The 70,261-nt window shown below is 46.6% G+C and overlaps 8 protein-coding genes and 1 pseudogene across 12 annotated transcripts in view; 6 read left to right on the top strand and 3 right to left on the bottom strand.

Moving 5' to 3' along the window:
- LOC120679056 overlaps window positions 1-1,452 on the top strand; it is a 4,320-nt gene extending 2,868 nt beyond the window's left edge. The window contains exons 2-4 of one of the 4 annotated variants that reach the window (XM_039960549.1): window positions 1-399; window positions 751-1,028; window positions 1,111-1,452. The exon at window positions 1-399 is cut by the window's left edge and continues 2,447 nt beyond it. The gene's annotated coding sequence lies outside the window, so the exon portion shown is untranslated. The remainder of the gene's footprint in view (window positions 400-750; window positions 1,029-1,110) is intronic. The other 3 variants (XM_039960551.1, XM_039960550.1, XM_039960552.1) reach the window with 3 other exon arrangements.
- A 12,830-nt stretch (window positions 1,453-14,282) lies between these two features.
- LOC120679696 lies at window positions 14,283-15,698 on the top strand. Its single transcript, XM_039961353.1, has one exon. It carries the CDS (start codon window positions 14,283-14,285, stop codon window positions 15,696-15,698), a length of 1,416 nt encoding a protein of 471 aa, XP_039817287.1.
- Window positions 15,699-23,602: 7,904 nt separating this feature from the next.
- Window positions 23,603-28,673, top strand: LOC120679172 (annotated as a pseudogene).
- Window positions 28,674-30,323: 1,650 nt separating this feature from the next.
- On the top strand, window positions 30,324-32,782 carry LOC120678862. Of its 2 annotated transcripts, XM_039960273.1 has the most exons (3): window positions 30,324-30,609; window positions 30,707-30,897; window positions 30,977-32,782. In XM_039960273.1, exons 2-3 carry the CDS (start codon window positions 30,715-30,717, stop codon window positions 32,468-32,470), a joined length of 1,677 nt encoding a protein of 558 aa, XP_039816207.1. In that variant the 5' UTR covers window positions 30,324-30,609; window positions 30,707-30,714; the 3' UTR covers window positions 32,471-32,782. The 2 variants fall into 2 exon arrangements, with proteins under 2 accessions (XP_039816207.1, XP_039816208.1); XM_039960274.1 differs by having other exon boundaries at window positions 30,324-30,897.
- A 557-nt stretch (window positions 32,783-33,339) lies between these two features.
- Window positions 33,340-36,166, top strand: LOC120678863 (protein mago nashi homolog 2-like). The gene is made up of 3 exons (XM_039960275.1): window positions 33,340-33,673; window positions 33,792-33,968; window positions 35,822-36,166. Exons 1-3 carry the CDS (start codon window positions 33,434-33,436, stop codon window positions 35,885-35,887), a joined length of 483 nt encoding a protein of 160 aa, XP_039816209.1. The 5' UTR covers window positions 33,340-33,433; the 3' UTR covers window positions 35,888-36,166.
- A 1,951-nt stretch (window positions 36,167-38,117) lies between these two features.
- On the bottom strand, window positions 38,118-39,126 carry LOC120677289 (pectinesterase inhibitor 28-like). Its single transcript, XM_039958436.1, has one exon. It carries the CDS (start codon window positions 39,011-39,013, stop codon window positions 38,351-38,353), a length of 663 nt encoding a protein of 220 aa, XP_039814370.1. The 5' UTR covers window positions 39,014-39,126; the 3' UTR covers window positions 38,118-38,350.
- A 1,797-nt stretch (window positions 39,127-40,923) lies between these two features.
- LOC120679829 (pectinesterase inhibitor 28-like) lies at window positions 40,924-41,842 on the bottom strand. The gene has a single exon (XM_039961496.1). It carries the CDS (start codon window positions 41,759-41,761, stop codon window positions 41,099-41,101), a length of 663 nt encoding a protein of 220 aa, XP_039817430.1. The 5' UTR covers window positions 41,762-41,842; the 3' UTR covers window positions 40,924-41,098.
- An 8,750-nt stretch (window positions 41,843-50,592) lies between these two features.
- Window positions 50,593-51,590, bottom strand: LOC120680302 (pectinesterase inhibitor 28-like). Its single transcript, XM_039961914.1, has one exon. It carries the CDS (start codon window positions 51,451-51,453, stop codon window positions 50,755-50,757), a length of 699 nt encoding a protein of 232 aa, XP_039817848.1. The 5' UTR covers window positions 51,454-51,590; the 3' UTR covers window positions 50,593-50,754.
- Window positions 51,591-69,917: 18,327 nt separating this feature from the next.
- LOC120679527 (chromatin assembly factor 1 subunit FAS2 homolog) overlaps window positions 69,918-70,261 on the top strand; it is a 4,555-nt gene continuing 4,211 nt past the window's right edge. The window contains exons 1-2 of the mRNA XM_039961133.1: window positions 69,918-70,131; window positions 70,258-70,261. The exon at window positions 70,258-70,261 is cut by the window's right edge and continues 120 nt beyond it. Coding sequence (XP_039817067.1) covers window positions 70,018-70,131; window positions 70,258-70,261 — 118 coding nt within the window. The 5' untranslated portion in view covers window positions 69,918-70,017. The remainder of the gene's footprint in view (window positions 70,132-70,257) is intronic.

The following is a 70,261-nucleotide window of genomic DNA, read 5'->3' on the forward strand; positions in this document are numbered from 1 at the left end:
CAGTGTTTTTAAGGCGTCCTTAAGGCGTCGCTTAGGCGACAAGGCGGTGGTGGCTCGCCTCGACTAAGGTGTCGCCTTAGTCCGCCTTATCCCGCCTAGGCGTCACCTAGGCGATAAGGCGGTGGTGGCTCGCCTCGTCTCGCCTTAACGCTTTAAAAACCATGCTTGTCAACATTTATTCAGGACATGATGACAGACATAAAGCTACTTGGCCATGCGAAGTTCTTTTACTACCATGTTACGCTCTTTTTCTTTCATCTGTGTTGTCTTTGGTCTTGCAGGCTCTGGAAGTTATCAAGAGGCTCATAGAGCTCTTCCCATAAGACGCAATTTAATTTGGAGGCCTGATGGAGAAGGTTACTGAATGGAATACTGCTGTCATTTCAAAGCATGATTCTGGTACTCAACCTTCTGCGTAATTAATTCTTGTTTTGTTTTCTCTAGATATTCCGGCGTCGCATAATTCTGATGTCTCCTAGTAGTTAGATGAATCACATGATTACATCACCTAGAAGCTTGGTCCATGATACCTAGTCAGTGTTTCAAAAAAAACTACCGCCTGATCCCAATTAGGAAGAATACAAGTGGAGAGGATGGGATCCTTTTCTGAACCGTGTCCATAATTTCCATGTATACCTGATTTCGTGCTCTCCTTTTTGGCAGTGCTGATGCCATCATTTGTTGAAGCCAAATAAAATGCCTACCTTTCATAGTGCTGAACCCTATTAATATTGGTGTTATCTGTGTCAGTGATTGCAGAAGGTAGCTCATCTGTGGAGCAACATGACAATCTGAAGTGCCACAAACAGCGCCAGTGAAGGAGTCTAATGCTATTGCTCAGATAAGTGAGACAATGCAGAAACAGAGCATTTCTTGTGGAGGACAACTTATACAGAGAGCACTGCAAGAGGGATGCGGCACAAGCTGTACAAGAACGGGCCTGCTACCTTGCAGCCAAGAGGAGTGCATGGTGGAGATGGAACTGGCCGACTCCAAGAAGGACCTTAAAGACTACGATTTCTGATTAGGTGGGTTGGAAGTTGTCCTGTGATCCTGTGTCTGGACGCTTATGCAGTCGGTCTAATGCTTTGTTGGTCTCATGTTATCCAGGGCTAAGTAATGGGAAAGGGCGCAGGACATGAAGGTGCTGCTGCGGTCCTTTTTTGACCTTCTTCTTTTCCCCCCTGAGGACAGATATGGTCGAGTGCGGGTACTGTATAGTGGAGCAGGTAACCAAGTTTTACGAGATGGTAGCCAAGTTGTTGGAATGGATGTGATGGCTTAGTTGGATAGTTTAGGTGCAATAGAGTTTGTCAGTTTGGGATATTGAACCTGGCTGCATGGAAGGCTTTTGTATGTAAAGCCGAATAAACTTGTGGTTGCAGCAAGCGTTTGGGAACTTGAAAACTTTGCTTGGTACGTTGGAAAAAGTTGATATGACTTGTGGAGACCCTTTGTGGGTTTTGGTTTGTGATGAGCTGATAGCCTTTAGGCGCACAGAATGGACTATTCAGTGCAAATATGGTCTGAATTTGGTGTGGTAAATCTATGGGCGATCGATCGAGCATTCGATTCAAGAATCCACCGTACGGCACTAAGAATCCAAAAGAACCCAAACAAGAGCGAACCAAATAAAATCCAAGAAACGTTCATTCGTTAACCCTGCTACTAGCTAGCTCCGATATGATCCAAACAAGAACCAACCAAGAAACCAACAAGAGACCACTAGCAAAATATCGGTTCTGCAGAATCCGACTCATCCTCTCCCTCGCTTGCTCCTTGATTCCGATTCTAACACTGATCGAGATGCGGCGGCGGCGGCAGCGGTGGTATAAATCCAATCCAAGACGTACCCTCTCTGCCTGCGAAACTCTAGTACATACAGATCCATCCGCTAACACCGTCGAGGGTTGGATTTGCTGTTCCTCCAGCTAGCGCCGCAGTCGATCGAGATGTCTGACAAGCGCCGGCGGCCGCAGGACACCGAGAGCGAGAACGAACGCGCCGGCGGCTGTCGTCGTCATCACAAGAGGCGGCGGCCTCACAAGCACCTCTACCTCGTGCTGGATGACTGGGCGGAGGGGTACAGCATCCACAGGATCGACGCCGACAGCTTCCACTCCGACGACGACGACGGCGACAGCAGCGCTGCCCGGCCCGGGCACCTCCCCGAGCCTCCCGCCCTGCGGTTAGAGCCCCCTGTCAGCCGCGACCCCTACCTAAGGTTTTAAATCGCCGACTAAGACGTTTAGCGGCAGGGCTGCCGTTATGGCATTTAGCGGGCTATACCCGGCATTTAGCAGGCTATAGCCGGTTTTAGCGGGCTAAATGCCATAGCTGTTGCCTTTTATAGAAGCTATAACGGTCTATAGCAGAAGATATAGCCGGCTATTTAAAACCTTGGCCCTACCCTAACACCGATATGTCCTTCGCCGCTCTGGGCACCAAGATCTTCGCCTTGATGAACCAGCGCTGCGGCCTCGCCTTCGACGCCGAGACGGGCGCGCTGTCCATGGGCGCCCACGCCCCCGCTCAGATGGTCTGCGGCTTCACCATCTCCATCGCCGTCGGCGAGGTGCTCTACGTGCTGACGTACCGCTACTTCGACAAGAAGCAGCCGCACTCGTTCGACGCCATGTCGTGAGCGCCCACCGCCCCGGACGCCAGGCAGCATCCCACCGAGGGCTGGACCTGGAAGACGCTTCCGCCGCCGCCGTTCCGCCGCTACGCCTACTCGTACGCGCTGCATCCGAACGGGCACACCATCTTCGTCACCTCGTCGGATGACCAGCATCGCGTGGGCACCTTCTCCTTCGACACCAAGGATTCTGCATGGAGGTTTCATGGGAGATGGGCCGGGCCCTGCCGTTCCAAGGCCAGGGCCACTTGGACGCCGAGCTCGACGCATGGGTTGGCCTTCACCGGAATGGCTACATCTGTGCCTGCCGAGTAATCTCCCCCAGTTTTCAGAGCACAGCTCCATGCTTCTACCCGGATTGCAAGATGACCAAGGACAAGATATTGGCCAAGAGGCGCATCACAGCCACTCTCACCTACATGGGTGCCAGCAAGTTCTGCCTCGTCGAGTGCGCGTCAGCCAATAAGCGGCCAATTTACGGAACCCGTGATGGTTGTCTCATCCATCTCACCATGTTTGGCCTCAAGTACAGTTACAATGGAGAGCTGCAGATCACAGATAGGTCCACGCGCTCCTTCCTAGTGACTAGGCATAGAGATTGTTTCGTTTCTGCTGCATTCTGGATGTAGAAGCTGCTTTGCTTTATGTATTTGTTGCAACAATCATATATATATATATATATATATATATATATATATATATATATATAATGACTCTATTACGGACGGCCGTATTTTCGTCCATTCACGCGGACACTTTCCATCCACCGTTCCAGCTGCATTAAACGACGGAGGGTGCTACCTACTGGTCCCACATTTCAGAAAGACAGAGCACACACCTTCTCGTTCATTCCTGCCCCCACTCTCTCTCTCTCTACGGTTTCTCTCTCGTCTCGCATCCACCGCGCCATTTCTGATTTTCTGGATCCATGTGGGTTTGGAGGGGGAGGCGAAGGAGGCACCTGTGGGATTGAAGCGGGGGAGGGGAATCGCAGAACCAAACCAAGGTGAGATGAATCCCCTTGCGTGCAGACATTTTTCTCACCAATTTTAATTTCGTTTTCACCTTTTGTTTTGGTAGAAGTCATTTGCATACGCTTCCGGAATCCAGCGATTTGATCCGTGGATCTTGGGAGGGGGCACTGGAAGCTGCAGATCTCGGATCCTCAGCTGCTGCTGCGGCGCACTCCTCCCTCCTCCTTCCAGACCTCCGGGCGTCGTCGTCACCTTCCTGTAGCAGATCGGGCCAACTCCCTCCCCGGGCATCGGTGCCCTTGCTGGTTGCGGCCCCGCCGTAGCTATCGCTCAGGTAAGGCTAGTTGAGTTGAGAACTTGAGATGCAGATCTTCAATTCATTATTTTAGTGCGACTGTTCTCTCGGATGCACCGTGAGGAAACCTAATTGCTTTGTCTGTTAGCTTGATTTGGCATGCTTCATTCATGCGAATTTAATTTGGACGAGCAGATCTCACTCACGGAGGTCTCAAGTCATGCGCAGGGAAATTGGGGGTGTGGGGGAGGGGGTGCAAATTTATTGATGAATGAACACATACTGTTTCTAGGATGACCTCATTTTTTTCTATGTTTGTATGCATGATTCTGCAATGAGACCCATGTATTTTGCAAATGGCAGTAGGGGGTGGGGAGAATTCATACCTAGTTGCTAGATTCAGTATAAAGAACATCATACCTAGTTGCTAGAATTTTTTTTAGCTTCGGTCAGTCAATCAACATGATGGAAGCTTCTCAAATCATTTTTCTTAAGTCCGGAACTACAAGTACAGTGCGAAGAGCTTTTTTGAACTGTAGTACCTAGATGACTGCAAAGAAAAGGGGCCTCTATATAAACTACCATTATATATTCTTGTTTCATTAAATACAGTAGAGGATAGATAACTAAGTTCAGGAGCTTAAGAGCTAATGTGTGCATTTTAAGACATGCCTTTTTTTCACCAAAAGAAATGAGTAGCTTAACTGAATGATAGCCAAAGCAAGAGCTAGATAACTGAATGCTCTGTTGTTCTTTTTGTTTAGCTTTTTTACGAGTGAAATTGTTTAGTTGAACGGTTATTTCTGCTAGATTCTAGCAGTGATTTAACGGCTGCAATTTTTTTAAAATCATTTAGATATGTATTGCCTATGTAAACCACATAGTACATCTTTTTTAATTATGTATCGCTGCAGAGTGCAGACAACACATTTGTGATTCACTTGAGAACCTGGTTAATGCTATTCAAATAACCATACCCTGGTTACAATGACAAGCAATGTTCAAAAAGGCGCTGCTAGGCGCTCGCCTAACTGCACTTGGGGTTAGGCATTGAGAGCCTTTCCAGGCTTGCCAGCGAGCTCGACAATGTCGTCAAGGCCTCCACGCCCCTAAGCCCCCACCTTCCTTGCTGGATCTAGAGCCTCCGCACCATGAGGAGCGGCGAGCTCCGGCGATGGAGCTCGCGCGACTATGTGGAGCTCTACCATTTCTACTTATCAATTTTATACTTTGTTGTTTTGGTGCCAGAGCTTGCTTACATAAAATCAGTGGTGCAACTGAACCAATAGCTAGAGGATTCATTTTCTTAGATAATCAATAATCAGTAGGCAATATACCCTCTCGGATTCATTCTGTTGGCATCTATCACTGAATCATCAAGCAACTTATTCATTTTACTTTAGCATTTTTTGCATTCTGATTATAGCATTTTTCAGGTGTTTCTACTAGTTATTTGGATTTTCATGTATACAACTTATGCTAAATCATCATGCAAATTAATCTTACCAGCTAAGCACTTTGTGGTTTTAGATAGGAGCTTATGCTAAACTAGCTAAAGCAGTTTATGTTTCATGCCTTAGCATTTTTTAAGTTACATGCAAGCAGCTTAGGTGTTTTGCCCAGTGTACGACAGTAGAGTTGTTGACCAAGTCTCTTCTACAATTGCTAACCTTGTGTGTTATCATCATTTTGCCTGCATATCCTAGGGTGCTTTCAACTAGATTATTTACCGATAGTAGCTAAATTGTTGCCACCAGAAACTACATCAAAAACTGCAGCTGTCTCTTGATTTGGAACATGCTCAATATAACATATTGCTCCATCTCCAACTATTGCTAAGTGTAAATAGGGTGGATTTGCATCTTATTCATCTAGGAAATCATAACCAAATTCTAGTGGGAGCTCGATTAAATCCATTTTTATCTTCTATATCCCCTGCACAATCATTCAACAAGTCACAAATCTGATTAGACAACAACAGCTACATGAGAGCTTTTTTTTTGCATGCAACAAAAGCAACTAAATGTGAATCATCTAACAATGATGTACTGTTCAACAGGCAAATCAATGGTCAAGGCAATACAATGCAAATCGTTGGGCAACTTTTACAACATTCTTTCTTCTCTAATTTCTCTATTTTTTGGTTTTTACATTGCAAGTCCCCAAGTATCCTGCAGGTGAGTTAAGTACAATGCATGAAAAAGATATGATGTGCATATGAACCAACTCAAGTAAACAAGTGCATATGCAGTGAGAGCAAGTTAAGTATATTTCTTGCAATAAATATGTACTTCATTGGGAATAATGTTGTTCTAGTTAGACAAATTATGTAATTGTTTTAGGCAATAATATGATTCTGAATTAGGTAATATTATGACTAGAAATTTAGGAAATAATGTGTTTGTGTATTAGCAAAAATAAGAGCATGAATTATATTATATAGAACAAGTAATGTTTGTTACCGGAGGTATTCAGCCTTCCTGATATTTTAGTCATAATACTAACTGCACTTGCTATTCGTTTCAGCCATACAAAACAATGTTTGGACCTGAAACCTGTTGTGTCTTTTTTCTGTCTACAAGTTTCCTCATGGAATCAGCACTATAGCATGCTCTTGAGCTTGGTGTTTGGTGAAACCTGATGTGACTTTTTTCTGCCCGCAAGTTTCCTCATCGAATCAGCACCATAACATGCTCTTGAGCGTGGTGTTTGGTGGCCCTCAGTTCATCAGATTGTAATCAGCAGTAGTTTAGTTGTAGCTCAATGCAACCTCGATTTTCATTCATGAGACTAGCTTGGTAGCAGTTGTAATAGCTCTAATCTTTTAATTTGATCAGTACAACAGTGTTGGCAATTTAGATGGGTTAAAATGTGTTTGTATATTATCTAATTTGCTTAGTGCTTTTCAAAGAATTGCTTATCGGAGAGTAAAAATGAGGTATGTATATTTATTAGATGGGTTAAAATGCGTTTGTATATGATCTAATTTGCTTAGTGTTTTTTCAAAGAATTGCTTATCAGAGAGTAAAATGAGGTTTGTATATTTATTCTGTGTTTTTTGTTGTGCGCATCATACAGTATTCTGTCAGAAAGTGAAGAGTTTTACCAAAAAAGGAAATCTGAGCATGCTGTGTTTGTCTCCTTTCCAAAAGTGGAGTGGCCGTACTGTAGAGCCAGCCGTAATTTAGCCAGCCCCATATATATATAGCCATCGCCAACCCCCGCCGCCGCCCCTACTCCGGCGACACCTCCGTCACCCGTGCCGGTGCCTGGACCCACCCCGCGCCGTCCCTAAGCCCGGCGCTGCTGCCTCCTCCCCGTCACCGGCTCCTACCCCGGCGGTCGCCGTGCGCGTGCGGGTGGTAGCGCTCGGCGCCTGCGCGCGCCTGCCCGCCGCTGCGGCGGAGGCCGAGCAGATCCACGCACTCCTCGTCAAGTATGGCGTCCCGCGGGCCGCCTCCGACTTTAACGCGTGCACCTCCCTGGTCCGCGCCTACGCGCGGTTCGGCCGCGTGCGTGATGAGCGGAAGGTGTTCGAAGGAATGCCGGATTGGACGGTGGTCTCCTGGAACGTCCTGCTGGATGCGCTCCGGCCCCCCGGCGGTGGCTGGTGCCGCCGCCACACTGCTTTGAAGGGGCCTGCAACCGTCGGTCCTATGCGCGGCTAGGCCCTCTACTCTTCCCCTCGCCGCCGGAGGAGAGCTGGTGGCTCCACCGCGGGGGCGCCGCACATCCTCCACGCCACCTCCGCTCCGGTCGTCTCCCTGCACAACGTGCATCCTCCGAGGATTGAGGATTGAGGTCTAGGTGAAATCCTTTTTCCACCTGTGCGGGCCGATGACGATGACGTCCTCGGGATGCCGTCTTCCTTCTTGAAGGCGTCATCAAAGGGCCTCCTCTTCCTTGCGCCATTGCCACTGGTGACGATCGTTGCTCCATTGCCATCTTCCACAAGTGTCCGCTGTTGGTGCCTCTACTTCGTCGACGCTCTCCTTGTTGTTGGAGATACCATATCAAATGCCGGGCGTCGCCATTACCGGCCCTCCCTCCTTTGGGGCTTCCTCCCCCCGAAGGGCGTTGGATGGTGGTATGCGGCGTTCGGAAGTGCCCCCACTGGTATTACCATCAGCTCGAAGGGAGGTCGTCATTTCCTGTGACGTCTTGGTCAGGCTGCTCCTCCCCACCCTTAGCCCCCATTCTGTTGGCAAGCCCTCCTAGTTTGTTGGAGGGTGGTCACAGGACGGCGTAGCCGCGACGGGTGTGGTGGTGGCACTTTGGCTATGGTGAACCTGGCAAGTAAGTATCTTGGCAATGGCTCCCTCGGAAGACCACCACTCCCCCCCTTCATGTCTGCAACCATTTTACAAGCCTATTGGTGTTCCTTTTGGATTCTGCTGTTGCTCCACAAGTACCAGATGCTGGCGCCTCTACTTCATCGGTGCTCTCCTTGTTGACGGGATATCAAAATCAAAATCCGGTCGTCACCTCTGCCGGCCTTCCCTCCTTTGGGGCTTCCTCCCCTCGAAGGGCGTTGGATGGTGGTATGCGGCGTCTGGATGTGCCTCATTTGGTAGTACCGTCAGCTTGAAGGGAGGTCGTCGTTTCCGGTGACATTTTGGTCAGGATGCCCCGCTTACCCTTAGCCCCCATTCGGTCGGTAAACCCTCCCAAATCATTGGAGGGTAACCACAGAGCAGCGTAGCTGCGAGGGGTGTTGTGGTGGCACTTTGGCTGCGGTGAACCTGGCAAGCAAGTTGTTCGGCGCTGGTCCCATGGACGTTTGGTAGAATACATTTGGTGTACTCTTGAGCTGTATTAGAATTGTGATGTTTCCATGTAACCTCTCCTGTATTTTCTCTCTTTTCGGCCTAGCCGACCTCACGTTGTTCTCCCTCGGCTTGCCGAGATAATCTTTGTAAGCGTCATTGTAACGGCTCCGTCTCGGAGCTCTTTCGATCAATGAAATAGTAGGTGGGGATCCCCCCCCCCCAATTTGTTCCAAAAAATAATAGTTTTTTTTCTATTTTAGCTTGAAATTGAAATTTGTGGGCTAATTACTTAATCCATATATGAGTGTTCTTCTTTTTAATCCTATATATGCAATCTATTGATATGTGTTACTTTATCCTATTGCTGAAATTTATACTTGGAAGATGCCTATATATGGTCCTATGTTTTAACATTTGAAATGCCATACTCTTGCTTCTCGAGAAAGCATGCTAAGAAATTAAATTTAGCCACTGGAAAACATGCTAATATTATTTGCACCAAAGTTAGTTCCGCCATTACATAAAGAGCAGCAATTAGGTTAGGAGGTAACTCAGCAAAAGCTAGAGGTTGTGCAGATCTTATTTAAGCTCAATAGTTTATTTCTTGTACTTCGAAAACAAAAAAGATTGATCTCAAATAGTTGTTCAATAACTTTAGTTTTGAGAAGCTACAATCACAAGTACAGTTAAGAGGATTCGATAAGCAACCAAATTATTTGGATAGCAATCTGCAATCATAACATACTTCAGAATCTCAAGCGCTGACATCAAAGAATCTGGCAAACTTACTTGCAGCACCTTTAATGCTTAGCTCTTGGCCTCTCAAAACTGCGATCACATAGACTAGCTGGTCCGTTAATACATACCTGAGCTTGGGCCCTCGGCGGTCGCACATACTGGCCTACCCCTAGGAACGGCACTGCTGGATGATTGGGAGAAGGGGTTCACCATCCACATGATCGACGCCGACAGCTTCCACTCCGACGACGACGACTCTGACTCCTACTCCGACGACGACTACCGATACCTCCCTGAGCCTCCGGCCCTGCGATTAGAGCCTCCGGTCAGCCGCGACCCCCATAATGACGTGTCCTTCGCCGCTCTGGGCACCAAGATTTTCGCTTTGATGAACCACCGATGTGGCCTTGCCTACGACGCCGAGACGGGCGCGCTGTCCATGGGCGCCCACGCCCCGCTCAGATGGTCTGCGGCGGCTACAATGGCGTCTCCACTACTAGAAAATGGCTCATTCGTCCGCGGCCTTTAGTACCGGGCACATTTTGGTCTGGTACTAACGTTACCCCGAGGTCATTTTAGTACCGGGCCAAAATTTAAACGTCCCTAGAGCCATTTTAGTACCGGCCCAAGACACCGGCCGGTACTAAAAGACGACATTTAGTACCGGACGGTGTCTTGGGCCGGTACTAAATGGCTCTCTACGGGTTACTTCAAAAGGAATGCATCTTCTACCCAGTCACATCTGGTGCATAGGTGGGATGGTAAGGAAGCTACACGCGAGGCCGGAGGTCATGGGTTCGAATCCTCGTGACCGCGCACGCGCATTTACGCATGAAAAATTCGTGCACTACTAGAAAAAGGGCCGTGGGCACCGGTTTGAAAGGGTCTTAGGCACCGGATTTCGAACTGGTACCCCGAAACCGAGACCAAAGGCGTTGGTCTAAGATACCGGGTTTTCCAACCGGTACCAAAGGCCACCACGTGAGTTCCGCATCCACTCCCATTCCCTCGCATCTCTCCCGTTCCCCTCGCACCCCCCACCAATCATTTGAAGAATCAACCACAAAACATAGATACAATCCATAGATTTCGCAAATCATTCAAAGAATCGATCACAAGATAGATACAATCTATACAATTCCACATGCATCTCTATTTCAGAAAAATAAGAAAAAATAAGAAAAAAATCTATATGGCGGTAGCTTCTCCGAGCTCCTACTGCCGGCGCTCGGGCCCGGAGCTTCGCCTCGTCGCCGTCGCCGCTCCTGCTGCCACGCTCCGAGCCGCTTGTGCTGGCCGCCGCACCTGCTGCCGCGCTCGGGCCCGGAGCTCCGCCGCCGAGATCCGCCGGAGAGCACGGAGGAGCTCCTCGGCCCGCCGCTCCGCCTTCGGGGGTAGGCCGCTCCTCGGCCCTGCCCCTCCGCCGCCGGCCCGTGTGCAGCGGCGAACTCCAGGAGACGGCGCGGGTGCTCGCTGGTGGAGGGAGGAGGGGAGGGGCGGAGCAGGGGAGGGGCCGGAGCAGGGAGGGGCGGCGCGTGGGAGAGAGAGGGAGGGAGGAGCACCTCCCGGGGTTCGTCGCCAAGGCCGGGGAGCTCCGCGCCAAGGGGGTGGACGCCGTGGCCTGCATCTCCGTCAACGACGCATTCGTGATGCGCGCGTGGAAGGAGAGCCTCGGGGTCGGCGACGAGGCGCTGCTCCTGTCTGACGGGAACGGGGACCTCACCCGCGCCATGGGCGTCGAGCTCGACCTCTCCGACAAGCCCGTCGGGCTCGGCGTGCGGTCCCGGTGGTACGCGCCGCCGCGGAGACCCTCGCGCCGAGGATAAGGTAGAGAGAGATGAGAGGTAGAGAAATGAGGGGTAGAGAGATGAGAGCTCAGGTGCCGACGGCCAGGGACTTCAAAATATCGCGAGTTGGTCAATCTTTTGGTGCCGGGTGGTTGTTCGAACCGGTACCTAAGGCCTGTCACTTTCATTGGCCCCGGGTTGTGGTATAACCCGGTGCCGATGTCTGCTCCAAAGGCACCGGGTCGTGCCATTACCCGGTGCCATTAATGCATGGACCAATCGGAACCGGCTCATGGTTTTGACCGGTGTCTTTGATATTCAATTGGTAACAGTTTCTGACGCGGCGCAACTTTCTGGCGCTTGGCGCAGGCCAAGAGTACCGGCTGTTGTTGCAACCGGTACCAATACCTAGTATTAGTACCGGTTACAATATGAGCTGGTAGTTTTGGCCTGGACCTTTGGCTCGTTTTCCAATAGTGGCGGGTTCAAAGTATTTTTTCTTTATTTTTTGGCTGTGTAAAACTGTTAGTACCGGGCGTTTGTTTTGACCGGTACTAAATGACGTGCCATTTATAATATTGATTTTCCTAGCAGTGCTCCATCGCCGTCGACGACGTGCTCTACGTGCTGACCTACCGTCGCTTCGACAGGCAGCAGCCGTACTCGTTCCTGGCCATGTCGTGGGGGACCGAGGGCTGTACCTGGAAGACGCTGCCGCCGCCGACGACGTTCCACAGCTGGGTCGACTCGTACGCGCTCCATGCCTCCATCCCAACGGACGCACCATCTTCATGGGCGCGTTGGGTTTCTTACCCCTTGAGTTCAAAATCACTTTGAGTACATCTTTTTGAAAAAGTTATGAAACTTCACAATTCATCATTATTATATTAATGTGTGATAAATTACCATCATATAACATGGAACAGTAGTCTTCTTACAGCTAATGCATTTTGAAGAAGATTTGCTAAGAAATATATTGTAATTTCTTTTTGCGAATTGAGGAGGGAGTGAAAACAGTTTTTTTTCAGAAGGAAAGCCAAAAGAGATTGTCTCCCGCTCGAAGAAAGCAACTCTCGCCTTTCACTCTGCTCCCAACCTCTACTCCAATTCTCCAAACACCAGCAAATTTGGGCGAAGGTGGTGTTAATATGTTGGAGTGGATTGTTTACAAGGCCTTTTTGTTGCATACGTTCTACAGGCTTAGGCTTGCAATATTTATTGGATTAGACAGTTGTAACACCAAATATTGGGACAATAATTTGACAAATTTTGACAGTGTTATAACATGTCAAGATAATTTTTAAAACTTTTGCATTTTTATTTATTCTACCTCCATGCAACAGTGTAAAAAAGTAGGGGCAAACAGTGCCTTTGGTTTCAAAACGTGAGTGCAAAATCACTAGTTTTATAAAATGAGGATAAAATCACAACTAGACTTTAGAGTAGAGGCAACAACACAAATGAGCCTTCTACAGGACCGCTATGAATTCAAATAATATGGGCCACATTTGGACGGCCCACATCCTTCCTCCATGCTGCTATATACGATCGCTGCTCGGGACCTGTCGTCGTAGCGAGCGTCGTCCCTACACGATTTCATGCTTTGGGTCTAAATTTGTCCCAACAAACCGGTCCACATGTGATCCATTTAAATCTGTTGCTAGAATAATTTTTTTTGTTGCGGAATATTTTTTTCAATTGTTCCAGAAACAACAAAAAAAATTATTTCTCAACAAAAAAAATTTTATTCCGCCTTGTGTGATGATTTAACCGCTAGTCACACGCGTGACTCCTAACATTTGCCCTATATACCAACTATTATATCCATGTTTAGCAAGTAATGCTTTTGAGAAAATACTTGGCACTATGATGATCGGTAGTTTTTTAATCTGCACTCGCAATACTCCAAATTCATTCTCTAAAAAGAATATTTTATTCTGATCATTGAAGATTCTCTCATCTATACCCAGTTCTCCCGCATACATCGATACTCTATATTTCTCTCTATGCCAACTACCAGCTGTTGGTCCCCATGTCAGAAGTTTCTCTTTTTTTTTACACCCCCTCCCCCCAGAGCACCCCGGTGCCCCTCCTCACCCTCTCCGCCTCTCCTTGCCTCGCTGACGCCCCTCCTCCCTCCTTCCTCCCTCCGCGGGCCCGTGGCACATCTTCCCTCCACCGCAAGCTCCGCCAGCCTCGAGCTCACTGGCCGAGCGGAGGCGTGGGCGTGGTGAGTGGAGCCGTGGGCGTGGCGAGCGGAGCCACGGTCCCACGCCGCCCTCATGCCCACTCCCTCGATTCAACGTGGCGGCTCGGCTTGAGCTCGTGCTCTGCCGCGATAGCAGGATCTCCAGTCGGCCACCTTCCCTCCCCAGCCTCCTCTGCCTCTCCTCGCCTCGCCGGCGCCCCTCCCTCCCCATCCCTCGCCGAATCCATGTCCTCCTCCCGCTCCTCATCCATGTCCTCGTCGGCCTCGATCTCAGGGGTGCTCTGCCCGGTGTCGGTATCCGAGGCGAGCAAGACGTCCTCGGTGGCGGGGGGCTGGGGCCGTGGTGCTGTGCCTCCTGATGGTGGTGTGTTTTGCAGCCGGGTCGGGTTGATGGTGGGAAGGCGTGCATGAGCCGGTCACCTGCGCCGGCTGACCTGATTAGTGTGGGTATGCGCGGCGAGTAAGAAAGCACCCGGTGACAAAAATAATTATTTTTTGGAAGAAACGCTCTCTAACTCTTGATTTTTATGGGTCTGCACCTCCTTCCACCTTCCTCAATCGTAACAGACGGGTCCGGCGTGAGGGGTATGATGGACCCGATTCGAGTAATAAATATTTTCAATTGTTTTGGATTTTTATAGTGTAGGTAGATAGATAGAGATATGGCAGGCATCGATCGATTGGATATTAATATAAATGGGGCACACTTAATTTGGACGGCCCAAGTCCTTCCCCTGTGCGGTGCGGCTATAGCTACATACCGACTCGGATTGAGAAATCAAGAAAGAGGAAAAGAATATAGATAGGAAATAAATATGTATATATATACGGATCGTGGAGCAAACGAACAAGGAAAAAGATCCAGATCGACTATGGCGTGGGCCGACCTGCCGCCGGATATCTTGGGCGCTGTCATCGCGCGCCTCCCGCACCCCGGCGACCGCGCCCGCATCTGTGCCGCCTGCCGCGCATGGCGCTCCGCCGCGTGCCCCCACGTGAGGCACCAGCCCCCGTGGCTCGTTCTTCCCGACTGCTCCTTCTGCACCACCGGCCGCGACGGCGCCTTCTTCCCCCGGATCCCCGGCCTCCCCGACAACGCCACCTGCCTCGCTGCTGCCGGCGCCGGTTGGCTCGCGCTCGACTGCACCGACGACGTGTTCCGGCGCACCCCCACCATGGACAACTTCTGCTACGAGGCGGGGATGTTCGTCGTCAACGCCAGGCCGGACATCAAGCACCGGCACACCTACATGCTGCACAACCCCTTCTCCAACATCACCGTGCCGCTCCCGGAGCTGGACGACATCATCGGCCATGTCGCCGAGACCTTCGAGGTCCGCAAGGTGCTCATGCGCTCGTCGACGAATCCAGCTGATCTCGTCGCCGTCACGACCAGCAGCTCGGACTGCAATATCATCCTGTGCCGTCCCGGCAAGGGCGCGCATGTGCTGCCCCACTTCAGGGTCATTGACGTCGCGTTCTTGGGAGACATACTATATGGGATCACCTCGGGTGAAGAACTGGTCGCCTCCCATCTCGGCGAGGACGACGACGATGGCAGGCCTCAGGTTACCAGGTTTAGACTAGACATCAGGAACCCAATGGCTGATTATTACAAGAAACATTCGTGGATCTGGCCTGCAGATGACACTATTAGCATCAGTGACTACTATGACAAGGATGGCAATGAGGAGCCAATCGATGATGAGGACGAAGCACCGAACCAAGACGAGGATGGCGACGAGGAGGAAAACCAAGAGGAGGAGGACGATGACTTGGCAGCAGCAAACCTAGAAGAGGAGGAGGTGGATAGCAGCTTCAATGGACATGTCAGTGGTTCTGTGTCGGACAACGATGTGAAAGAGTACGACGAGGAGGTGCCCTACGAGCCCAAGGACGAGGTCTTTACCACCCGATTCATTGTGCAGTCACAGAACGGGGACGAGTTGCTCCTGGTGAGGCACCAGATGCAGTCGCCTCCGTATTCCGATCCCTACACTCGCAAGGTCGAGATCTTCAAGGCGGATTTCATGGCGGGCAAGTGGGTCACGGTTAATGGGCTAGCCAAAGGTGAGGCGCTTTTCCTGACCCGATCCTTGAGCAAGTCGGCTCGGGCGCACGGGGACATCGAGGACGGCTTTGTGTACAGCGCAGCAGGGGAGATGGACGACGTTTTCGACACGAGATCTTGGAGGATTCGTCACATGAGATTTAGGTGGCCATGGCAACGGAAAAAGGTGTCGGAGAAGTTGCTAACATGGTTATTCCCTCCAGAGGTAGTGGTTTAAGTAACCTCTAGAAACTAACCATGCATCCTTGATGTAATGGGTGCATTGACCCACTACCGGAAACCCGAACATTGCCGAGTGCCAAGGGGTTTGTCGAGTACAATTTTTCGAGCACTCGGCAAACAATCTATTTGCCAAGTGCCATCGAGAAAACACTCGGCAAAAAAAGGCACTCGGCAAACAAGGTTGTTTGCCGAGTGCCTAGAGGTTGACACTCGGCAAAGAGGTGTTTGCCGAGTGCCAAGGGGTGGGCACTCGGCAAACATCCCATTTCTGAATTTTCTAAAAATTTTAAAAATAGTAAACAAAGTCTAAAAATTATGAAATTTGGCAAGATGTCATAATATCATATGTGTAGGTTGTGAGAAAAAGTTGAGGAGGTTTTGCACACTTTTGTCATGTACGTGCTTACAAACCGATACATCTCCGAAGAAAAATCATAGAGTTGAGAATGATTCGATAAGAATTGAAGTCAAATTGATGGTCGAATTGTTGTTTGAGTTCAAAACTTTTTGTATAGGCAATAGATAACATAGATCGCTTAACGTGAAATTTTGGTAATTTTTCAAGTCTATTTGGTATTTTTAAATTTATTTTTACTTAATTTTTTTGCCGAGTGTATTTTATTGCCACTCGGCAAAAAGAGGTTTTGCCGAGTGCCATAAAAATACACTCGGCAAAGCATCTCGGATGAATTTTGAATTAGAATTTTTGGAGTATTTCAAATGACCTCGGATGAAGAAACTCACAACAGCAAAGTTGTAGATCTCGAAAAATTAAGAAACTTTGTAGTTCACAACTTTTTTATTTGAATGCATTTAGGATTTCAAATATGTGTTTGAATTTCTCAAATTTGAAATTCAAATTTTGCAAACGACCTCGGATCAAAAAACTTACAACATCAAAGTTGTAGATCTCGAAAAGTTATGGAACTTTGTAGTTCAAAAGTTTTTTATTTGAATACGTTTAGGGCCTCAAACAAGCAATTTTATCTCGAATTAGTATAATATGTGGAGAATCAAAACAGAATCTAGACATATTTAATGGGTTGGGGTGGTAGAGGAGGCTACACGCGAAGCAAGAGGTCACGGGTTCGAATCAAGGCAGCCGCGTAGCGCGCGATTTAACGCGAAATAATAGCCAGACTTGTGACTTGTGTCATTGGATGATTGGTGTGATTACCGGGTGAAAATAAAATGTTTTGCTATTTTTAAACGCTGTTTTTCTAATCTGATTTCGAAAAGTTTGCCGAGTGCTTTTTGACACTCGGCAAAGACTTTGCCGAGTGCCCGAAAAAAAAACACTCGGCAAAGATGCCTTCGCCGTCACTTTTTTTGCCGAGTGCCACACTCGGCAAACCCTTTGCCGAGTGCAAAAGGGTCTTTGCCGAGTGTATTCGACACTCGGCAAACAAGGCCAGTCCGGTAGTGACCGTACCCAAGCTACGTTAACGTTCGTTTGTTTCCACGCATATGGCACTGCATCTGTTGTCTGCATGATGATAAATTTGTTTATTATATATATTTTAGCATCATATAAATGTATATAGATATCATATTAGTAGGTTAGGGCTTCCTATAACAATTGGAAGCCCCGGCCAATCCAACTTGCTTTGTGGGCTAGCAAGCCCCCAATCCCCACGTCTCCCACCTACCTACAAATATCCAACTCATCTTTTTCTTCTAGTTTTTTCTCTATAATTCTTCACTCAAATATCCAACTCACAAACGGTTTCCACCATAAGATTCGTGATATTTTTATGCACAATTTGAGATTCATTGTAAATATATTTTCTGAATTTTTTGAACTCACGCGAGCATATAAATATATGGACATGAGCATGGAATTTATTCGAGCGTAGAAATATAGGGAAACAAGCATAAAAATATATGTACACGAGCATAGAATATATTTGAGCATAAAAATATAGAGCAACGAGCATAGAAACATACTGATAGGAGCATAAAAACATACAGACATGAGCAGAGAAACATACGGACAGGAGCATAAAATATGTTAGAGCATAGAATCATAATGGGCACAATCATAGAAACATACAGACAGGAGCACAGAAATTTTTTCAAGCATAGAAACATAGAGACACAAGTTAGAAACATAAAGATGCAAGAATAGAATATATTCGAGCACAGAAACATACGAGCATGAGCATATAAATATAAGGACATGCGCATAGAAAATATTTGGAGCAAAGCTAAGAAATATACGGACACAAGCTTAGAAATATAGGGGTACGAACATAGAAATATAAAGGCACGAGCATATGGACTAGCCAAACAAGATCACACAAATCGATTATTGAATCATAGGATTGTCACTTTAAAAGATTAAATTTATGAATCATAGGATTGTCACTTTAAAAGATTAAATTTATGAATTAGAAATCGATTATTGAATCATAGGATTGTCACTTTAAAAGATTAAATTTATGACTTAGAAAAATTAAAAAAAATATTCACAATGGATCTTAAATTGTGCATAAAAATCTCACAGATCTTTGTGACAAAAACCGTTTGTGAGTTGGATCCTCGGGTGAAGAAACTACGGTACATATGCACATGTCTGTATGTTTCTATGGTCGAACATATTCTATGCTCGGGCTCCTACGTTTCTATGCTCGTGCCAGTATGTTTCTATGCTCAAAATACTTTCTCAGCTCAAGTCCCTATGTTTCTATGCTCGTGTAAATTTCAGAAAATTTCTAAGCTACAGTGGGGTACTGTAAAACATGGTACACTCGCGTCCCTCCTCGTTTCCTCAAAATCTAGAGGGATAGAGGACCTCCACTATACGCTGCATCAGCTCGTGGGGCCCGGCAGCCCGCCCCATCACCGTTGTCCCACCTTGCCGCCGCCTCTGAGGCCGCCCCCGGCCTGCGCTCCGCCTGCTCCGACGCGGGTATCACGCGCCGCGTAGAGCTCCGTGTCCGCCATCGCTCGTCGCCGGCGCAGCCTCCGCCTTCGTCACTCGATGTTGATACCGTTGGAGAAGAAACGGCCATCACTGACGGTAACGAGCGCGGCCCCTAGCCCCGCGCGTGCCGCGGCCTCCGTGACGGCGGAACGAAGGGAGGATATGAGGGCGTGGCCTAGGCGGTGCTCGCCGTCGGCTGTGGGGAGAGGGAGGGGCCGGTGGAGCGGGGGCGCGTTGGGTGGCGGAGCTCTGTGGACAAGGGAGAAGGGCGCAACCGTCACGGGGAGCAAGGGTGCGACCGGCACGAGCTCCAGAGCTCCTCCGCAGCCGGCGTGCGCGCTCTGGAGCTCCGCTGCGACCGGCGCGCGTGCGGGCGGTGCTCCGAACCTCTGTCGTGCGGGCCTCTGCTACCACCCTCTCCTGCTTGCGCCCTCCCCTGCTCACGCCGGCCGCCGCTCGCGCCTCCCATGCTCGCGCTCGGCCGCCGTTCCCGCCCTCTGCCTCTCCCGCCGCTGTGCGTAGGCCACCGCTCGAGCTCCCAGCGTTGCCGCCGATTGGGGCTCCTAGCGCCGCTTGACCACCCAGCGTGGCCACCGAGGGGAGGGAGGGTGCGGGGAGCTCAGCCACCGGGGAGATGGATGGCGTGGGGAGGAGGTCCGCCACCGGGGACGAGGAGGGCCGGCGCAGAGAGGGAAGTCGGTGGGGAGGAGGGGGCCGGCGCCGGGAGGAGCAGGAGAGCCGGGGGGCGCACCGGGGAGAGGGTGTATATATATATACCTATTGTCTATTCAACACCAAGGTGTTGAATATTATTCAACACACCGATGGCACCACCCAACCCAATAAAATTCATAAACCATTGCTGCAGATAATTACTGCATTCCACCAGCACGCATCATCAATGCAATTTACTCCGGCGATATTAATGTGAATCAATAAAAGCTCACAACCTCTCTTTATTTCTTTCCTTTTCTCTCTCCCCTCTTTCAAAGTCAAAGCTCCCCAAGCAGCAACACCATCATTCTCCGCCATGCCCATCCCATTCCAACGGATGGCGGACTGGTCGGAGCTTCTCCTACATAGGAAACTTCCTCGGTGCATCTTCTTCCCCGAGACAGAATCCAAAGCAGCTCGTGCGGTTGGCCAAGGTGCAGGGGAGTCCCCGTATACCAGGTGAGTCAACCACCTGTGCTTATTCGACCCCACAATGCTTATCTCCAATTATCTGAGATGCAAATCCATCATTAATTTTAAAAACTGGTCGGTATCCTCACATAGAAACCGCATCTGATTCACCTGAACAATTGAGATGATCATGCACCATTTTTTTTCACGAAATCAGTAGCACTAATGCACATGATCAACTGATTTTTCTACGTTGGATTCATAGAGTATATTGAACTCATTACAATCATTGTGGTGCCTCTATTTTTCAGGTTTAGAGCTAGGCCACTACTTATTTCAAGCATCGCACGACGAATCTCCTTTACGCCAGCAAACGAGTAGAGGTGTCAAACTTATTTTCAAAAATTAGAGTAATATTTTTGCCCCACTGAAGTAGTATTTTCTACTATTTAGAGTAGTATTTCCAGAATTTTGAGTAGTATCATAATTCAGAGTAATATTTTCTGTACTTTATAGTAGTTCATAACATGTGAATTATGCGACCAGATGGTAATGCTGCCACACAACAGCACAACCACTTCAGCAGTCAATGAGATGTCTTACTCTGGTGCAAATAATTATGCAATTCATCAGTCATATTTTTTTGTAAGCTATGCACTATTGAAGCTATATGAACTGTTGAACTAATCAATTTTTGTGGTCTCACAGAATGGATATTTGGGCTTCAAGATACCAAACCTATGTTTGGCATTGCCGATGAAGTGGGTCTAATCTTTTTTTTCCTAATATCGTGTTGATAGCCTTGCATATCTTTTATTGGAGAAGCTACAAGCTAGAAGGATGCTGAGTCAGATGCATGCATAGATGTTTACACACTTTCTTTTGTTCATGGAAAGAGTGTAGTCAAATTTTGTTCATCTGTGTGTATAAAGATATCTATGGAAGTAATTATTTCTTTGTTGTATAAATATTTACGTGTTCTTACATTTGAAATTACTCCCGTAGGAAATAAAAAAGGAGTATGTGCTCCTCGGTTGGCATAGAAAATTACTCATTCGTTTACAAACTACTTATTCGGCCGGTAACTAATTACTCCTCTCTTATGTTCATATAGTTCATTTACTTTATAAAATAAAATTGAGTCAGATTAATTACTCTACATCTAACTTGACTAACTACTTTTTTCTATAAATAATTACTCCTGCAACTGTTGTAAATTTACTCCTTTGTTTCCCTTGACTAACTTTTGCGAATAACTTATTGTTCCGCTCCTCGACTAATTACCGAAGAGATTGTTTAGGTATGCCATCTTGGTGGTGAAATTGGTCAATGGGATGAAAGATAAGTTGAACCATTAAATTGCCTTCTTGGCAGCCTCAGAAACAATTTTACACAGTTGCAGATACCAATTCATCAGACTGTTACTTTTGTATGCGTTTGAGTGTTGCATGAATGCACAGCTACATGTCTCCCCCAAAATCTTGTCCACCTACCCAGACGCAAGCAAACCTTAATTGCTTCTGGAATCCATCTGTTGCTCCAAATTTTCATTAATTGCAATGAACCTCCATGGAGGCCGCACATTATGCATGCAAAAAAAAAAAGTCATGCAAGCAACATTAGGGTTTAATTAGCTATCAATTCTTTGACAAATACAAGAATGGAGGCGGTGATCATGCATGTCAACTACACATCAATGGAGCGGCGACAGCGTCATTGATGGCAATAATAACTTGACACTAAATTGATCGTTACATCAAAATTGTATCTAGGATGCTACGTGATTTTTACTATCCGCGATGAAAATGGAGTAAAACTTTGTCTAGAGGGCTTATCAAGCTCCAGACAAAAATGACTTTACTATCTGCGAGTAAAACTTTGTCTAGATGGCTTATCAGCTCCAGACAAAAATGACAACGCATTTTGAACATACTTCTTTTTTACTCTTCCATGCTCCAATTTATACTTCCCGTGACTACAGACAAGTAGAAGCCGAAATACGTGCACATACCAAAACGGACACACTGTTCACTTTTTACTTCCAACGATTTCTTAATATCACATACCTCCTTAGCTGATAACACCTCAATTTCCATTTTCAATGGTCAAATGGATTTTTTTTTGAATTACTAACCATTTAAAACTGCTTTAATACAATAATAGAGACCATCCGCGTCAATCAAGGGTCACTGTCCCCATTTAATCCATTTAATATACTCTGTACTGAGATTTTACTCCCATATAACCAAGGCACTGTAATTTTCTCCAATTTTGCTGAACTCGCCGGAGTCAACCTTACTCCGCCGTGGGTGTTGAATAGCTATTCAGCAACCCGCATGCTAAATAGACGGAGAGAGAGAGACAAGGTTCACCAGAGTGGGTCCCACTCACCGGCTGCAGTAGATGGATTGGGTAGAGTAGATCTGAATAAAAAATATTGATGACTAGGATATAGAGTTCCAGATATAAAGTATGAGTGTAGAAGAAATGAATATAGAGGAAAGAATTTTGATGGCTAGGATAGAATAATCCTTTTAAAAGATGGAAATAGAGGATGACGAGTGCGAACAGTTTTAGGCTGTCCGCACCGGGTATAGGAGCCATCTGGTTAGCCGATTCTACAATAGGCTTTAAGTGTAAAAAGCCTCGCAGCGAGGTAGCCGGTTCTACAATAGGCTTTAAGTGTAAAAAGCCTCGCAGCGAGGTACGCTAACTCATATGCTAAAATAGCGGAGGCTCGTCGGCACGCTAGATACAGCGGAGACCACGGATCCGCCATGGTGTGGATGTGGCGTGGGACCCGCGCACGCTCGCGCCATGCTCAGCCACCAGCTTGGAGCAGCCGGCCAGCGGCGCGAAGGGGGAGGGAGGAGGGAGGAGGAGAGGGCGATGAATCTGGAGCAGCGACGCGGCATGGCCATCGTGCGGGGGAGCTCGATCCCGAGGCAGAGGAGGTGGCCAGCAGCGTAGGCCGAAGGAGGAGGTGCGGCGAGGAGGCCCAGGTCGGAGGAGGAGGTGGCCGGCGGCGGAGGCCGAAGAGAGGAGCAGATTTGGCCGCTGCCGCCACCTGATGCAGCCTGGCCGCCCGCACTCGATGGGGCCTTGCCGTGGGCCTCACCAGAGGAAGGTGGATAGAGCATCAGCCGCGCGTCGTTCCGTGCCCCCGATTCGGCCACCGCACGCCGAATCTGGCGAGGGAGGAGAGCGGAGGGCTGACGAGGGAGGGAGAGGCGGAGGGCTGGCAGCGCTTGAGTCTGGCGAGGGAGGATGGATGGATGGGGAAGGAGGGAGAGCTGAGGAGAGGGAGGGTCCAGGAGAGAGAGGGCTCGAGTAGGTAAAATAAATATGACTTGTGGGCCTTATAGGCTGTCAGTTGATATAGAGTATAAATGAGTGCAGGAGAACTATATATAGATGAGATTTCTTTATAATCAGGATGGAATACTCTTTTTATAGGGTAAATACCTATCGCTTGTGCTCGCGGAACATAGGGCGTGATTCGTGATTGGTTGGTTGCATCAATTTTCTCAACCAGACTCTAGTGAGACAGTCCCGCGGAGGACATGCATACCCAGGTGATGATGAGATTGCAGCCATCAAATCTTAGTTTCAATCAGCTGAGATTGTTGACGAGGGACGTATGTATGTTTAAAGAGGATGCACACCACTGGACGAGGATGACGACAGGAGCAGACATAACTGGCTCCTTTCCCCGCCTGTGGGCGTAATCCTACCTCCCAGATGTAGGATGATGTATATCTAAAAAAAAGGGGTGATGAACTCGATCAGAAATTGTTTATTGACACGAGCTGGGCGAGATCCGATCCTGCACTTGTGGAACGCACGCGACGCGAGCGTTTGTTTGACCCGGCACAGCCCCTGTTTGTATCCAACTATCCCTATCTACACTACCCGAGCCGTCCCTGCAGGATTATTCCGTTTCCGCCGCCTGCAGGCGATTTTTTTGCATCTGCATTGTTTGCTGGTTGATGAATGAATTCCGGCCATCCAGTCCATTCCAGGCGATTTTTATTTTCGTTTGCTGGATGGACGGATGGATACAATATAGTATAAATAATCATATCGTGTACTGTAGCTGTAGGTTTAGGTTATTATTATATTATTATCACAAAGGGCTGCCCATCCCTCGATCTCTTCTCTCTTCTTGGTTGGACTTCTCCTCTCCCTAACGGGCCTAACCTCTGGTATCTATCTATCAATTCGACAAGCAATTCCCCACCCCCCTCCTTCCATCTTCATGGCTTCATCATCGATTTCCATCGCTACCTCAAGGGGGCTGCCTCATGGAGGACAGGACAGGACAGGACAGGACAGGACAGGGCAGGGGCCGGGGCTCTGCATCTGCTTGCTTCTGCCTCCCCCGACGAGGTGAGTGAGGTCGTCCATGGGATGGGAGAAATCCATCCATCCGAGCCTCCCTCCCCTGGACACAGCACCAGCTTGCAGATCAGATCCATCCATGCTTGGCGGCCTGGCCCTACTGCTCTGCTCTGCTCTGCTTCCCTGTCCTATTTCTTCCTTCATCATCAGGTATAACGGTCGGTCGACTCTGCTGTATCCACAGATCTGTTGGCGTGTTTTCTCATCTCTTGTTTTGCCCTACATGTTGGATGGGTTGGCGGATCTATCCACCAGTCATCGCTGACATGACATTATTAGGTTGTTTGTTGCCGATGTGAGTAATCTGAAATTCTGAATAGCCATTAAGCCGCCCTAGGCAGCATGCAGCTTTATTTTGTGATTTCAGATTATTAGCTTACTCCTCATACCTTCTCTAGATAGATAGATTGTATTAGGCAAACACATCGCTCGCTGTTGGAAGTTGGAACATGCATGCCTGAGGCATCAATTGCTTACTGACTGATGATGAAACCAAAACCAAAACCAAATGAGATATGCAGGGTGTCCCCGCCACCCAGAAGACCACGGCTGACCTCGCCGCCTCCCTCTCGCACCTGTCAGTATCGTCCATTGCCATTCATCATGATCATCATACTAGCTAGCTAGTACATGCTGCAGATTACTGAACAAATAGGTGCCTATATGCAGGTTCGTGGGCAACCTGCTCAAGGGGCAGACTGTTGGAGTCATCGGAGCTGGTTGCATCGTCTACGCATATGCACACATGATGATCGAGGGCTTCAAGATGAACCTCATCTACTACAACCTCTACCAGAATTTTGTCACAGGTAAGCAACAAGCAATTATATACTGATCAATACCACCACCTGGATAAGATAATTGTCGCGGAAAGTAGCTGCCATCGCATTATGTTGCTGCATATATTTAGTCTGCTTAATTAATTGCCTTGCATTGTTCCACCATTTGGGCAGTTCCTCAAAACCAACGGTGAGCAGCCTGTCACCTGGAAGAGGGCCATCATGGAAATGTCCTCAGGGAGGCTGATGTGGTCAGTCTAATCGATCCATATGCATCATATATACACAATATATATATTTCCATTGCAATTAATCTGCACACAAGATAGTTAGAGATGATCGGATTCTAGTTACCATATATAAATACTTCTCACATCATATATATTTTGCATTTGTACATACTCTTGTGGTAGATAAGTCTGCATCCGGTGCTGGACAAGACCACTTACCATCTCATAAACCCTGAGAGGCTGGCCATCATGAAGAAGGAGGTGGTTCATGTGAACACAAGCCGGGGGCCTGTGAGTGATCAATGAGGTTGCCCTGGTGGAACACCTCAAGGACAATAATCCCATGTTCCGCGCTGGGCTTGACATCTTTGAGGTATATCTCTACTGAAAATGAAATGAATAGCATCAGTTGGTCATCCATCAGCATGCATGCTCAGCACATAATCTGCAATCATATGAAGTGAATAAATATATGGGACTGTCTAACTGTCTGTCGACAGATTTGTTGTCTCCAAATCTGTTAATTTTTTTGACAAATCACAATCTGACATGTCAGCAAGACAAAAAGGGACAGATTTCAGGTAATACAAATCTGAGCCATTACTTAACCAGATCGAATAATAACCCAGAATTCAATAACATTTTGGCGCCAACACCATAATCCACATTTTGTCCAAATCTGTTGTATATTTTAACAAATGACATACTGACACATGAGCAAACAAAAAGGGACAGATTTCAGGTGTACAAATCTGTCAAGTTTTACTAACTGGGTCCAATGATAGCCCAAAATCTAATGACAACATTTTGGCACCAGCACCAAATCCATTTTCAGATTCCAGTACCCTCATTTTCACAACCACAATTTTGGAGAACAAAAAAGTAATGGTTGCTATCCAAGTTCGGCTAGGCGCCGATTAATCGGCGATTAGCGCGATTACTCGCAAGGCGAAGCCCGTCGCGTCGTTTTGGCCCTAGGCGAGCGTCTAGGCGTCCGGCGGTGACGAGGCAGCGCGGAAGCGGGCGAATCGCGCGACTAGGCGGATGCGCCAAGGGAGGCGCGAAAAAATCACCTCGCGGGCGAGCGCTCGAAGATTTCCCGCTCGGCGCGCGGCCGCACGCGCATTTGCTCAGCCCGCCAAGGATTCCCCTGTCCCGCCTGCCATTTGCTCGGCCTGCCGGTCAAGCTCCTCCCTGCTGCTCGTCCCCGCCGGTCAGGCGACGCTGCTGCTCGTCCCCACCGGTGGAGGTCGTCGCCACTACTCGCCCCCGCCGGTCGAGCTCGTCGGTCGTCGCCGCTGCTCGTCCTCGACTCGCGCGGCGCCTGGAATCCCGACGGGCGACGGCGCACGCTGCTCCTCCTTAGAGTGAACAATGAATAGCTTGGAGCAAATCTGATACAAAAATACAAAATTGAACAGTGAAAACACTGAACTCAGAACAGATCAACCTATTCTAAGATATAAAAAACACAAAATGCATTAGCCATAAATTAGAGTCGGGTACAGCAAAGATAGAACTAATTAGAGAATAGATTAACAAATCAACAACATATAATTACAAAATGCAATTTAATTGGCTTACACTTGTGTGGATCGACGGGTGGAGGTCCAATCAGAGGGGTGAATCGGCGGAGCGGAGGTCCAATCGGAGGGGCGAATCAGCGGAGCAGAGGTCCAATTGGAGGGGCGAATATAATATGAAATAATATGACAATTTGGTACAATTATCAAAGTGGCGTTGGAGCTTCAAGAACTAAAAAAAGAGTAAAATACACAAAATTCACAGCACAAATTTTAACCAACAACTGGTATAATAAGACTCCTAACACTAAATGATAGCATATCATGCAAAAAAGAACTACAGGGAAAAAGGCAAACCACCTACATAAAAAATCTAATGAAATTGAGCAGTACTTTCCTCTTTCCTATATATTTGTGTGGTCAATTTTTATGCAACCTGCAGCTTTACAATTCAACTTACATATATAGGACAAGGCCAAATACAACCAGATACATGCTGGTTTGGCTATCTGATAACGACTCCAATCTCACAATAATTTCTCTACAGAGCTATTTCCACTCTCCAAAATAATTAATTCTATATGGCATCTACGATCAGTCAAAAACAAACAAAGCAAGAATAAGAAAAAAACATGTGACATCATGAGTTGGAATAGCCTGAGCAAAGGAACCAGGATATATAGGTGGACAGATTGGGGGAACCATTTCATAAACCATAAGAACTTTTGTGTAGCTAGAAATCACAAGTAGTATAATGAACTATCATCAGAATAATAGATCAAAATCAATCAGCAGTTTGTAGATGCGATCAAATCAATCAGCAGTTTGTAGATGCGATCAAATGGTCCAAACTTTGACAGATTCTTTTCAAAAAATCTGCTGACATATAATTAGCAAAACCCTGAATATATTTCCGAGTTCAAACATGCAAACTGCCATCCCAGCATAGAAGGCCTCCAATAAATACGAACTTATCTCATCATTTGTCATATAATACCTTTCTAGAGTTAAGAAGGTGCCAAGCTAAAGAATAAACTGAAATACTAGTGGTACACAATAATGACAGCTCATGTATCAAAGTTTACTTGAAAAGACACCACAATATAGTTGTCAGAATGCCATTAGAATGTCTCAATCAGTGTGCAATCAATTGCTTACATTAGCAGGCAAAGCTTCCATTCCGCAGCAGAGACACTCACATCATCAAGTCTGCTGACATTTTGGTCATTTTTTCTCGGTGTCTTGCACAACATCTCTCACACCTCTTTATTGAGAGAAGTATACATTAGAACTTTTAGAACCTAAGGTACAAAGAAATTGTGCGTGTGTGAATCCATAGAAATGCAAGAGAGAGGGTACCCACCTTTCTCTGTTCTTCTGAATCACTCGTCCCGTCATTGATTTGATCCCTACCAGGTTCAATGATTTATTCAACCCCTGGGTTTCCAAGAACAGACAAAGTTGCCAATAATGCATTCGCTTAGTTACTGGACCGATAAGAAATATAGGTAATATGAAACTTAAATGTTTACAGGTTCTTGTACAAATGCATCATATATACACAATATATATTTTCCCATTGCAATTAATCTGCACACAGGATAGATAGTTAGAGATGATCGGATTCTAGAAACCATATATAAATACATCTCACATCATATATATTTGCATTTGTGAACAGCAAACACTTTTGCAGGTGTGAGCACCATCTCTGTGGACGAATCTCAAGGGAAGAAAATCAATACTAGAAGGATCACTGGAACTATTACCGAACACCAGATTGATATTGTAAGGCAAAAAAGGGTAAAATAGCAGAATATCCACCACAACCATAGATCGAAGTCTCAATTTGATGAGCTCTGTGCTCTAAACGGAAATGTCTGGTGTGCACATCTGTGCTGGATCGCAAGAACTGAGTGCTTCCACAAGTGTTCGATCAACGATACAAGTAAAGCGATACTATGAAGACTAGCTAAATTCTCTGGATCTCTAGACGAGCAAACCGGAATCGCATCACCACTTCTTCTTAGGCTTCTTGTGGGCGGCGGCCTTCTGTTGGCGCTGGGCCGCACGCGCCGCCTCGAACTCCTGCCTCTTCTTCTGAGCGATCTGGCACTCCTCCGTGTGCTTCCTCACGAAGGTCTTCTTCTTGAGCGTGCATGTGGGGCACTCGAAGTACACCAAGGGATCCAGACGGCCCGCCGCCGCAGCAGCTGGATCGCCGCGCCGCCGCCGCCTCCCCCTTCGCCATGGCTCTTGACCGCCCATCGATGCCGCCGCGGCCTGCTCCTTGTCCCTCTCTCTCTCTCGTCTCTCCCCTCCTTTCTTGGATCTGAAGAAAGAAAAGACAGGCAAAGAGGCGAAGCGTGCGCGCGGCTGGGCTATCTCCAACAGCGGACGCATACGGGAATGCAAAGGCAAAAATGCCTCTCGAAACATATTGTAGCAGTATGCATCAGCCTCCAACAGAGGATGTATATGAGGGATCCATTTTGCGTTGGAGGAGAGAGACGACGCAAAAATGAGTACCCTCTCTCCTCGACGCATCGGCCTCCAGAGCAACGACCGCGCCTCGGTAAATGCGCCCGAGCGCGGGAAAATACACTTGCCCCTAGTAAAAGCCCGCCAACCAACCGTCTCCCTCGTTTGCCTCTCCGTTTGCGTCTTCCGTTGGAGTTCATAATATTTGCATGCCGCAATCCACGGACACAGAGAAGGCATTCGTACAAATGGATACTCAAATATGCATTCCATTGTTGGAGATAGCCTAATAAGCCCAGAGAAAAGGCCCAGCCCACAATCCCAGCCCGCTTAAACCTTTTTTTTTTAAAAAAAAAAGAATACAGACCGGAAGGGGTCTCCCGCCCGCTGAAAAAGAAAAAACTCCCGCCCTCCTCTCCAAACACCAGCAGATTTGGGCGACGGCGGCGCCAATCCGTGGAGAGGGCGCTGCCGCTGCCGACCACGACGGCGACGAGATGCCGATCGAGATGCCCCGGGGTCTGCCGTTCGCGGTGGACACCTGGACCCCGGCGTCGTCGCTGAAGCGCCACCGCTTCCTCACCCACGCCCACCGGGACCACCTCGCCGGCATCGCCGCCACCTCCGCCTCCTCCCCCGTCTACGCCTCCCGCCCATGGTTAACCTTACCGGTGGGAACCGGTCCGGTTTGACCGGTAACCGGTCAAACCGGTCCGGACCGGTTCCGGTTCCGACCGGTTCCCAACCGGTCCAAATTCAAATTTTGAATTTGAATTCAAAAAAATGAAAAATTCTCAAAAAATTCCTAAAAATATTTCAAGGTGTGATGAATCTAATGGTGTCAAATTTTCTCAAAAATTCGTTCATTTAGTATGGTTTGCGGAATTTATAAGTTAAATAAAAAAACGTGCATACGAAAGTATACAAATACAATGTAAAAGTAGTATAAAAAAGAGTTGGAGGGTTCATTTAGACTAAAATATGTTGTACAAACATTTATTTAGTATACTTTGTGGGCATTTGAATTTAAACAAAAAAAGAAAAAAAATTTGAATTTGACCTGTACCAGTCAAACCGGCCGGTTACCATCCAAACCAGCCGGTATACCGGCCAAACCGGCCGGTATACCGGTCTAACCGACCGGCATACCGATCGGAACCGGTTGAACGGGGAAGTTTGAATTCAAATTTGAATTCCACCGGTTCCGACCGGTAACCGGCCAAACCGGACCGGTATACCGGAACCGGAGGCCGGCGGTTACCGGTCACCGGTCGGATACGTGAACCCTGCTCCCGCCTCACCGTCCTCATCGCCCTCCGCATCTTCCCCCACCTCGACCGCGCCGCGTTCGTCGAGCTGGAGGCGGGCGCGCCGCCGCTGCGCGTCCCCGACCCCGACGGCGACTTCACCGTCACCGCCTTCGACGCCAACCACTGCCCAGGTCCGCGCGCCTCCCCTCCTCCTCCTCCTCCTTCTTCTCCCTCGCCGATTCGGATGGCTGCCCGCCTGGTAACCGACCTCGTCGTGGCTCCTAGCAGGCGCCGTGATGTTCCTGTTCGAGGGCCCCTTCGGCGCCGTCCTGCTGCACACCGGCGATTGCCGCCTCACGCGCGACTGCCTCAGCGCCCTCATGCCCCTCCTCGCCCGCCGCGTCGACTGCCTCTTCCTCGACTGCACCTTCGCGCGGTGCCCCCTGCAGTTCCCCGCCAAGGAGGACTCCATCCGCCAGGTCAAATCGCGGCCCGATTGGATTTCGAGCTCCTATCATCTGAATTTCTCACCAGTTGCTGTTCCCTTTCTGATTGCAGGTGATCAATTGCATCTGGAAGCACCCGAACGCGCCGGTGGTCTACCTCGTGTGCGACATGCTGGGCCAGGAGGACGTCCTCATCGAGGTATCCAAGGCGTTCGGGTCCAGGATATACGTCGACAGAGAGAGGAATTCAGATTGCCACCAGACGCTCACGCACGTCGCGCCGGAGATCCTCGCCGCCGACGACGCCGCGTCCTCCACCCGCTTCCACGTGATCCCGTTCCCGCGGCTATCGGAGCGGGCCACTGAGATCCTCGCGCTGGCGCGCGCCAGGCAGCAGCCGGAGCCCCTGATCATCAGGCCGTCCTCGCAGTGGTACGCGTACTACGAGCCACCGGATGGGTCGACAGAGCGGAAGCCGGTGCTGACAGAGCCGATGCGGGATGAGTTTGGGGTCTGGCATGTCTGCCTGTCGATGCACTCCTCCAGGGAGGAGCTGGAGCAGGCGCTGGGGATCCTCAAGCCCAAATGGGTTGTCTCGACGACGCCTCCGTGCATGGCAATGGATCTGAGCTATGTCAAGAAGAACTGCTCCCTGTCCCGGTTTGGTCCTGATGATCCCATCAGGAAGTTGCTCGGGATACCTGATGGGGTGGCTACTGTTACGGGCAAAACACAGGCTGCACTGACGGTAGAAGCTGTCGGGAAGAGCGAGGAAGAGTTCAGTTCTTGTACTGCTGAGCGTGGCCCTGATGATGACAATCAGGTTGAGGCTGCAGAACCAACGATGCTTGATTTTGAGATCAGAGTTGAGCCGCCTGTGACGCTATTCGGAAGCGCAAGGTTTGGATTAGTGCTGCACGAATCTGAAATGAGGGAACATGAGTATCAGAGTGTTGAGATGATTGATAACGTTGAACATGAAGCCAAGGACCCTGTTACTGAAATTGGGCTGTGTAACAATAGCAAGCCTGATGAGAGTGTTGCATTAATCGATTTAACTGAAGTTGCAACAAAGGAGCAGAGTTCAGTCTCTGAATCTGAGCTGTTGAAGGACAGGAAGCCTGATGATGGAGTTGAAGTAGTTGATCTGACTGAAAATGGAAGGAAAGAGCTGAGTTTGTGTGCAGAGCCTGAACAGTGTATGGATGACAAAGGGAAAGGGGAAGCTGAATTGGTGGAAGCCCAAGAAGAGAATCTGAGTGGCCATGCTGATTTGCGGGAAATTTGCAGGCATAATAAGGTGATCAATGAAGGTAAAAACAGAATCCAAGTGACTAAAGAGATCTCAGCTGCGCATGTCATCACAGTTTCAGCTACAATAAAAAAGGAGGCAACAGAGAATGACACAACCACATCAGAAACCGGGAAGAGCTCTGAAAGGGCGAGCGATCCTTCAACTACTGTTGGATCATCAAACGTCCTTAATGCGAACCTGAGACGGCTGTACAGATCGATGAACGTGTCGGTGCCGCGGCCCCTGCCGTCACTGGTTGAGCTCATGGGGGCCTCCAAGCGACCCAGAGTTTCCCAAACTGTGCAGCTATAGGCTTGTAGCAGATTGATCATTTATTGCTATCGAATTCAGATCCTGTTGAACCTGTATTGCTAGTTAGCTACTTGAATTGAGGCTGAACAATTAGTTCAGATTGATTTGGTTCTACAAAGAGGCAATTTTTGCCATTTTCCAAAACAAAGAGGGGGAAAAACTTTACATCAAACATGTATAAGCTTGCAGTAGAGTAGGCAGCAATGATGTATCTCACTGAAGAAATCCTTGTTCTGAATCCACATTTCCAGCAATTTCCTACACCCATGCTATTCATCGCGGTTTGTGGAAAACTGCATGTCTGCAACAGAATTGATATTACAGTATATAGATTAAGCAAGCTTCCATCCACTCCTAGAGTCCAAATGTGAAAATGGTGTGTATGAAATTGGCAGCTGATTGATTCCTTGTTAATTGTGTGTCAGAAGCAGATTGCAATCCTGCAGGAAGAGGAAATGCTCTTTCCTGAAACCTGCAGAGTAAGTTTGCTCTGCTATCTGTCTTTGCACAATAATTATTCTATTTGGTGATTTGCAAATTTGTGGAACAATTTGACTGAAAAAATTTGGACGCCTCAACGCCAAGTTGCCAAAGATTGCAACAGCAAAAGGAAGAACCGAGTCTTTTTTTTTAAATAGTTAGAAATTAGAACAATCGAGTCTCACCTGAAACATTGCATATACACTGCCTGTACCCAAATTAGGGGGCGAATTGCAAAAAATTTGGATCGCGTTTAATAGCCACCATCCAAACCGGGGGCATACATGCAAATAATTTCATCCGTTAGATGAAGAGGTACGGCCCGGATCGAAAGCGCCCCGATGGATATTCGCAGAAGAGTCCTTTGAGTTGGCGGCCGACCCAGGAGGAAGAGAAGAGGAGGCCAGCACGTCTGGTTTGCGGCGGCCAACCCCCTTCAAAACCCCAATCCACTCACCGAGAAGGGAGAGAGAAAAAAAATCGATGGCGGCGGGCGGCGGCGACAACGGCGGCGCCGCGGGCGACGGCGAGTTCTACCTGCGGTACTACGTGGGGCACAAGGGCAAGTTCGGGCACGAGTTCCTCGAGTTCGAGTTCCGCCCCGACGGCAAGCTCCGCTACGCCAACAACTCCAACTACAAGAACGACACCATGATCCGCAAGGAGGTCTTCGTCTCCCCCTCCGTGCTCCGCGAGGCCAGGAGGATCATCCAGGAGTCCGATGTGAGCGCCCATCCCTCCTTTTATCCTATCCTTGGGCGTTCGGAAATCTGTGGAGGCAAAACCTAGCTAGGGTTTGCAGATTTGATTTCATTGCTTCCTTGCTTCGTCCCCGCCGCAGATTATGAAGGAGGACGACAGCAACTGGCCGGAGCCCGACCGCATCGGCCGGCAGGAGCTCGAGATCGTCATGGGCAACGAGCACATCTCCTTCACCACCTCCAAGATCGGCTCCCTCGTCGATGTCCAGTCCAGCAAGGACCCGGAGGGCCTCCGGATCTTCTACTACCTCGTCCAGGTTTGCCCTCAACCCCCACATTCCTCCCACAGCTGCCTATATTGTTCGTTTGGTGCGGCCCTACACAATTTTGGTGACTACAGTGACTGGCAATAATCACTCTGAGCTAAATTCTTGTGTGGCTTCAACTATTGATAACTTGCAGAATTAGTAGGACCTTGATGTGGCATTGTAGCTTAGCTCAGCATTAGGTTCATATTTGGTACAGTACAGACTTGGGAACCTTGTTATGGGCATTGTTATAGTGGTACTCCTTAATTCAACTGATTAGTTGCTGACCAGCTAATGTTAATTGGGGTAAGTTCATATTTTGTTTTAATAACTGGTGACTTGTGAGCACAAAAAGAGTGCTTAAATCAAGTTTCAATTAGATAAGCAGCGACTCCAATACTGTTATTTCTTTGGAGGAAAATGTTGCACCTTAAAGCACTGAAATAATAGTCTTATACTAATGGAAGAAATCTGTAGAATGTAAATGTTGAACAGGAACAGGCAAATGTTGAACAAGAGATCCTATAGTTGTACTTTGGTTCTTTGGTAGCATTGAGATAACTGTCATTATTGAGAAGCTATATATCTGCTCTGGATAATGTCCCCTGGTTGTCAGTCACTACCTGGGATCGTGTAAGTTCAAACTGGATGCAGGGGAAAAGACGAACAATGGTTTATGCCTTTTTCTAGTACCGACTGCCCTTCCAAAACTTAACAACTTTACATTCCTGGCCTAACAATCCAGTTAGATGTCTGAGAAAGATTATTGTGTGAGTCTGTAGAGTTGATAGATGATTGCTGGTTCTTTAAAGTTTTCCCTGATATTCTGATTTTCATACTCTAGAATTGTTGAGCTCTTACAGTTGAGCATCTTTTGCACTTCAGTACTATTTTCAGGAAATAGTTTCAGGTTGGTAAACAGCAGCTGGGTTGGTTTGGTGTATCTGAAATTTGCCTGTGAGTTAGGTAGCAAAAATAAGAACAAAAAATCATTATGGCTCTGTTGATGATCGTGTTATGTTCTTCACTAGTCGTATGTGTTTATTATTTAATGACTCTCTTTAACAATGCCAAACGTTGCTGTGATTATATGAGTACAACTTTAAATGTTTTGTTGGTTTTTTAGTGAGGATTTTCATGGTTGACTGCATGATAAATTCTGGATTGTATCATTGTAGAGCTGATAGTTATTCTATTTTCTTGAAATTCACTCAGATGCTATGAGTTTAACACCGTGGACCTGTAACCTGTTTGAGCTCCTAATAGCTGAAGCATTATTTGCATCTTGGTACTTGCTTTGTGGAATATTTTAGGTTCAATAAACTGACAGTTGGTTAGTTGCATCTGAAATTGGCAGTAAGATATGTAGTGGTCTTAGAACTCTAAGGTGGGTACAAAGATAAATATTTGTTATGTCTGTATTGCATCTGAAATTGGCAAGATATGTAGTGGACTTAGAACTCTGAGGTGGGTACAAAGATAATTTTTTGTTATGTCTGTATTGTTCCTCGTATGTTGCTCACTGGTTATCTGCATTTTTATTTTTACTACTCTGCTCTGGCGTTGATACGATTATATAAGTACATCCATAAACTTCTGTTGGGCTACCTTAGTGATCATTTTCATGTTTGAGTACATTAAATTCTGGATCATTGTCGTGGGCATGTAGTTTGAACATGGTCAATGAGCGTGCAATGTTCTGGATGTGTTAGCCAATCTTGACTGTCTGGTTTAAATATCTATGAAAACTTGTACCTTTTTGCAAGAAATAAAGGCCTTGATATTATTTTGTTGTGCACAGGACATGGTGCTGTAAATGAGATGTATTACTAACTTGTTCCTCCCGATGTTTTTGTCTGCAGGATCTGAAGTGTTTTGTGTTTTCGCTCATCAACCTCCACTTCAAGATCAAACCAATTCAGTCCTGAGCTCCATTCCATGCTGTTTCTTAACTGTGTTACGAAACTGCGAGTGTTTAATTTGTGACGATGTACCCATGTACCATGTAAGTTCCTAGTTAGTTTGTGACGATGCGCTCGGGTTGTGGAGCACTGGGTGGAAGTGGAGCATAGAGTTTGCCTGGGATTGCTATTTGGGTTGTGCAAACTGCGAGTGATGATATTTATGTTTCTTTTTCCAGTTTCCTGTTGGGTGGAGTTTTTGTTGTTTTGTTATCAGTCAATTATTAAAAATCGTTTGCCACACTAGACTTTTCTGTCGTTTGTCATACCTTGGGTTATGGAGCACTGGGAGGAAGTTGGCACAGCACAGTAACTGGTTCCGACCTGTGGTGTTCCAAGTCCAGCCAATTGCCATCACAGGGTAATGTGCTGTGGATTTCTCTAGTGGGCTGGCTTTGAAAAACGACTGGATTCATCAATCTGAAGAGAAGTGTGTGTGTGCGCGCGCGTGTGTGTGTGGCTGGAACTCAATCTTTATTCTGATGCGACTTGTCGGCTTAATGACCAAGGGTGGCATCTCTTCCCTTTCCTCTTCCCAGGAGTAGAACAGTGCACTATTAGGTAGCCTGCTTGCTTTGTTTCTTTTGCCTTTTGGGGATTCCTCGCCCAGTCTGAAAGCTACTACTTTCAGATGCTTTTACATGCGCAGCTGGGTATCAATTTCAAGTTTAAAGAAAATGTTCAGACTCTTTCCCTGTCCATATGGGAACCGAGGTAAGCTGAAAAACTGAGGTGGCAGGCGGGTTAAGGGGAGAGGTAACACAAAAGAGGATGTTAAAACGAGATGTTGAAGTTGAAAGAGAGGAAACAAGCCCATGTTACCTCTTGAGCTGAAAATGCTGAAACTGAACGAGGGAAGCACAACGAAAAGATAAACAAGAAGCTGAAAGCCTGAAATCCCGGTGCCAGGTGCCCCAAAACCAAGGGAAACAACAGTCCTGACTGATGCAAAACATGCCTCCTTGTTTGTTGGTTGTTGCTTTGCCTTTTATCCGTCTATTTCCTCTTGAGCTGCTGGATCGGCGTGCTAGCAGGACAAGCCCATGTTACCTCACTGCACTGTCGCTATTGCGTTGGGGTAGCTTGTTTCTTCTTTCCTTCAAATCCCATACCCGAAGTCAGCCATTATAAATGAATCGTCAGCTCAGGCTGCTCAGCCAAAGCCAAAGCATACACAATGCGTCCAGGAAAGAAGATGCTGAGATACACCTTTTATCTCCATTCCATCTCCATGTGATCTCTTCTTTTCCCTGTCTGCCTGCTTTTCTTTCCTCCGAAACCTACCAATCAGCCTTATTAATCTTGATCTCGTACAATTTTGGACCACCAAACCCTCTTTTCCAAAATGCAATAGCCTTTCATTTGGATTTACCCTCTTTACAGAGGTTTTCTTCAAGCCAGGGGGTAAAAACACCGAGATAGAATCAATAGTATGTTTTCACCAAGACCATTTGTTTCAACTGAGGCAGTTGCCCGACATAGCAACATGATCAAAGGCACGGCACTTGCCCATACTCATGTGCTCCAGTCAACAGACATTCAATACTATGTCTTACAGTATAGATGCTCCACCTATAACTTTTACATGCTTTTATTAGGCACTAAAAGATTGTAATCCTGCTACCCTGTGACATACATAAATTGCCTTTGTTCTGAAAATTACATTATATATCTTGGAGACATCAAATCTGACCTTTTTCATGTGGCTGGACTTTAGCTGTGAGATTTGTTACATGAATCATTAGCTGCCCCATGGATGTGGATTTGGGGTTTGGAAAAAAAAAATGATACTGAACTTGAGGTGCACACCTTTCCCTTCCATTCCATCTCCATATGTTCTCTTCTTCTACCTGCTGGCCACCCTTTCTTTGTCCTCTGAAACCTACCTATCAGCCATAGTAATGCCAGCATTTTGGACCACAAAAGTCTCTTTGTTTCTAGTCTATATTTCCAATTTTCCAGTGCATTAGCAATCCCGGGTTTAGAGGCTGAATACTTGAAAAAACAAGAAATGAAGAGAAATAACTGCAGTATTTCCACCAAGAATATCTCTGAATCCGGGTTAGGTTGACAGTACAAGTTATGGAAACGAACCCTCCTGCTAGTTTCTGTCAACTACACATGTTCAACGAAAGAACAACAAGTCCAGTGGGATAGTGCCTACCCCATAGTTCTTCATCTACCAAAGTGAATAAAGAAAAAGCATATCTGTACTGAATTTTAACCCTCAACATATGTATATATAAGAACATTTCTTCTCAAGTAGTTAACTGACACTGACAGAATGTGACAGTACAAAGATTAACAAGTGCAGTACACTAGTGCTATGCTACCAAAATCACAGAGACGACATACGTGTCATTACACGTAGGCTCACTAGCCAATAAGTTAATGAACGATGATTGGAGCGTGCAGCGGATCAGCCATGAGCTAGCTGCTGTTGGCGAGGAGCGCGATGATGTCGAGCGCGACGGAGCAGAGCTGCCTGAGCGCCTCCTCCCTGGCCGCCAGCTCCGCCGGGTACTGCCCGGGCCTCTGCCGCCGGAACAGCGCCCTGCACACCTGCGGGTACTCGGCGGCGGCGCTGACGTGCACGGAGGCGAAGTCGTAGTCCTGCGCGGCGATGGAGTCCCTGGCGGCGCCCAGCGCGTCGCGGGCCTGGCCGTACTTGGCGGCGCAGGTGCGGAGCAGCGCCTGCACGGCGGCCGTGCCGATGCCCTCCGGGGCGGTGGCGTTGGCCAGCGCGGCGGCCGCGGCGGCGCCGCCCGAGGCGTTGGCGGCCGCGGCCGAGACGGCGATGGCGGAGAGGCCGCGCACGTCGGCCGTGGCGCTGGACGGGTCGGCGCCCAGCGCGGACACGCACAGGTCCGGGTAGGCCGTGGAGTTGCAGGTGGCGCGTACCAGCGCGGGTGGCGCGGCGGCCGGGGCCGGAGGAAGTGGTGAAGGAGGCGATGGGTGCGCGTGCTTGGGCCCGTGGCCGTGGCCGTGGCCGTGGCTTTTGTGCGCGGATGGGCCGGCGCGGGAGGAGAGGGCGGCGAGGGGGAGGAGCGCCAGGAGGAGGAGCACCAGGGCGTTCTTGGTGGTGGTCGCCATTGCTAGAGATCGTGATTGTTGTGAGCTTGGTCTAGTTAGTTGTGACTTGTGAGGAGGGAGATGAAGCTTGTGCTTCGCTTAGCTCTTGGCTATTGCTACCTGCTGGGAAGGATATATGGCAGAGGGTTTTATAGGAGGAAGCAGTCGCGACGCGAGCATCAGTGTTGCCTGTCAATGTTGACTCTCACACAACCACACAAGTGGAGGAATCCACCACGACCACTATACGTAATAACGTGTATACTTTCCACATTTGCAAACTCAGTGCTCAAGTAACTAGCAACCATATCCTATATAGGCTGTGTTACATACACTAACTAGCTTGTTAGGCAAAATCCATCATCCATCTGGATGTTTCCTGGACTCCGGCAACAGAAACCAAGAAGTTTCCTCGCTCTACTCAAGCTGCGTGCCGGTTCATTCCCGCGTTTTCCCTGGACACACGGCCGGTGGGTACTTCAGTTCTGTTAGGTGGTGCAAAAGATGAGGAATGACGAGAGATGAGCACCCACATATATGGACCTTAATTCATAAGATGAGGACTCAATAAATGATGAGAGATGAAAACAGCCCAAGATTAGAAAACCTTAAGACTATATAATTAAGTTATTACTATATTACGAAAATGATTTTTAGGAATGGGTAGAAACGTAATTTCAAGGGTGGGAGTGGTACTCACTCCTGCTTCTCGTAGGCTCGTAGCTACGTTCTAAATTATAAGTCATTTTGGCATTTGTAAATACATAGTTTTTATAATACATGGAGTAGGATCTATGGGGCTTGCAGTGGTCATTCACCCTCTTCCTTCCAAACAAAAGGTTGTTATGCAGGTGTATATATATTATGGATGCATATGAGTGCAGAAGAGCAGAGGAGTTTTAGAACCAAGTAAGGCATAACAAGCACATGTTAGTGTATTTATGTGTGCATGTATGTCAGCGCATGCATGCTAGTGTATCAGGTGCAAACCAACCTCTCCGTGCAAACCGTGCAAACTCCAATCTGAGCCACTGGGTTAACATCCAAGGGGCATGGGAGGATTGAGTAATTTTACAATTAACCGCCCGCCTTTGAATAGGGTAATCACACTTTTGCAAATCCCCCTTTCCACTCCCCCTAGATGTTGATCCGGTGGTCCAGATTGGAGTTTGCACGGTTTACACGGAGAGGTTATAGTTTGCACATGATATGTTTCCATTAAGTAAATACTACCACAGCTACGGAAAAAAAATTTTTAGGGACGGGTAGAAACGTATTTTTAGGGGTGGGTACGGTATTCTTCATGACCCCTGCATCTCGCAACTACGTTCTAAATTATAAGTTATTTTGGGTTTTGTAAATACATAGTTTACACAATACATAGAGTAAGATCTATGGGGCTTGCTGTGGTCATTAACCATCTTCCTTCCAAACAAAAGGTTGTTATGCAGGTGTATTTATAATATGGATGCATATGAGTATAGAAGAGGAGAGGAGTTTTAGAACCTAGTAAGGCATAACCAGCACATGTTAGTGTATTTGTGTGTGCATGTATGTCAACGCATGCATGTTTTGCAATAGAAAAATGTATTACAATTTTAGAGCGAAGTAATCAATTTTTTAATTTAAGAAATATTCATCTTTTCTCGTGAAGAGTAATGTACCTCATACGATGTACACGAAACAAAGAGTGATAGCAGGGGATAAATATTGCTCCTTCCGTTCCAAATTATAATTCATTTAACTTTTATACCCCATATTTAACCACTTATTTCTTTTGTTGTGTCTTACTTTATTAATAAAATTTCTTCTAAAATGATTTAAATTTGACTATATTTGCATAAATTTTTTTGAATAAGACGAGTGTCAAATATATACTTATCGGGGAACTAAATCGATCATCATGTCCCAAACGTCATACATATATAACACCAAAATCGTAAACATGATACCTGTGTCATTACACGCAACCTTTACATGTATCGAGTATCTTGTTAACTTGTACATGAATGAATCAAGTAAAATAGTAATTAAGATATAAGATCGGTATCACTACTTAACATGACGGACAGGATATGCATGGGAATGGATCTTATTAGCTTGCTTCTAGCTGCTGTTGGAGAGGAGCGTGATGATGTCTAGCGCCACGGTGCAAAGCTGCCGGAGCGCCTCCTCCCTGGCCGCCAGCTCCGCCGGGTAGGCGCCGGGCCTCTGCCGCTGGAACAGCACCCTGCACACCTGCGGGTACTCGGCGGCGGCGCTCACCTGCACCGACGCGTAGTCGTAGTCCTGCCCCGCGATGGAGCCCCTGGCCGCCGACAACGCGTCCCGGGCCTGGCCGTACTTGGCGGCGCAGGTGCGGAGCAGCGCCTGCACGGTGGCGTCATCGGCGGTGGAGGGCCCCGCCGTGGCGTTGGCGACGACGTTGGCCGCCAGAGCGGCGGCCGTGGCCGCGCCACCCGAGGCGTTGGCGGCGGCGGCCGAGACGGCGATGGCCGAGAGGCCCCGCACGTCGGCCGTGGCGCTGGACGGGTCGGCGCTCAGCGTGGACACGCACAGGTCGTAGTATGCCGTCGAGTTGCAGGTGGTGCGCACCAGCGCGGCTAGTGCCGCCGGTGGTGAAGGAGGAGGAGGCGATGGGTGCTTAGGGCCATGGCTTTTGTGCGTGGATGGAGGGCCGGCGCGGGAGGACAGTGTTGCCAGTGGGAGGAGCGCCAGGAGGAGGAGCACCAGGGCATTCTTGGTGGTGGTCGCCATGGGAGAAGCCATTGGTAGATCGATGATCCCTGATCTTGTTGTGTGAAGCAAGAGAGATGAGCTTCTGTTTTGCTCTTCTGTGAGGATGTTCGCTGCTTGTCTTGGACGATGCAAAGTGGTGGGTGATGGGGTTAGTTTTATAGGAGATCTAACGTTGTTGAATGTTGACTCCGATGCAACAAGCTGATTAAGTGCAGGAGTCCACAACGACCGCCATGCCGTGTGTACGTTTAATTTCTGAGTGCTTAACTAGCTACCATATAGGCTGTTACACACTAGCGTGTTAGGCAAAAATCTGTATACATCTAGAGTTACTACTAGCTATCTCGACTGTTCCATAGACGACTATCTGGCAGTAGAAATGGTCAAATTATTAATTAATGGAGCTGAGTTTCTTGTGGTCAAAAGCTGATCCCACACACTTATTTTGATTCTGGTCAAGCAATCGAAGTTTTGCGCACAGGCTCACCAGGCCATCCTCCACCAATATGTATCCCACAATGTGCCACACATCCTTATATACTACTAATGAGGTTCCAACTTAAATTTGACTTTGACCACTACTACAGAATAGACATTTATTCCAGATCATTTGTCCCGGCAGCCTTTGGGCCCGGGACAATAGGTGGCTTTTGTCCCGAGTCCAACGGCTAGCCGGGCCAGCGGGGGGACAAGGGTCTTTTGTCCCGGTTGGAGGCACCAACCGGGACAAAAGGGTGGCCTTTTATCCCTGGCCTGCTCCGGCCCCGCCTCCGTCGCGCCGGCCGTCGTGTGCCTCGATGTCGCCGCCCCCGCCCCTGCGCGCCGCCGGCTACGCCTCGACGTCGCCGCGCCGCCGCCTCGCCTCTACTCCAACCGCCGGCACGCCTCGACGCCGACGCCGCGCCGTCGTCCTTGTCCCCGACGTGGTATGGGCCGGCCGCCGGCCATTTCTTTTTTTTCTTTTACTATAGAATTATATATATATTATTTGTTTCTATTAGTAAATATTAACTACAATTTAATTATAGAGATATTTTTGTTGAATTTAATTAAGGTATAAGGTTTCCATTATTTGATATTATCTAGAATTTAGTTATTAGATATAGTGAGAATTATGGAGAATTTAGAGAGAAATATAGAAGGAAATGCTTTTAATTATTTAAATAGAGAGTGTATAATGTATTAGAGAATTAGAGAGTGTATAATGTATTTATTATTTAATTATGTCATTCAAAGACTTTAATTATCTTGTATTCATTATTTACATATGTCATTCATATACTTTAATTTATCATGTATTTATTATTTAATTATGTCATTCAAAAACTTTAATTACATGTATTCTTTATTCTTAATTGAAAGGTGTCATTTATATTACTTCTTTATATTCACCGACGCTCTCTCCTTCTCACCGACGCTCGCTCACTCACTCACTCACTCACATACACACACACTCACTCACTCGGTCGCTCACTCGTTCAATACTCAAACCGTTACCGAACGTAGTCCCCTTCTCGTTACCGCTTGGAAATGGTTAGAGTATTTGCCATCTAAACGTCCATGTAAACGTAGTCCGATCCAAACGTAGTCCCTTTCTCGACTTCGTCCATGTAAACGAATTTTGATCCAATCCTCGCAAATATGTACATTTTTTAGAGAATTTTTTAAGGGTTTTATTTGTATTCATATTTTAGTTACGATGGACCTGTGACACACAGACGCGGAAGACGAACAGTTCCTGTTGAATATGATTGGCGAAGGTCAAGGAGAAGTCCCTGAACAAACTGATGATGGCAGCAATACCGACATATATTTGAATATGTCCGGTGATGGAATTGAGCCACCATCTATTCAGGATGACGCTGCTGGTGAACAAAGTGCTAATGTACATATCACAACTATACTTATTTGTAGTAAAAATCATATTTTCATCTGAATCTATATGAATACTATGAATGTTTTTTATAGCCGTCTGGATCATCGTCGCAGCAGAAAAAGACGAACCGATCGCTCCAGAAGCTGCCGCAAAAAAATTCATAAGACAATCCGGATGTATTGTCAGGGACCACATCCCAATTAGCTTCAGGCTCTGGAAAGCTTCCAATCCAAGCGAGGAACGGGATGCGGTACCCGAAAGAGAAAAAGAATGGTTCCAGCTGAATCCGAAGAGATATGCAAGCGCTGGACCCTGAGTAAGATGGCCGAACAGCTGCAATCATTCAAGAAAATTTTGACGAAGAAATATATCAAGACCGGGACCACACCCGTATTTACCGGCGAGCTCGAAAAGCTCAGGGGTCACTGGGATGCATTTGTGGAATACAAGTCTTCAGAGCTTGGGCTTCAAAAGGTGCAGAAGGTCAAAGACAACGCCTCGAAGAAAGTGTACCATCACAGTCTAGGCCAAGGAGGCTTCAAGCTTGCAATACCCAAATGGGAGAAGATGGAGCAGGATCTGCTTGACAGAGGCATCCAACCTGCGACCATGAACTGGCCTAAAAGGTCAAGGACCTGGTTTTATGGTCACGGGGGAAGCTTGGACCCATTGACTGGTGACTGCATCTATGGGTCAAACATCCAGCGAGCAGCCCAGAGACTATAGGAGGCCATACAAGTAGTGGCCGAGGGAACATTCCAGCCGGATAGAGAGAGGGACGAGCTGACTTACGCCCTTGGGAATCCAGAGCATCCGGGCCGCACAAGAGGCAAAGGCGTGGTTCCGTGGAAGTATGGGTTCAGGGATTACATTGAATCATATAGAAGCCGGCAAAGAAGAAAGAATGATGAGCGGGAGCACTTGCGAAGGCTAGAGGAATGACTCATGTCACACGATCAAAGACTGGAGGAAGAGGTTCAACGCCAAGTGGCCATAGCAATGAGCCAGCAACAGCAAGCGCAAACGGTGCCTCCAGAGCCTAATGTCGTAGCCGACCATCTGTCTCAGTGGAAAAGCAGCTGCGCTTCCACAGACGTCGCCGTCGCCGAGCCAATGGGGATCCAGGCCGCAGTTAAAAGCGACGGCCCCGCAGCGATTTCCAGTGGATGAGATCACCCAGCGGACACCTTGTGACCTGCAGACTGCCGTTAAGAACTTAACGTTCATTGTTGCGTACGTACCGCCATGCCAACCCAACCAGGCGACGTGTACCACGGGCAGCAAATTCCGCCAGGATACACAAGAGTTGGCATGGAGCAAGTGTGCCAGGGTTGGGAGACGCTCGAGCTTGATATTCCTGGAGGCGATGGGGAGAGGACACTAGCAGAAGCCATTCATGGCTACATCCTATGGGATAATCGCTACATTGTTCTAAAGTCGGATGATCAAACACCAAGACCGGCATCTCAGCATGCCTCTCCAAGGCCGGCATCTCCGCAAAACTCCCCAAGGGCAGCACTGTCTCGGCAAGGTTCATCGGCACATTCTCCATCACCATCATCTCATGCGCCGATGAATACTCAAGAGTCACCGTCGCCTCCATGGTCACCCCCTCCGCCGCCGGCAAAGAAGCAGAAACGGCCGCCGGCAAAGAAGGTAGCTGCACCAGCTAAGGAGCCTCCAAAGAAGAAGGAAAAGGAGAAGAAAACCAAGGAGGCTCCTATTAAACCCTGAGACATGAGCCTTGAAGAATGCGATAGGATAACTCAAGAAAGAGTTAAAGAGCACTTCAAGCCGAAGCCGAAGCCGGAGCACGAGAAAGTGATAAATCTGATAGATTTGAAATTTTTTAAGAGAATATGCGAAGCAAATAAGAGAAAATTCATTCCGAGAGACCCCCTTCAAACTACTAACGCACAATCATCAAAACTACTGAGAAAAAGAAGAGACAATCAAAGTCGTCGTCGTCCGATGTTCCACAGCTCGGAGCCCAAAAGAAACAATCAATAGAGCCTCTCGTAGTGGGACAGACAACGCAAGAACAAGACTTTATTACATTTTTTAAAGAATCAAACCTGACGGCGGCTCAGATTGCAGGGGGAGAAGATATTCCAAAGGCCGATGTGGTCGTCAAATGGACGTATGAGATCGGCAAATCTCTTGTACCCCCGAAGTAGTGTCCGTGCTTCCAACGCAAATGTATAAGTTGCACCAGCACTACATGCGTGCGATGGCCGATTGCATCTTCATGCAGGGCACAAAGATTAAAGATGACGATTTCTTATGGGGGGAGGCCATTATATGATTAAACTGGGAAGAAATTTACCAACTATTCCATCAGGAGGCCCTCGACATCTCTATGGTCGGCTTGTGGGTTCTGTAAGTATTTTACTCTCCTTACGTATTGTTTTGCATGATCTCAACATACTGATCTCTTGATTTATTCGGTATCATGTAGAATGGAGATACAAACTTGCAGGAGAAAGGGATACTCTCACCTCGGCTTCATCGATCCAATTACTTGTAATTGGAGGATTCTACGCGACACTGCCGATGAGCTATACCAAAACTTGTTCAAGTACATAAGCGTTCATCACAACAAGCAAATGATATTGTTTCCTTACAACTTTGCGTGAGTGATTCCTTCCGTCAAACTCTTTCTATTATGTAATCGAATTGTTTAAACCTTAACTACCAAGAACTGCCTCCATATAATCTTGCAGTGAACACTGGATCCTAATTGTCATAATTCCCGAGAAGAGCCTACTCGTGGTTATGGACTCATTGAGGAGACCTCCAGAACAATACGAAAATCTTCTTAACATGATGAAAAAGTAATTCTACCACTACTCCGTCGATGACCGATAATTTAAATCACTTTGTTACTTGACTATAATTGTTCTAATCATGCACAGGAGTTGGAAAGAATTCGCTAAAAATCATCCAGGCAAATTTGACAAGGAATTGAAGATCAAGACAGATTTTGCGGTACACACTTGAATGATTCGTTGCACGATTCATTAGTTTTATTATATATTCATGTAAATACCTGATAATTTCTTCTCTCTTAAAGTGTACGAGGCAGAAACAAGGCACTGTATTATGCGCATACTATGTATGCGAGAACATCCATGGTCTAGTAGGTCCTCCAAAGGGCTAGACAGATTGGGAGGAGGAAGTAAGTAAAAAACTTGTTAATATTTGAACTCGTATTTTAATTAGTCAAAATTAACTATCCCCTTTTTCTATAGGTCGAAGAGATGCGCGATAAACTCATACCGGAGGAAAAGATTATGGCGATTCAAGAACAATTGTCCAGATTTATTGTTGAGCAAGTCCTCGATTCAAAAGACGAATTCTACTATGATGGACTATCTAATATTGACAATCGCAGCAAATATGATAATATACGCGTATATATGTAATTAAGAACGAATATACCTATGTAAATATATATGTGTGTGTGTGTATTAAATTTCTATTTATGAGTATGTATGTATTATATATATAAGCACTCCAATAATATATGTGTATATATATTTATATAATATTGGTTCTAGACATTTTCATATGTAAAGGAATTCACATGTATAGATATATGTATACATATATATATAAGTGAATTAATTTATATATGAAAACTATCTAGGACAAATATTATATAAGTAACTATATATATATATTAGTGGAGATCATACACACTGAATTCCAATACATAAGTTTAATTGAAATGCAAAAGTATAATTGAAATAGAAAAAGAATTGAGAAAAGGAAAACAGGAAAAAAAGACATTTTGTCCCGATTGGTAACACCAACCGGGACAAAAGGGTGCGCCAGCCACGTGGGCGCTGGCAGCACCTTTTGTTACCAATCGGGACAAAAAGTCCTCTTTTGTCCCGGTTGCCAGACCCGGGACAAAAGGGCACCCCCTTTCGTCCCGGACTGGCGTTCCCGGTTGGGAAACCGGGACAACAGGGGTTTCCCAACCGGGACAAATCAACGTTTTTGTAGTAGTGGACACGATGCTAGCAAGCAGAAACTGCTTTGTGAAGGGCATGCTATAACTTCACTAGAAGGTGCCAACAATGGATCTTCTAGCATGAGAAGATATGGCATTGATCTACTATCGTAATACACTTGCCAAGTGAAGCAAGTAAGGTGTATTTAGCAATGTATTAAGTTTTAGCTTATATATAGACCATATATAGCACAAATTCTCTTGTAGATTGAACCACGTACTAACAAAAGAAAAAAAAGGACTTTCTTTTGGGAAAAAAACAAAATCAAGTTACTCTTTAAGACAAGAAGGAATCAGCCATTTATTTTAACTTGACCGAGAACAAGAGCACACTTTCATGTGCGTTGCTAATTTCTTCTTTTTGTTAGTTTGAGCAAATTCATGGTAGTAGCTAGTTTTTTTTTTTAAAATGGATTCATGGATTTTTTTTCTCCATAGAAAAGAAATACCAAAATTTCTCCTGGGTCCTATCTTCGTTTTCTTCTATATTTTTTGGGTATCGGCATTACTAATTAAATCAAGTTTTTATTGCATGATGGAAGAAACACGCACCTTCACGCTCCCTCAGTTTTCTAGTAATGAACACACTCCCTCCTACACGATGAGGGAGATTTTTTGTATCATTATTTGCATCACAAGATGATTAAATTACATATCGCAATGATCGTGTGATGGTTAATATGTAGACTTGTAGTGGAAGGGTGGAGATATGTTGAACTAGACATGATCAATCAACTATATTTTTTTTAAAATTTAAAAGATGATTTGAATCCTCCATGAAGAGTAATATATATACAACTGTTTTTTAATTTAAATATGGTTTGACGGAACAAAGAGTGCTGACAGTGATAATATAATAAATATTATCAAGTACTAATAAGTGATAGTAGCTAGCTAGGCAAAATGCACCGTGTACATATATACCACATGTGTTCTCGCTTGCATATTCGCAATGCACACGATTGATTACAAAAAAAAGAATCAAAATTCTAACCTTTTTGCGAACAATAAAGTCTAAGTTTCTGTCGACAAGTTGCTCAGCAGCCACTTTTACTCGACAGTGCAAGGGCACGCACTGGACTTGTTCTTTCTTTTTCAAATAGTAGTCTCCTCATATACCTTGGTTCTTGTGTTGTGTGAGTACTGCTATCTAGCTGAATATGGGCCGTGGCTGTCGTGTGAATGCCTCCTAGGTTGGTAGCACGTTCAATTGGCACCACTAATCTAAAGGGTCATCCTGGTGCTTAGTCCATGATAGGCTACATTTTGGACTTGCCCTTGTGTACTGATGCATCAGGTAGTGCTGAACTGAAGATGCTGCTGCTGTTTTCGTCTGCCTGTTCCATTTGTTTTTTCTTGACACAAGGGATGACACGAGCTGACGGCTGACGACTACTGCCGACCGGTCGTCCCAGCTGCAGGCTGCTGGTTTCCTACCAGCTTCACTCCACTCACTCACGAATCTGAATGTCAAGTGTGTTTGACTATTGCAGAAGATCAGGCATCATGCTCCGCCTACACGTTGCTTTCCAGCTGCGGCAGTGCAGTGGTGGCAATCCAGCGGACAATGCAAAACGTATGGCCGGTGTGCGAAATAAAGGCTATGTAGGGACGACGACGAGACAGCCGATAGAGGATCTATCATAGAACGAACGAACATCTATCCCGGCTGTAAGTCTGGCAAAATCCGGTAGGGTTCCTCTCTAAAGCAGTCAAGCCTGAAATCTGTCCGACAACACGAGATCGACTTGCATGGATGTCAACCATGTCTGCTGCTGCTGGGGATCAATGGATCATGCATGGCTGGCTCTGCCTACTTGCTTCATTAGCCAGCAAGGTCGATCAGCTGCCTTAACAACAACTACACTAATTTGAATTTAATCAATTTCACCAGCCAGCATTTAATTTTTATCACAATACTAGTAGCTGTAGTACAATTACAACAGTTTCCGGATCGATAGATTGAGAAACGTGGTACATTGTTTAAGAGTGATTTTAACACTATTACTCCCTTCGTTCCAAATTATAAGTCATTCCAAAAATCTTGGAGAGTCAAAATTTTTTAAGTTTGACCAAATTTATACAACAAGATAATAACATTTACGATACCAATTAAGTATCATTAGATTCTTTGTTAGTTATAGTTTTATAGTATACCTATTTGATATCATAAATCTTTGTGTTTCTCTCTATAATTTTGGTCAAACTTTGAAATGGTTTGACTCTTCAAGATTTATGGAATGACTTATAATTTGGAATGGACGGAGTAGGACGAAAATGTACCCATTTTCCCGGTGCGACGTTCCTAGAATGAGAAACATGGTACCGTACCATGTTCCGGTGACTATGAGTTGTAGCTGTGGGCTTTAGTGGTTCGATCAATGGATAGAGATCCTTGATTTGTTTGCATCCATATCGTGGGGATCACATGCAGAGCAAACAGAAAATGATGATGATCAATTGCATCCCAAATAAACAATTTGCTGCTCATGCATACTCAAATAATTAGGGGGAAATTATTGCTCGAGCACCTTTTTAACCGTACCGCTGCAAGTGCTTAGCTGCTAGATCAGAAGTTGCTAACTTATACTACTACTACTTAACACCACTTTTGCATTGGCTAGCTGTGTCTTGAAATGTGAAGAACAATACACTGCTGTGCATCTGTATCGCAATTAGGTGGTGTTTTTTTTTTTTGGAAAAATACTACTGATCATGCCCAGTGGTCAGCAACATAGAACAAAGGTAACGTAAGAGCGTTCATTTCTGCTTTTTATCCCCCTTTTGCTGCTTTTTAGTTTCATTTCGCAGCGCTCTCTTTTACAGATGTGAGTGAGTGCATAATTTTAGGAGTGTCCACCACTTGCATACTTCACTCTCATCAGCCCTCTTTTTTTACTGTCGTCCTTTTGCTCTTTTTAGGTCGATCGATCAGTGTTAATTGGTCACTTGAGACGTTTGTTATGATTAACAAAATTCAAAGTGGCATTAAGTATTTATTGATCAACTCAACACAGCTGGAGTATGTAGACAGGTACATACAGTTAACTAACAAGTGAAGTAGACTCGTGTCATTACACGTAGACTCACTGCTAGTAGACTACTACACGTACGCCACGCTGGCTACAGCTAGCTGCTGCTGTTGGCGAGGAGCGCGATGATGTCGTTGGCGACGGAGCAGAGCTGCCTGAGCGCCTCCTCCCTCGCCGCCAGCTCCGCCGGGTACTGCCCGGGCCTCTGCCGCCGGAACAGCGCCTTGCACACCTGCGGGTACTCGGCGGCGGCGCTGACGTGCACGTTGGCGAAGTCGTAGTCCTGCGCCGCGATCGACTCCCTGGCGGCGCTCAGCGCGTCGCGGGCCTGGCCGTATTTGGCGGCGCAGGTGCGGAGCAGCGCCTGCACGGCGGGGTCGGCGGTGGCCGGGGCCGCCTGCGCGTTCGACGCCGCGGCGGTGCCGTTGGCGAGCGCCGCGGCCGTGGCGGCGCCACCGGAGGCGTTGGTGGCGGCGGCCGAGACGGCGATGGAGGAGAGGCCGCGCACGTCGGCCGTGGCGCTGGACGGGTCGGCGCCCAGCGCGGACACGCACAGGTCGTAGTAGGTCGTCGAGTTGCAGGTGGAGCGCACCAGCGCGGCGGCGGCGGGTGCCGCGGCGGGGGCGGGCGTCGCCGGTGTAGCAGACGGAGGCGACAAGTGCTTGGGGCCGTGGCCGGCGTGGCCGTGGTGCGCGGACGGGCCGGAGCGGGAGCCGAGGGCGCCGAGAGGGAGAAGAGCCACCAGCAGGAGGAGCACCACGGCCTTGTCGCTCATGGTTACTACCATAGGCGCCATTGCTAGCTAGCTAGCTATTAGATGATGGGTTGTCTGAATTGTGAAGAGAGATGAGCTTGTGCTTTGTGTGATGGATGCTCTTGGCTTTAGCTACTGATCGATGTGATGAGGATGAGATGAGTTGTGTTAGTTTGTGTTGGAGTGAAGGGAGGATGCAACCGGGTGATGGGGGGTTTTATAGGCTGAAAAGATTGTTGGCTGTCAATGTTGACTCCAACAATGCAAGTGGAGTGGAGGAGTCCACCATGACCACCATGCCGTGTACACTTTCTTCATCAATTTCTTTTAGTGCCTAACTGGCTACAATGGGCACTTTCTTGTACTAGCTTTTTAGGCAAAATCTACTTAATTACATGGGTTCACAAACCGGATTTCTTTTATGACCTTGACTCTCTGCCAGTGGAAACGGAAACTTCTTGTAGTCAAGGTGATTCTCGTGATCTTGTTTTTGGACGTGATATTAATATTAGACCGGTTTTCTTATACATAGACTGATGTACTAGTCAGCTATATATTTGTAGAATATGACTATTTGGCAAATAATCCATGCCTCCAACCACTACAAGATCTCTCATACTTTTGGATTTTTTTTCTTTTTTTTCATATGTTTGGTAGTCGTTATTTATGTTCATGCTGTTTTCTCAAATAATTAATGAATTTGGTGTGCTAGTCTAGGTTAGGCATTTTCTAAAAGTAGAAGACAAATTCCAACCAACAATAATTAGTCAACAATTCTTGAAAAAATGTCTATCTAATTATACTTAAATACCATTTGAGGTGTCTATTGTTGGAATTATGGGCTTGGCCCATTTATTCTAATCAATACGATAAAAGAATTTAAAACTCACTATTAAATGCTAGGGAATCAATTGCTTAATTCCGTACCGGGATTTGAGGAGGATCTCAACCGACTTAAAGGGAGGACTTCATGTACACCACTTGTGAAGCCGGTAAGAGGAGGTCAGTGAACCACACGCGCGCGCGCTCGCTCGCCTCGCCGGGCCGAGGCCGTGGGCGAGGCGAGGCCGGACGGCCGGTGCGCGTGCGGTGCGATGCGATGAGATGAGATGAGAAGAATATTTTGTTGATAAGAACATTAAAACAGAGAATAAACATTGACAGTAATGACTGGAGAATCACACCAGTAACTGCGGCTCATCAAAGCTCTTTACGACGTCCAGGTTCGTTGAACCTGAGGCACCTCCACGGCTATATAAACCACCCCTTCCTCCTCTCATCAACACACACTTCAGCACTTGATCCAGATACTCCTGCTTAGGAGACCTCTCCCTTCTCCCTCTACTGCTTTCTGTCGTTCCCATCGCTAGTGCTGCGCGCACAGCTCTAGCGAGAGCAGGCCTCCGGAACCTCTGCTCGCTGAAGGTCCTGCACGGGACGGGGCAATCAGTTTTTTGGGGAGCGTCTTGATGCGACTGCTCGCTCCCTGATCGACTACTTCGTCTACTTCCCGACGTGAACGAACGACTACTTCGTCTACTTCCCGGCGTGAACGAACGACTACTTCGTCTGCTTCCTAGTGACCGTTCGTGGGATTGCACTGCGAACCTCTTCCTGCATCGACATCGTTCGGCTACTTCAGGCAAGGCCAGTCGAATAGCATGTCTATTCCAGCTGGTAACTCCCACCTTGGGGTACACTCTAAACCTATTCTGGTCTAACTTTTTGTTCATGCTTATTAGTAAGAATAACATGAACATATGCACATATCTTATTCACACATTATCACTCATTTATGCCATGAAATTGCTAGTAATATTTGGAATTATAATATACCGAAAATTGCCTAGTTATCTAACATTCCAAAAACCTGATTTTGTTAATAGGCTTTCGGTATCTAGCTTTGATGCATCAATCAAACCACCACCTTTTGATGGTTCAAATTACAAACATTGGCAAGAGCGGCTTATACTATGGTTAACAATATCGAGAGTGATCCATGTAAAAGAGGGTAAGCCTGAACAGTTCACTCCAGAGGAAGGGAGTGCGTTCGATGAGGCTGATACCCTCTTTCGAGGCTTGGTCATTAGTGTTCTCGGTGAAAACCTGGTGGATTCCTATGTCCGGCTGCCAACTGGCAAAGCGTTGTGGGATGCTCTTGAGGCTCAATATGGAGTGTCTGACGCCGGCAGTGATTTGTATACGATGGAGCAGTTCCTTGAATATAGGATGGTCGAAGACCGTTCTGTGGTGGAACAGGCTCATGAAATACATACTCTGGCAAAAGATCTAAAAAATTGTAGCAAAGAGTCCCCATGTGTGTTACCCAATAAGTTTGTGGCCGGAGGTATTATCTCTAAGCTGCCACCTTCTTGGAGGGACTTCGCTACTTCTCTAAAACACAAGAGACATGAGTTCACAATAGATGGACTCATAGGGACTCTTGATGTTGAGGAGAAGGCGAGAGCAAAGGACATACGTGGGAAAGGAGTTGTTGGTGCGTCTAGCGCCAATCTTGTTCAGAAGAACAACTCCCACAAGAACAAGAAAAAGGCACCGCAGAATCAACCAAAGACTAAGCAGACAACCACCTTCAAGAAGAAGAAGAAGTGAACTTGCTATGTGTGCGCTAGTACGGAACACTTTGCTGCAAAGTGTCCGAACCGCAAAGGCAACGACTCCGCCAACATGGTCATTAGCGAGCCTGGAGGAACATCGGGGTATGGTAATTTATTACCTACAGTTCTTTCAGTTTTTTGTTCACCCGAATGGTGGGTTGACACTGGTGCTAATATTCATATTTGTGCTGATGCTTCTTTGTTTTCTTCTTACCAGGACGGCGGGACTTCCTCCTTGCTGATGGGGAATGGATCGTATGCGCGTGTTCTTGGTGTTGGTACGGTAAATCTGAAGTTTACTTCGGGGAAGACCGTGCAGCTGAAGAACGTGCAGCATGTCCCCACCATCAAGAAGAATCTAGTCAGCGGCTCTCTACTGTGTAGAGATGGTTTTAAATTAGTCTTTGAGTCCAATAAATGTATCTTGTCTAAATTTGGTACTTTTGTTGAAAAAGGTTATGAAAGCGGAGGCTTGTTCCGTCTTTCTTTGTCAGATGTTTGTAATAAAGTTGCATACAATGTTATTAACGTTGATGAAACAAATGTTTGGCATTCGAGGCTTTGTCACGTTAATTTTGGTTGTATGATGCGCTTAGCTAATTTGAGTTTAATTCCAAAGTTTACTTTTGTCAAAAATTCTAAGTGTCATGTATGTGTTGAATCAAAACATACTCGCAAGCCTCGTAAGGCCGCGGAGGCGAGGAGCTTGGCACCCTTAGAATTAATTCATTTCGATTTGTGCAAAATGAATGGAGTGTTGACAAAAGGTGGTAAAAGATATTTCATGACTTTGATTGATGACAGTACTAGATTTTGTTACATCTATTTGTTGAAGTCAAAAGATGAAGTTTTACACTACTTTAAAATCTATAAAGCTGAAGTAGAAAACCAACTTGAGAGAAAGATCAAAAGAGTTAGGTCTGATCGTGGTGGCGAGTACTTCTCAAATTTATTTACTTTATTCTGCGAGGAACATGGTATTATTCATGAGAGGACGCCTCCCTATTCACCTCAGTCAAATGGGGTTGCCGAAAGAAAGAATCGCACTCTAACGGATTTGGTTTACGCCATGTTAGATACAGCGGGACTTTCCAAGGAATGGTGGGGTGAGGCTATATTGACTGCATGTCATGTCATAAACCGTGTTCCTACAAAGAATAAAGAGATAACACCATTAGAGGAATGGGAGAAGAAAAGGCCAACACTTTCATACTTACGTACATGGGGTTGTTTGGCAAAAATGAGTGTGCCAATAACCAAGAAACGTAAGGTTGGACCTAAAACTGTGGATTGTATCTTTCTAGGTTATGCTATTCATAGCGTTGGGTATAGATTTTTAATAGTGAAATCTGGAGTACCTGACATGCATGTTGGTACTATAATGGAGTCCAGAGATGCTACATTTTTTGAAAATATTTTTCCCATGAGAGATGAAACAAGTTCATCTAGGCAAGAGTTCATCAAGGATGATAGCTCTGCTGAGCCGATAGAACACAATGAACATACACTTGTGGAAAATCCTGAGGAGGATAACAATGATGCTCCGAGAAAGAGCAAGAGACAAAGAACTGTAAAGTCTTTTGGTGATGATTTCATTGTATACCTCATAGATGATACACCCAGAACCATTGAAGAGGCATATTCATCTCCTGATGCTGACTATTGGAAGGAAGCAGTGAGGAGTGAGATGGATTCTATTATGTCTAATGGAACCTGGGAGGTCGTTGAACGTCCTTATGGATGTAAACCGGTTGGATGCAAGTGGGTGTTCAAGAAAAAGTTTAGGCCAGATGGTACTATTGAAAAGTACAAGGCTAGGCTTGTGGCCAAGGGTTATACCCAAAAAGAAGGAGAAGATTTCTTTGACACTTATTCACTAGTTTCCCGATTGACCACAATTCGAGTGTTACTTTCCCTGGCAGCCTCTTATGGTCTTCTCGTTTATCAGATGGACGTTAAGACAGCTTTCCTCAATGGAGAATTAGAAGAGGAGATCTATATGGATCAGCCAGATGGGTTTGTATCAAAGGGTCAAGAAGGAATGGTTTGTAAGTTGTTGAAATCTTTATATGGTCTCAAGCAAGCGCCTAAGCAGTGGCATGAAAAGTTCGACAGAACTTTGACGTCTACTGGTTTTGTTGTGAATGAAGCTGACAAATGTGTGTACTATCGCTATGGTGGGGCTGAAGGAGTGATTTTGTCCTTGTATGTGGATGACATACTGATCTTTGGCACTAGCCTTAATGTGATTAAGGAAGTCAAAGAGTTTTTATCTCAAAGTTTTGAGATGAAGGATCTGAGAGAAGCTGATGTTATCCTTAATATAAAGCTAGTAAAAGAGAGCAATGGTGGGGTGATTCTTACATAGTCTCACTATGTGGAGAAGGTGTTAAGTCGCTTTGGTTATAGCGACTATAAACCTATCTCAACACCATATGATGCCAGTTTAATTCTTAAGAAGAACAAAAGGATAATGCGAGATCAGCTGAGATATTCTCAGATCATTGGTTCATTGATGTATTTAGCTAGTGCTACAAGACCTGACATCTCGTTTGATGTAAGCAAACTAAGCTGGTTTATTTCAAACCTGGGAGATGATCATTGGAAGGCTCTTGAAAGATTAATGCGCTATTTAAAGGGGACAATGAACTATGGAATTCACTACACCGGCTACCCAAGGGTACTAGAAGAATATATTGATTCAAACTGGATTTCTGATGCTGATGAGATAAAGGCCACAAGTGGATATGTGTTTACACTTGGTGGTGGAGCTGTTTCCTGGAAGTCTTGCAAGCAGACCATCTTAATGAGGTCAACTATGGAAGCAGAACTCACAGCATTAGATACCGCCACTGTTGAGGCTGAGTGGCTTCGTGAGCTCCTTATGGACTTGCCGATAGTTGAAAAACCAATACCGGCAATTCTAATGAACTGTGACAATCAAACGGTGATTGTCAAGGTGAACAGTTCAAAGGATAACATGAAGTCATCTAGACATGTGAAAAGGCGGTTGAAATCTATCAGAAAATTGAGAAACTCCGGAGTTATAGCCCTGGACTATGTTCAGACGGCTAAAAATCTGGCAGATCAGTTTACAAAGGGTCTTTCATGAAATGTGATAGACAATGCATCTATGGAATTGGGCTTGAGACCCACGTGAGTCATTCTATAGTGGAAACCTGTCCTATGTGATCGGAGATCCCGTGAATTAGGATAGTGAAACAAACTAAAATCTGACTGAGAGAAGAGAACCTTTGTGAAAAGGGCTCATTCCGTGTATAAGGTGCATTTCTCTTCTAATCTGTATGGCAGGTTGGTCTATACCTTAATGTGTTCCAAGTGGTTTCTTTAAAACAAATGAGTTGTTTTCTTGAAACAAAGATGTTGTCCTACAGAACATCTGAAAGGAACACACCTATATGAGTCTGACTACTGGTCATGGTCTATGAGAACTGGGTATTCTCTAGAAACTCATGAAGGGCCTGGAGTATGACTTATAAGCTCCAAACCGCGGGGATGCTTTTGCAGCCTAGTACCAGTATAGGGCTTTGGTCAAACTTGTTTGCACAAGACTGGCAATTCAAGGCATAGTCCATTGTACAGTTGTGAATAAGTGTAGCTTTTGTCCTAGATGAAAGTTCAACTTAACAGTCTCTGTCAAATACTGGTATATCAATGAGGGAATGAGGGCATTTCTAGTGTGGTTTGAATTTCTTCGTGGGGATTGTTGGAATTATGGGCTTGGCCCATTTATTCTAATCAATACAATAAAAGAATTTAAAGCCCACTATTAAATGCTAGGGAATCAATTGCTTAATTCCGTACCGGGATTTGAGGAGGTTCTCAACCGACTTAAAGGGTGGACTTCATGTACACCACTTGTGAAGCCGGTAAGAGGAGGTCGGTGAACCACACGCACGCGCGCGCGCTCGCTCGCCTCGCCGAGCCGGGCCGGGCCGAGGCCGTGGGCGAGGCGAGGCGAGGCGCGGCCGGCCGGCCGGGCGGTGCGGTGCACGTGCAGGTGCGGTGCGGTGCGGTGCGATGTGCTGAGATGAGAAGAACGTTTTGTTGTTAAGAGCATTAAAACAGAGAATAAACGTTGACAGTAATGACTGAAGAATCACACCAGTAACTTCCGCTCATCAAAGCTCTTTACAATGTCCAGGTTCGATGAACCTGAGGCACCTCCACGCCTATATAAACCAACCCTTCCCCCTCTCATCAACACACACATCAACACTTGATCCAGGTAATCCTGCTTAGGAGACCTCTCCCTTCTCCCTCTACTGCTTTCTGCCGTTCCCATCGCTAGTGCTGCGCGCACAGCTCTAGCGAGAGCAGGCCTCCGGAACCTCTGCTCGCTGAAGGTCCTGCACGGGACGCGGGCAATCAGGTTTTTGGGAAGCGTCTTGATGCGACTGCTCGCTCCCTGATCGACTACTTCGTCTACTTCCCGGCGTGAACGAACGACTACTTCGTCTACTTCCCGGCGTGAACGAACGACTACTTCGTCTACTTCCCGGCGTGAATGAACGACTACTTCGTCTGCTTCCTGGTGACCGTTCATGGGACTGCACTGCGAACCTCTTCCTGCATCGACATCGTTCGGCTACTTCAGGCAAGGCCAGTCGAATAGCATGTTTATTCCAGCTGGTAACTCCCGCCTTGGGGTACACTCTAAACCTATTCTGGTTTAACTTTTTATTCATGCTTATTAGTAAGAATAACATGAACATATGCACATATCTTATTCACACATTATCACTCATTTATGCCATGAAATTGCTAGTAATATTTGGAATTAAAATATACCAAAAATTGCCTAGTTATCTAACATCTATTCGTGGGATTTATAAAGAGGAAATAAATGTTGGATCCTTGCAACAATAAACCCCATTTGAGGACTGCTAGAGATGCTCTAACATACTCCCTCCGTCCCACAAAGAGTGTAGTTTTAGAAAATTTCAGACACATTACTCATCTAAAGAAATGACTTTGTTGCCCCTAATTACTTCTACCAATTATGATTGAAAACCGTGTTATTTATTTGGTTTTCTGGATCCTCAATGATTGCATACGCATTGTAACTAGAAAAGTAATATCTACTAAATATTTGATTGGCTCTATACGTTTTCCTATGCAATGCTTTCTTGGTACTTGGTATAATTTTAGTTAAATGGATCTCATTATAAGCTAAAACTACACTCTTTGGAGGGACAAAATTTGAATGCTAAAACTACACTCTTTGTGGGACGGAGGGAGTATTAATTAACAATACAGGGATGGAAGCAGCCATGTTTTTGTTGCTTGTGGATTGCAGCACGATGCACGTACACACCACCGAGAAATGGAAAAGACAACTTTTGGGCGTGCACAACACACAGTGATGTTGCTCTCTGCAAGTAGTCGGCATCATCCATGGATCAATATATAGTTTCTACTTGTGCTACTTCCTAGCAGTCGTCAATAATAAAATGCTGAGAGTGCGCGCGTGCACTAGCTAGCTACTTGTCAGATAACAAAATACAAGTACTTTTTCTTGTCGAATTTAAACTAATTTGGGTGGGTACGTGTTTCTCGTGTGGATGGGATGCCTATCATGATCTATATATAGATCCTGATTTAGCTAGATTGGTAGCACGTTAAGCAAGCAAGTACTATATATAAGCATACATTTCACCGAAGACGTACTAGTGCTTAGTCCACGATAGATAAGCATACATTATATTTCACCGTACCGTGTGTCCATCGATCCCCTAATTAATTAATTAATACCAATAATATTGACTGTTCAGGCCGGCCGGCAGGTCTGATATATTTGAGGTTTGATTCTAAGAACTCTTGTAACGTTTGGATCAAGAGACTGGATTAATATTTTATAAAAAAACGGTACGGTGTGCAAACTCCGAAATGCGTATGATCTGACGACGACGGGACATAGGGATCCTCCTGCATCTATATACCCGGCCAGAAGCGAGCTCATCATCAGCTGTGAAGGAAGTCGGGCAGAATCAGGTAGGATTCCTCGCTCCATCCATGTATTAGTATATGTGGACCAAACCAAACCACAAGCCAAACCATGTCGATCTTGTGCCGCTGCTGAGATGGAAGTGGAACGAACCAAGTCTCTCCGATCCAACTCTCGCATGCATGCATGTCTGGTTCTGCTACTTGATTAGTAGAGCCTAAACGCCAACGCAAGCAAGCTGTGTCTGATTATTAGTCACACAATCAAGCAGATCACCAGGAAGAATATGATATATAATATATACGGTCAGTACGTATTATATTCTTGCTTTAGTGGTTCGATCAATTGGTGGTTCCGTTCATCGCATATATACAATGCAGTGCAAGACAGTAATTTTTTAACAGTTCGGCCTGCAATTTAACTGTTACATCTAAGGTGTAGGATAGTATTACCGTGTATATATATAAGCAAATTAAGGGACCGAAAAGGCGACCAGAGGGGGTGAATGGGAGCCGATTGAAAATTCTCGCAATCGAAAGCTCGGCCTATGATCCCAAGTTCGCACCCAACCCTCGAGTCCTAAGTGAAGTGTAGAGTAGCTATAGAGGAGCTACACTAACATAAAACAGCCCTAGGAACAAGCGAGAAGAAGCGCGGAAGCAAACAGCAAGAAGCAGCAGGTGAAACACGCACGGTATACACACCGATTAAACCGACGTGCACAAGGGCACCTCGTCGGTTTAACCGACGCACAGAGCCTGCAGCAGCAAAAGCGAGCACCGGTTGGTCCGACGTAGAGATCAACAAAGTGTCGGTTCAACCGGTTGAAAGGCCCTTGTTTGGTTTTGGTAATTGAGTGACAACTTAGGTAGACTAATAAGTGTTTATGTTGAGATACACAGGTGATTAGTCCACACAAAGACACTAGTATGAGCAACATGTGCCATGGAGGAGAAATGTCTAAGGGTTGATGCTATGCTCATATAGTGTGATGAAGGAACTCATTGCATATGAGACATGACATGGAGTTATGTGACCAAAGTGGAGAAGATCAAGACAAGGCTTGGCTTGATGGACCGGTTGCAATGGAGAAGGGCAAGTCAAGGCTTTGAAGCGAGGGACCGCGAGGCGGTGAAGCTTGAACAAGATTTGGCGCCGATGGACCGAGGCAACGGTGAAGAGCGAGCAAGGTCAAGATCGATGGACCAAAGAGGTCATGTGATGATATGGAGTGGATCATATCATTCTTGGAAGATCAAGCCAAGTGTTGACACATGATGATGATCAAAAGGCTTGATGGAGCTTGGTGCTTGTGTGGCATCAATATTTGGTAAGATGAAATAGAATGCACAAGGCAAAGGTATGACTTGTAGGGCATTTCATTTCACCGGTCAAAGGTTGTGTAGAGAAGTGCATGACAGGATTTAGGATAGATGGCCGTACTATCAAGAGGGGCAAACTTGTTTGCATATCGGTCATCTAGTGCCACTTGAGCGATCTAACATTGCGATGTTACTAGGATCGAGTGGCGTTGTGAGATCAAGTGAAAATCCTTTGAAAATGATTGTGAAAATGCTAACACACATGCACATTGTGGTGTACACATGGTGGTGTTGGCACATTTGCAAAGGAGAAGTTGTTGGAGTTGATATTGATCAACTTTGGGAAGCAAGAAAGGTTTTTCGATGTTCTCCAGAAACTAGGTTGTCTCTTGGAGTGGAATACTGCTATGATCCATTATGTTTTGGATCAAGTATTCTGTTGGGTTGTGTAGCCCTCTGAATTAGCTTTTCATAGAGTCCAAGATCACCTAATTTGGATATCGGAGCTAAGAGTTATGGCCGTTTTACCAAGGTACATTTCTGCTGGAAATATACCTGCGGACGGTCCGCTCCAGGGGGCGGACGGTCCGCCGTTGTCTTTTTTGAGCTCAAACAGAACCGTTTTGGGCTCTGTTGGTGGTCCAAAATGAATCGTGGACCGTCCGGTCCTTGGGGGAGGACGGTCCGCCTTTAAAACCTGAAACGGGCGCAGAAACTTGGTAGTTCTGTCTTGGGTGTCCATTTTGTACTGCGGACGGTCCGGCTCTTGGGGGTGGACGGCCCGGCTCTTGGGGGCGGACGGTCCGCCTCCTACTGAAATTTCTGGGAAAGAAACCTTGTAGGTTCTGGTGGTTGGCACGAAGTGAAGGGCGGATGGTCTGCCCAAGGGGAGTGGACGGTCCGCCCCTCAACTTTCAGTTTGCCTAGAGACGCTGTCTCTCTGAGTGTTCGAAGTGTTTGAATTGCGGACGGTCCGCCCCTAGGACGCGGACAGTCCGTGAAGGGCTCTAACGGTCGACTCTGACACATAATCATTGTGTTTCTAGCCATTGGGTTTGAATGGCGAACAGTCCAGTTTTTGTGAGGCGGACAGTCCGCGAGTGCTCTGTTTCGATGGGGATTTGAGGTAACGGCTAGTTTGGGGCCTCCCTCTATAAATAGAGGGTGTGGCTGGCCATTTGAGGCGGCTGAGCACCTTGGGGACTTGGTGTCCATGTGTGAGAGTGCTTGAGAGCCCTCTACTCACTCTAACTTGATAGTAATCATCCGATCGAGTGAGAGAGCGATTCTAGTGCGTTGCATTGAGAGATTGCAAGAGTGTGGCACTAGGTGATCGTGTTGCAAGCCGGTGTGCTTGTTACTCTTGGAGGTTGCCACCTCTTAGACGGCTTGGTGGCAAGAGGCTCCGTTGAAGCCCACAAGAAGATTGTGCGGTGCTCCGGAGAAGAGATTGTGAGGGGTATTGTGCTCACCCCGTGGGAGCCGCGAAGAGCAACTCTAGTTGAGCGAGACGTGAAGAGCAACAAGTGGTCCGGCCGGATTATGTGCTAGAGCTTAGTGTGAGCACTCCATATGTGAGAGTGTGACTTGAGAGTCACCACTAGCAAGAGGATCGGCGGCAATCTTGGAGCTTGTCTCAACGGGGATTAGCTTGGTGGCAACCAAGTGAACCTCGGGATAAAAATCACCGTGTCAACGTGTTCATCTCTTTTCGGTGGTTTGCATTCTCCAAATCACAAGCCTGGTATTTATATTCATATATACCTTGTGCTTGTGTAGTTGCTCTCTAGTGATTAGTTAGCTTGTGTATCTTGCTAATCATCTTCTTGCTTGTGTGGCTAGAAGTAGAGATCCTAGTGTAACTAGTTAGCTTGTATAGCTTAATTAGTTGCTCTTGCTTAGATTGTGTAGCTAAGCAAATTGAGCTCTTGGATTTGGATTGTGTATCCTTGTCCTTGAGCATCTAGTGAGCTTAGGTTTGGCTTTGTGCTTTTGCTCATTAGTATTGTGTAGGAGCTCCCCCGGTTTGTGAAGTACTAGTGCTTAGGCTTGTGTGACTTGGCATTAGAATTGTTAGGAGAACTCTTGCTAGTTTGGCACTCCATTTGCTTTGTGTAGGATTTTTTTGGAGGTGCCTTAGAGTCATAGCTAGAGGGGTGAAGTCTTGGCTAAGCGAATAGTTTCAATTCCGCATAAGTTTTGGTTAGCCGGCGCAATTAGTTTTAGAAAGGACTATTAACCCCCCTCTAGTCCGCCATCTCGACCCTAAACCGGATGATCCGACAAAATCGAATTGCAACGCCGGTGTAGTTGTCCAGAGACACCTCAAAATGAACAACTGAGCATCGGTTGAACCGATGAATTCAACTCCAAAACGCCGGTGCAGTTGTCCAGAGGAACACCAAAACGAAATGTCTTGAGCACCGATTAAACCGATGTCTAGGAAAATCTATACGCCGGTTGAACGAGCAAGACAGCGAACCCTAACAGCTGAGACACCTACTCACCGGTTGATCCGACGTGTACATGTTGAAACACGTCGGTTCATCCGATGATAGGGAAAAACTCTGTTCGAGTTCAGAAACGTTTTTCCAGCCCGCGTCCTCCAAAAAACTCGATGATTGGAGGATCAAAACGAGTCCAAATCTCACCAAAATTTGCAGGCACGATCACAAAGACCTTGTGAACATACCCACCAAAGGAATCGATGACTCACTCCATGGTTTGGGAGGAATCGAGGAAATTCCGAGCAAGAACGGGGTTTTCTCTAGAACGCCAAGAACTTCGATTCGAGGAGACTCGTGATTCCGGGGGGTTTGGCACTAGGCTAGATGGATTAGAACCACTTCAAAGAGTCACAAAATCATCAAGAAACAACTCCTCATCTCGTGTACAAGAATCGACATCAGAAAATCGAATTTCAACCAAACAAAGCACAAGATGTTCGAAATTGAAATGAATTCAAAACCCCGGAGGGCACAAGGAGGGAAGGGCCTCCTTTCCCGATCAATTCACGTACAAAGTCTTCACAAATCCATGGCTAAAATCCCTAACTCTAGAGAGGAGAGGAGAGGGACAGGGAGGAGAGGCGCGTCAGGCTCAGGGAGAGGAGGGCGGCTGTTTCTTCTGGCGTGAGGGAGAGAGGAGAGGGTGAGGGGGTATTTATGGTGCCCACGCAGGGGTCCAAAATACCCTCAGACTTAAACTAGAGACTAAAACGCCCGTAGGGGCTAAACCGGAAATATTTACATGATCTCATCCGACGGCCGAGGTTCATTCTTCGAATCGAAGTCTTCTCCGTGATGCCGCTAGGTAGATGAGGATCCGGTCCGCGGTTTTGGAGGGTCCGCGAAACCCGGGTAGGTGGCCGGTTTTGTGAAAACCGCCAAAACTCCACGCACGGGAAGATTCCCGCCTCCACGCCGTGGCCCTGGACGCCGTTCCCGCCTCGGCCTCCTGACGGCCCTAGACGCCGCCCGACGCCCGTCACCTCGTCGCCCGCAGCGAGGCCCTAGACGCCGTCGACGCCCGTTCCTCCGTCAGTCCCGAGACCGACGCCCGTGCCTCCATGACTTGGTGTCTTCAACCGCCGTCCGCTAGCTTGGTTTTGCGGCGTAAACCAAGAAACCCGCCATCCGTCGCCGCTTGCGCCCTCGATCCAGGAGTGGACGCCAAAGCTGCCGCCCGGCGCGAGCTCCAGTCCCGGCTGCCCTTCACCGCCGTCCACCGCACGGTCCATCGGCCACAGCACCTCCACGGCAGCTCTCCGTCGACACTCGACGCCCGTGTACCTACAACCAAAGACCAAGCACACGATCACACCGCACGGTTGACAATTCACTCATCACAGCCAGGAGAAGGTACTCACATTCCTCACAAATACATACACATGATTGAGTCATGTGTATGCAATACACACACTATGCAATACATATACATTTCACTTTTACATATACATATGCAATACATATACATATATATAAGCGAATGAAGAATAACATATATGTGCATAGCAGAGCTAGCCTTCACTTTTTCAGGTGGCCTATATATATGTGCGCCAAGCTAGCTAGCTAGTCATTAGCGAGTGAGTGCAGATGTATTAGGATTGTTGGCCACTTAATTAGTTTCCTCACAGCCCCCTTTTACTCTTTTTACTACAACATCGTCAATCCTATCGCCCTAGCTAGCTAGCTAGCTCTATCGTGCACCCATTACCTGCTGGTTAGTGTGCAACAAAACATTTATTCATTTATTTGCCGACAACATATATTTTTCCCATTCCAGAAGACAAGATATATAGATCTCATGTATATAGTAGTGCTTGCTAGATAGGCGATTATTAATCCAAAAAAAAGGTGATTATTGACTCCTATCAGGATCATGTATATCAATCCATGCATCTACTAGTCCACTTGCTGCGCCGGGCAGTGCGGCACTACAGTATCCACACGTAAAAAGATCTCATCGACAATAATATCTAGTACATGTCACGTCCAGTTTAGGAAAACAACCGAATAATTTTATTTTGTCAAGTTTTATTAGCAAGCATTAACTAAGTATAAATTTATAGCATTAACCTAAGTAAGAGTAGAGTAACAACAGTATCATCATAAGTAACCCATCGATTTAGATCATCTTCAAGTTTAATTATCAGGTGAGGGTCCAAGCCGCTCTTGACCGTGAGCATAACTGATATATCAGTTTTACACTCTATAGAGGTTGTACACTTTACCCACAATTCGTGTTCTCCTGTGTCGCCCGGGTTTGCAAGGCCCTTAAACACTTTCTTTGATGAGTGGCGAGAGATTCACTACGATGCCTTTACAAAGATTCCCTAGTTCATAACAACCCACTAAGGTTTCAAGTCATAATCCTCCCTATTGGTCAGCTTCTTAGCAAAGGCCGCTACCCCAAGAGGACCGAGCTATACCCCGTCGATGAAACCCTCTTGCCCTTTCGGTAAGATCATCACAAACTAGAGTCTCTAATTAATTAGCTAAGACCATAGCCATGTAGTATTGTGGTTGCACTATTTTTCTAGGTGGTTCTCCCTGTTCCAATTAAAGCATATGATCTTGTATAATCAACATTAATCAGAGTGAACATGAAGTAACATATGTAGCATTTCTCTCAAGTATCTCTAACCATGATCCAAGTTTGAGTAACTAGCAAAGCTACACAACATAAATAAAGTAACCCAAGTTTTGATCAAGGATGGATAAAGTAAACTAGGCATATCCTTAATTGGGTTCCCAACATATTATAGACTCATGCATTCAATAAAGTAAATTTGAATAATTTATGAATTATTTGGGATAAAAAGTATGATCAAGGGCCACTTGCCTTCCTCAAACTGCTGCTACTGCTCCGCGTCTTCAAATCCTTGCTCGGGCTGCTGTTCGAATTGCGTACCGTCTATCACACACGTACATACAAGAAAATAGATGAAATAAATAAGAAACAATACACCAACCAATATAAACAGCACAAAACAACATTACAGAACTATTCTACATGTTGCGAGGATCGCGTGAGCGCAAAAATCGCTTAAAACCGAGTTAAAACGAGAAAGTTATGGCCAAAACATGATTTTAGGGGCTTATCTGTGAAGAATTCGAAAGAACAGGGGCTCGAACTAAAGCAACCGAGGGCCTAGAAGTAATTGAACCTAATCTTCGGGTGCTAGCACGTGAAAAACAGAGGCCAGGGAAGGTGGGTCTATTTTACAAAAGGTCAGGGGCTAAAACGAAAATAACAAGGCTATTTTGTAATTGTTTTTGAACTGCGATGGATGGCGGGTTGATTTCGGAAAAGCCGAGGGGCTCTTTTGCAAAAGCACTAGGGTTGACCGGTACTTGGCTCGGTTGACTCGGGCTAGATCAGATCTAGGCCGTTCGATCTGGATCTGACGGCTAGGATTTGATTGGGGCTCTGGGGCGGCGGCGCGGGGCGCCGGCAGCAAGGCTGCGCGGTGGTGGCTCGCCGGCGTGTCGTGATTACGCGATTTCGGCCGTGATTTTGCGCGTGATTTGGACGGGTAGCAAGGTCGCGAGATCGCGAACTCGATTAGGGGCCCTGGACGTCGAGACGGAGACCGGGAAGGGGCATGCGACGGCGGACGGCTGAGCGAGCCGTCGGAGTTTGCTCCGGCGAGCTATTCCGTGCGTGCGAGAGGAAGAGAGAGAGAGGGGGGAGGGGTCGACGAGCTTCCTCACCCCCACGACGAAGCTACAACGGTGGTCGAAGGTGGCGAGAAGGCGGCGGAACAACGGCGCGACGGTGGCGGCTCCAAGCTTGAACAGGCGGCGGTGGTGGCTATGGTTTGAGGCGGCGACGGCTTCGGCTTCAACAGAGGGTCAAGGGGAGGTCGCGACGGCTATTTAAGGGGGCAGACGAGGGCTTGCGGGCCCGGGACGGACGCGGCGGGGCGACCCAGGATGAGCTCGGACTTGAACTCGAGTTCGGCTCCGCGGGAAAGACAAGGCTGACGGGCATGCCTCGTTTGTCGGAGACAGGAGAGAGAGGGCGGTGAAAACGGGATGAGAGAGGAGATGGGCCGGCGGAGGGAAGGAAAAGAGAAAAGAAGTGGGAAAGGAAGTGGGCCGGCGGAACATGGGCTGCGGAAAAGAAAAAGAAAAAAAAGAAAGGAAGGGGAAGATTGGGCTAGGCCATAAGAGGAAGAGGAGAGGAAAAACCTTTTGATTTTAGCTCACATTTAATTGAATTTGAACTCAACAAAACTCAATCAAATAAAGTAATGCATGCATCATGAATGCTCAAAACCTATTTTCATTATATTTCTTTTTATGGCTAAGTAAATTATTTAATTCCCGATAAATGCTCTAAAATTCTAGATAAATCAAGTAAAACCTTATCGAACCTATACAAATCCAATTAAATTTATTTAGGCTCCTAGAACGAAAATTAGGGTGTTAGAGTACACTGCTATTTGGTTGGCCCCTATGTGCGTTGAGGGCCTGATCACGAACGATTGTAATCTTTTGCGCTAATTAATAAAACTCTCTTTTACCTGAAAAAAAGATTGAGGATGGGAAGAAGGAAATTGTTTAACCAGGATTGGAAACCGGAGTAATAACCAGTAACATTTCTTTTCTTTGCAAGTGTATCAACAGTATTGGGCCAATAGTTATGTAAGTGTATGTATAGCAACAGTATTGGGCCGAGCCCAGAATCTCGTCTAGTTCAGGCGCAGATGCAGAAATTAATTAAGCACGTGCGGGGCAGAGGTTTGGTAGTCTCAACATATCATTATGTGCTGAGACTAGCAAGCACTAGATGATGTATCTCAGTTTCCAGCACCTGCTGTTAATTTTTTTAATCCATAGCATCTCTTTTTCAGGTGCCTATGTGTGCGCCAATAAGCAGCTAATCTAGTCAGTAATTGTCAGTGATGAGTGCATTTTAGGATTGGTGCTGGCCACTTACTCTTGCCCTTTTTGCTCTCTCTATTTTTTTTTACATCTTCTTCTTTTCGTTAAGCTATACTCCTAAAATCGTATTTGTTTTAGCTTGCAGACTGTGGCCGCATGTCGTATTTGTTTTTAACTTGCTCACTGTGGATTGCAGCTTGCAATTTTTAATTTGTTATAATAATCTGCCAGCTGAAACGAAACGATTTTCAGAGTGTAATCGGGCTCTAATAGCTCCCATTCGATGTTGGTACAATTACAGGTGGTAATAACAATCAGCAAGCTGCGATCCATAATCTAAAAGCTAAAAACAAATAGGGGCTAAGTAATTACCGGCCTATGTAGTTAGTGTGCAACGATCTTGCTGATTTTGCAGGCAAGATTGTGATGCTCAAATTAAAACAGACGCCAGTGAAGCTATTAGTAGCTCGTGTAGTGGCTGCTGCGACGTTACTGATGGCTACCACCATGTATATCATATCCATCCATCCATTGCATGCATCTACTAGCTAGCTAGCCCACTTGCCGGGTAGGGCACAGCACAGCACTGGCACTCGTATGGATATGCAAGGGTCTAGTTCATGTCAAATTGTTTTAATTTGATTTGTTCGCTGGGTTGGAGCTGGAGCTGGTGGCTGGAGTGGTGTGAGAGAAAAATACTGTTGGCTGGCTGGTGGCTGGAAGTTGATGCTGGAGCAGTGTGAAAGAAAAATACTGTTGGGCTGGAGGCTGCTGGAGCTGCCGAACAGAGTGATTGTCACCTCACAACACATAGTATCATCAGCTTTCTTATTTAAACGCAGAGCTACCTTCTCAGACTTACAATCTTCATGGATGTTTTCCTTGTTCTCGGCGCTTAAATGTCTTATGAGATATTTTCCATTTTTTTATAAGAAGGCGTTTCGTTTTTGTTCTATATATTTTTATAACAAAAATGAGTAATGTTTTGTTAGATAACCAAGTGTTTTTTTTAGGGGGAGGGGGGTGATGTGATGCATTACCAAACTGATATCATGTAGCCCATCAATCACATCCAAACAGCCCACTGGAAATGAGGCCCAGGAGTGAGATTGGAAGGCCGTTCATGAGCCCACTGGAAAATGAGGCCCAAGCCCAACGCGGGAACCCTTTTCCCGCCGAAACAGCCTTCCCCCAACCAAACCCTAGAGAGAGAGCGCGCGGGAAGCAGGAGGAGAGAGAGATTGGGAGGAATCCCATCCACCGATCGAGGAGGAAGAAGGGGAGGAGTTGGATTGGAGGAGACCAAGATGCGGGGCGGGACGGTGCAGATCAACTGGCACGACCTGCAGCCGGTGCTCAGCCTCGACTTCCACCCCGCCTCCCGCCGCCTCGCCACCGCCGGCGCCGACCACGACGTCAAGGTTCCTTTTCGCCCCCTTTTCCTCCCCTCCCTTATCCTCTAGTAGCTTGGTGCCCCCGAGATTTTCCCCATTTCGGGCCCGCATTTCCATTTCCTCACCGACGCCGTCGCATTTCGGCTTTCGCAGATCT

The sequence above is a fragment of the Panicum virgatum genome, chromosome 6N (assembly GCF_016808335.1).
Source record: "Panicum virgatum strain AP13 chromosome 6N, P.virgatum_v5, whole genome shotgun sequence".
Taxonomy (NCBI): domain Eukaryota; kingdom Viridiplantae; phylum Streptophyta; class Magnoliopsida; order Poales; family Poaceae; genus Panicum; species Panicum virgatum.

What these genes read in the sequence shown, in the direction of transcription:
- LOC120679696 (XM_039961353.1), top strand. Translation starts at nt 14,283, where the DNA reads ATGGCGTGGGCCGACCTGCCGCCGGATATCTTGGGCGCTGTCATCGCG.
- LOC120678862 (XM_039960274.1), top strand. Translation starts at nt 30,715, where the DNA reads ATGTTCCTGTTCGAGGGCCCCTTCGGCGCCGTCCTGCTGCACACCGGC. An exon ending in AGGAGGACTCCATCCGCCAG is followed by an intron (nt 30,898 to 30,976) that starts GTCAAATCGCGG and finishes TTCTGATTGCAG; the next exon opens with GTGATCAATTGCATCTGGAA.
- LOC120678863 (XM_039960275.1), top strand. Translation starts at nt 33,434, where the DNA reads ATGGCGGCGGGCGGCGGCGACAACGGCGGCGCCGCGGGCGACGGCGAG. An exon ending in GGATCATCCAGGAGTCCGAT is followed by an intron (nt 33,674 to 33,791) that starts GTGAGCGCCCAT and finishes TCCCCGCCGCAG; the next exon opens with ATTATGAAGGAGGACGACAG. An exon ending in TCTTCTACTACCTCGTCCAG is followed by an intron (nt 33,969 to 35,821) that starts GTTTGCCCTCAA and finishes TTTTGTCTGCAG; the next exon opens with GATCTGAAGTGTTTTGTGTT.
- LOC120677289 (XM_039958436.1), bottom strand. Translation starts at nt 39,013, where the DNA reads ATGGCGACCACCACCAAGAACGCCCTGGTGCTCCTCCTCCTGGCGCTC.
- LOC120679829 (XM_039961496.1), bottom strand. Translation starts at nt 41,761, where the DNA reads ATGGCTTCTCCCATGGCGACCACCACCAAGAATGCCCTGGTGCTCCTC.
- LOC120680302 (XM_039961914.1), bottom strand. Translation starts at nt 51,453, where the DNA reads ATGGCGCCTATGGTAGTAACCATGAGCGACAAGGCCGTGGTGCTCCTC.